The sequence below is a fragment of the Podarcis erhardii genome (assembly GCF_964252035.2).
Source record: "Podarcis erhardii genome assembly, chromosome: 6".
Classification (NCBI taxonomy): Eukaryota; Metazoa; Chordata; class Lepidosauria; order Squamata; family Lacertidae; genus Podarcis; species Podarcis erhardii.
The window spans coordinates 50,022,583-50,084,953 of record NC_138510.1 but is presented as its reverse complement, the minus strand read 5'-3'; the positions used below and the strand labels follow the sequence as shown (position 1 = coordinate 50,084,953).

The 62,371-nt window shown below is 43.0% G+C and overlaps 2 protein-coding genes across 10 annotated transcripts; both read left to right on the top strand.

The window, feature by feature from the left end:
* The first annotated feature begins 6,686 nt into the window (after positions 1–6,686).
* On the top strand, positions 6,687–30,902 carry LOC309344566 (potassium voltage-gated channel subfamily A member 3-like). Of its 7 annotated transcripts, none has more exons than XM_081867066.1 (5): positions 6,687–9,186; positions 9,658–10,725; positions 13,974–14,057; positions 14,444–14,509; positions 14,994–15,112. In XM_081867066.1, exon 1 carries the CDS (start codon positions 7,194–7,196, stop codon positions 9,036–9,038), a length of 1,845 nt encoding a protein of 614 aa, XP_081723192.1. In that variant the 5' UTR covers positions 6,687–7,193; the 3' UTR covers positions 9,039–9,186; positions 9,658–10,725; positions 13,974–14,057; positions 14,444–14,509; positions 14,994–15,112. The 7 variants fall into 7 exon arrangements, with proteins under 7 accessions (XP_081723192.1, XP_081723190.1, XP_081723193.1 ...); XM_081867064.1 differs by having other exon boundaries at positions 14,439–14,509; XM_081867067.1 differs by lacking the exon at positions 14,994–15,112 and adding an exon at positions 14,760–14,910.
* Positions 30,903–55,620: 24,718 nt separating this feature from the next.
* LOC309343600 (potassium voltage-gated channel subfamily A member 2) lies at positions 55,621–61,330 on the top strand. 3 transcript variants are annotated; one of them, XM_081865301.1, is made up of 2 exons: positions 55,621–55,758; positions 57,662–61,330. In XM_081865301.1, the coding sequence occupies exon 2, from the start codon at positions 57,807–57,809 to the stop codon at positions 59,304–59,306; it is 1,500 nt and encodes a 499-aa protein (XP_081721427.1). In that variant the 5' UTR covers positions 55,621–55,758; positions 57,662–57,806; the 3' UTR covers positions 59,307–61,330. The 3 variants fall into 3 exon arrangements, with proteins under 3 accessions (XP_081721427.1, XP_081721426.1, XP_081721428.1); XM_081865300.1 differs by having other exon boundaries at positions 55,621–56,364; XM_081865302.1 differs by lacking the exon at positions 55,621–55,758 and adding an exon at positions 56,936–57,042.
* The last annotated feature ends 1,041 nt before the right edge of the window (positions 61,331–62,371 follow it).

Genomic DNA, 62,371 nt, shown 5'->3' with positions numbered 1-62,371 from the left:
CAATCCTGCAGCTGCTGTTTCAGATTTCATGAGTTCCTGGTAGCCCATCTCTGGAATCGATGCCCAATAGGAAAGTCTATGAGAAGAACAAGCAAAATTCCCCCTTTCCCTTTCCTTTCCTTTTATACGCCATTCTTACATATGAGTACCACTCATAACATACTTTCCTTAACTATACATGCAATAATGCATTTCGAAAAGTGTTTAAAGCTAGCTTCACTGGAGAATTATCCTGCCCCTGTGAGAGATTCCCCACAGTCTGTTTAAAATTAGACCCTTACTTTGTGGCTGTAGCTTTCTCCAGAAATGAGTAGATTCACACCCACTACACAGAAAAAAAAAAGTGAAAATAATGACACAATTTAGCTACTGAATTTGTTGCCCATCTTACCTGTCATTTACAAAAGAATTCTGTCACCTTTTCATCTGGGCATAAAAGAATGATTCCCGAACAATGTCCTTTTTGAATGTGCACTGATATTGTGGTCCAAGCAGCACTGTAATAATATTTCAAAAGATTTGTGTGACCATTGCTTCAAGTTCAGCATAATGTATTTCAGCTTTATGTGAGGTGTTCCACATTTGTACAAACCTTTCAACTAGTGCAAAGCTGCGGATTAGAGATTCCCTTTGCTTTGCAAACATGATCTTGTATCTTATGATAAAATAATGACATGTAACAGGAGCTCTGCAGACTTGCTGCATATCCTTTGTTGCTATTGTAATAGTCCTATAATATGATCCCCATTATGTGGAAATATGAATTAACATTGTTTGCCCAGCATAATCCCATACTGTAATCATACTTTTAGAATATTAAAATGGATCTCCTTGTACTCTGAGTTGTAACTTTCTATATATCTAAAGAGATGAATGGGATTTAGCTAGGCTGCTCCCATCAATGTCAATGGAGTCATCTAGCTAAATAACACTGTGTAATTTGAGAGGGGGGGGGAGGAGAAGCTGATATTGTTCAGTCAACAAATCTCATTGTTCAGGGGTAAAGTATTATGGTTACTGTTATAGCCTTAGGATGATCTCCCTCTTAGACTAGATAAAAGGTTGGAAACATCTAGTTTTTAAAATTGTCTATATTATTGAGCATACAGAAAAGCTATTTTTCATAGTGCTTTGGAATTATTTATTTTGTAATTTATGCCTCCAGCAACAATACACTGACAGTTATATTTTGCTCATTCTACTTTGCTACACAATGTATATAAGCTTTTGTGTGCTTAACACCACCGGCACAGGGAGAGGGGCCGGGGCTGGAAGGGGGTCAGCGATCGACCGCAATCTACCAAAACCTTGCAGGGATCGACCAGTAGATCATGATCGACATGTTGGACATCCCTGCTATACATTCACACTTGAGTGTATGTCTGACTTTGCTCAGTTGGACTTACTTCCAAGTAAGTGTTTATAGGATTGAAGTTTAAAGAGTTTCCATGTGACTAGCCCAGAAAATGACTACTCCTGCATAGAGAGAAACAGAAACAAGACTGAAAAAACGCAATAATGCAATATTCATATTCAGTATAAGAAACTAGGACACACAAATTAAGGAAGAGATTAAGCCTCTTATTCAGTGACTAAGTGCATGAAGCTGTGTCTCTGCATTAGCCAGGAAACCACTGTGTGAGCACATATTGCCTTCCATCGTAATGGGGGGGGGGCGCGAGAAGAATGGGGCCTTCTACCTTCCCGTCTGACTTGACTGAGACCTGATTTCTACTGTTGTCAAGATGATTATCAAGGGATGATTATCAACTGAGGGCATGTCCACCTGGGAGTTTCTTCATATGTGGCACCAGAGGAGGTGGGGCGACAAGCAACCCCCAGGCAACTAACTGCCTGCCCCCCTGTAGGACTTTTTGTGAGATATTTTACATTGTGACCCCAACACTTTCCAGCAGAGATCCTACTGTGAACTTGGAGTCCATTGTGGTTTTCTGATCATCTGACCCATGCAGTGATAGATCAGACAAGTTCAAAATAGTTGAAAGTTTCATTAATCTAGAGCTACAACAGACCAAAGAATAGAAATACAGTACAATGGAAACATAAAAATACACAACAATTATGAACGCATATAAAGGCCATTTTTGCCAGCTTACTCATCCCATCTTGCTGAGTTTTGTCCTTCTCATCTGTCCTTTCTCCTGTGCCTGCCTCTAGTGCCTCCTCTCTGTCTCCACCCAACCACAGTCTTTTATTTCCTTTTTCTGTCACCATTCAAATTGGGGTGTCTCCTTCTGACTGGCTCCCTAAATATTTTAGTCTTCCCCTTGGTAATAACCTCGTTCCATTCTTTGCCTTGCTGTTCCAGACAGCTAAGCAAATTTGGTTCTCTAAAATTATTACCTGTCTTGACCCTGGCTTCTTCATTGCTAGACATTTGTTCATGTTCATCAACTTTCTATTTAAAAATCTTGCCCAAGCGTTCTCTGTGTGCTAAGTGCTTGCTTATTCTGCTGCTTGTAGCAATGAATCCTGTGATAGAGCCTCATGATTCCATGTTCCCAAAATTTCGAGTCCCCTTGATTTTTTCTATACTCAGAAAACAATTTTGTTGGCTATATAAATATGTATAAATATCCACAATGCTGTTCTGGTCTTACACCCCCACCAGCCTCCACTAGATTCTTTCCCTTTTCATTTAAAAGTCTAATACATGGGACAAAACTTGCACTTACAGAAATGAACGTTGCCCCCTCCCTTGTTACCCACTCAGCTTCCTGTGGCCACCCCTGGCATCTTTGTATGCAGGAAAAAAAATGTGTGAAGCACATTGAGAGAAAAAAGGGTATGAGGTGTAGAATGACTGCTTGGGGAAATAATTCACCACACAGAAAATGGGAAAAATGAATTATATTGTATAACATTAGGTAGTGAAGAAAAAGGTAAAGGTAAAGGAGCCCTGGACAGTTAAGTCCAGTCAAATCTGACTCCAGTGGTACCTCAGATTAAGAACTTAATTTGTTCCGGAGGTCCATTCTTAACCTGAAGCTATTCTTAACCTGAGGCATGCTTTCGCTAATGGGGCCTCTCACTGCCGCTGCGCCACTGGCACACGATTTCCGTTCTTATCCCGGGGCAAAGTTCTTAACCTGGAGCAAGCACTTCCTGGTTAGGGGAGTTTGTAACCCGAAGCGTCTGTAACCCGAGGTACCACTGTATGGGGTTGCAGCGCTCATCTCACTTTCAGGCTGAGGAAGCGGGCGTTTGTCCACAGACAGCTTTCTGGATTATGTGGCCAGCATGACTAAACCGCTTCTGGCGCAATGTGACACTGTTCAGAAACCAGAGCGCACGGAAACACCGTTTACCTTCCCGCCGCAGCAATACCTATTTATCTACTTGCACTGGTGTGCTTTTGAACTGCTAGGTTGGCAGAAGCTGGGACAACACCAAAGTCACTCAGTTCTAAGGGCTGGTTCCTATGGTGTAGTAGTATTAGTAGCAGTAGCAGCAGTAGCAGTAGCAGCAATTTATTTGTGTAAGAATACATTGGTACAACTGAAATGACTAAATGTGCATGTTACATGATAACATGTATGTGTATTGCATCAGGTAGGCATGACCAGCTGCACCTTACTGCTCCATGTATGCATGAGGCGGAATATAAGAAGCTGCAGTATACCAATGCAGACTATTAGTCCACTTGCTCAGTGTAGTCTACCCTCACTGGCTTCAACTCTCCAGGGTTTCAGAAAGTAATCTGCCAGAGATTGAACCTTGGACCTTTTGCACGCAAAGCATGCAGTCTGTCACTGAGCTATTGCCCTTCCCTCACATGTTCTTAGCCAAATATTATTATTATTTAATTTATATACTGCCCTATACCTGGAGGTCTCAGGGCAGTTCTCAGAACAAAAATATGATAGTGTACACAACTGAATTAATGCATACACTTTGAATCTATATATTAAATAGCACAGACAGCTCAACTGCACAGCTAATGTTCAGCAGCAAGTGGTTAAAACCTTAATTTTAAGTTCTGTACTGGCCATTTACATAGGGAGTGCCAACATTTACATCCCTACGAACAGAGGAAAGGCATGAATGTACCCAGTTAATAACTTTCCTTCATTAGTGATTTTAAAGTAGAGATTTATGACCATCGATCCTGCACATTTCTTACTTTGAGAGGGGTGGCCAAGATGGTCTCTGAGGTCCCAGTGATTGTATTATTCAAACCAAATTTCAGTGGCTGATATGTCTTTGAATATTTGGAATTCCAGCAAGGTCTAGTGAGTAAGTTTAGCAGCTATGGGATAAGAGGAGAGATCCATTTATGTTTCTGTAACTGGTTATGGAACAGGAACGAGAGGAGGAAAGAGCAGACATTATTCCAATGGAGGAATGCTGAAAGTGGTATTGGGGGACTGGTACTGGAGGCTGTGCTTTTTAATTAGTTTATAAATGCTCTAGATTTTTTAAATAAAAAAAACTTTTATTTCAGTTTTGAAATATGAATAAAAAAACCTAGAACAACAATACAGAGCAGTCATAAATGATTTACTGTTAGGGGTGAGTGGCGAGATAGCCAGATTTGTTGATGATAGCAAATTGTTCAGAACAAAAAGTGCAAGGAGATCCAGCTAAATTGGCTGAATGGGAATTAAAATGGCAAATGTAATTTGATGTATGTGAGTGTAAAGTGATGCATGCTCGGTCAAAATATATTAATTTTACATATATGCTAGTAAGTCTCATTCTCAGGAATAAGATTGTGGGGCCATAGTGGATAGCTCAAAGAAGATGCTGACCCATGTGTTGTTGTTGTTGATGACATCCCAAGAGACAATGACATCTGCCTCAGGGCGTGAACTCAAACTGCTGAGTTTGCAGCCCTCAAGTGAACTTCCTGGGGCAGTGTGTGTGGAGGTCCTTGGCTGCCCAGATAACAAGACTTCTCTCTTGGCCTCACTGATGTGGTCCAAAGGAAAGCAGAATGATACATTTGGCACCAGCTTGGCTGAAGGAGTTGCTGGAGGGAAATGTACAAGGCACCATCTAACCATCTTAGGGACTCCACTCCAGATTTGTGTAGGGTTTACTCCTTAGCCTTTTCTTCTCTCAAAGATGTCCCGCAAGGCAGAGGAGGTTTAGGATCAGAGTTTTCCTTCTCCTAAGCTGTGAAAAAAGCAGATTCCATGTTAGCAGGGATCATTAGGAATTTAAATAGAACTGTCAATATCATACAAATCTATGGTGTGACCACACTCTGAATACTGTGTACAGCTCTGGTTGCCGTACCTCAAAATGGGTATTGTAGCTCTGGAAGTTTCAGAAAAGGACGACCAAAATGAACCAGGGACTGGAGCAACTCCTCTATGAGGAAAGGTTACATTTCTGGCTTTTTAGTTTAAATAAAAGGTAATAGGTCATATGATAGAGGTGTACAAGGTTATGCATCGTGTGGAAAAGGAGAAATCTTTCTCACCCTCTCATACTAGAACCTGGGACCATCAAATGAAGCCGAATGGTGGAAGATTCAGGCTAGGCAAAAGAAAGTATTTCACACAACATCTGGTTAAACCATGGCACTCACTCCCACTAGTCACTTTGGTTACCTTCTATTTCCACTGTTGGAAGCAGTAGAAGAAGAAGAAGAGTTTGGATTTGATACTCCGCTTTATCACTACCCTAGGGAGTCTCAAAGTGGCTAACATTCTCCTTTCCCTTCCTCCCCCACAACAAACACTCTGTGAGGTGAGTGGGGCTGAGAGACTTCAGAGAAGTGTGACTGGCCCAAGATCACCCAGCAGCTGCATGTGGAGGAGCGGAGACTCGAACCCGGTTCACCAGATTACGAGTCTACCGCTCTTAACCACTACACCACACTGGCTCTCAGTATGCCTCTGAATCCCAGTTGCTAGAAATACCAAGTGTGGAGAGTGCTATTGCTCCTGCTTGTGTGCTTCCAACAGGTATCTGGCTGGTCGCTGTGAGAACAGTATGCTGGACTATGTGGGCCTTTGGTCTGAACTAGAGAGTCTCTTCTTATGTAAATGAATAAATGTATCTGGGATAGCAGCATGCAGACAGGACCAGTCCCACTGCACAAACAACACCAGACATTGCTGGGAATGGATAAACATTTGCCAGGTGAAGGCAAGCAGTACAAGGAGAACCAGGTCACCTCTGCACCACATGGCTTCGCCCAAAGTGTAGTTTGTCAAGGGTGCTGGGAATTATAGCTCTGCAGGGGGTGGAATGCCACCCCCAGATCTGTTTGGGGGAAGCCATGTACTTGGTGCCATGCATGGTGTGGATGTGAGCCCAGAGTGCTTTGAGCAAGGGGTCCAGAAAGCGCGGCTCCTTGTGGCCCTGGAAGTGAGCCCCTCGCATCACTGCAGAAGACGCGCCCTGCACCAGGAGGAGCCGCATCTCTCACCAAGCTTGCACAGTGGCCGGCGGGATCCTGAGCAGCACAGGGTTCCCCGCTGCAACAACCACCCCGGGGCAGCAAACTGGCTGGCGTCAACAACACAGCCAAACGCACGCCCGAGCCCCTGCTCCTCACGTTACGAGAAAGCCATTATTCCCTATGTTCCAGCACTAAACCTTGACGTTATTTCAGAGCCCAGGCGTGTGCGCGCGGCGTGTTTTTTGGGGGAAATGCTCCTGAGGAGGCCGATGCGCGGGAACCTGCCTCTTGAAAGTAAGCCTCGTAGCGCTGACGGGGACTTACTCCAAGGTTAAGCGCGCGATGCAGCGGCTTTGCTGCCGCGGGGAGGGCGAGGCGCTCTTGCAAACTTCCCCCCGCGCGTAACGTGTTGCTCGCTGGCAGCGTCCAGCAGCCGAGTGCGCGCTGTCTCTCTCTCGCTGTTGTTGCTGCTGCAGCAGCAGCAGCAGCAGCAGCTCTGAGCTCTCACAGGTGGGGGAAGCGGGGAGACCCCTCCCTCGTTCCAGAAGCGTCCGCTCCCCTCGCCCTCCTTCTCGGCGCTCTGGCGGGAGGGCGACGGCGTGGGCGGCGACGGCGCGGAGCGAGTGACTGAGGAGGGCGAGAGGCGGCGTCCGGGCTGGGGGCGGATTTTTTGAGCCGCGTCGGGCGGGCACCTCAGAGCGGCGGCGGCGGCGGCGGCGGCGGCGGGTGCAGCCAGGAGGGTCACTCTGGCGCTCTGCCTGAGGTGTCGCTTGGTCGGCCGGGGAGGCAGCCTCCCCTCGGCTCTGCCGCCACCTCCATGGACGAGCACCTGAGCCTGCTGTACTCGCCGGCCGCCCTGTCCTCCGGCAGGCACCCGAGGGGCGGCAGCAGCGGCGGCGGCGGCGGCGCTGGCGTCGTCGTCGCGGGCGTCGTCGCCGTGGGCAGCAGCCACCACAACTTGGGCTACAGTGAGCAGTTCTTCCCCGGAGGCGCGCTCTCGGGGACCGGGGAAGGGCAGGAAGACGACGAGGAGGGCCTCGAGGAGGACGTGGGCGACGGGGAGCTGGAGGGGGGCATGACCGTGGTGGGGGGAGAGGACCCTCTGCTCGAGGAGACCCAGCACCCCCATGCCCTGCTGGGAGGAGAGCGCTACGACCACCCCTCGATGGCCCACACCCTGCCTCCCCCTGGCCATCACCAGGTGGGCAGTGGGGGGGACGCTGGGGAGCACGAGTGTTGCGAGCGGGTGGTGATCAACATCTCTGGTCTGCGCTTCGAGACCCAGCTCAAGACGCTCGCCCAGTTCCCCGAGACCCTGCTGGGGGACCCCCGCAAGAGGATGCGCTACTTTGACCCCCTCCGCAACGAGTATTTCTTTGACCGCAACCGACCAAGCTTCGATGCCATCCTATACTACTACCAGTCCGGAGGCCGCATCCGGCGCCCTGTCAACGTCCCCATTGACATCTTCTCGGAAGAAATCCGCTTCTACCAGTTGGGCGAGGAGGCCATGGAGAAATTCCGAGAAGATGAAGGTTTCATCCGTGAAGAGCAGAGACCTCTGCCCGAGAAGGAGTTCCAGCGCCAGGTGTGGCTCCTCTTTGAGTACCCGGAGAGCTCTGGACCAGCTCGGGGCATTGCGATTGTCTCAGTCTTAGTTATCCTCATCTCCATTGTCATTTTCTGCCTGGAAACCTTGCCTGAGTTCAGAGATGACCGTGACTATGACAGCACCACAGGGACATTTGGGACCAGTGGTGGACCTTTCGTGGCAGATATCTTCCCAAATTCCTCTTCTCCAGCAACCTCCATGGTGTCCTCTTTCACTGATCCTTTTTTTGTGGTGGAGACTCTGTGCATTATCTGGTTCTCCTTTGAGCTGCTTGTCCGTTTCTTTGCTTGTCCCAGCAAACCCACCTTCTCCAAGAACATTATGAACATAATTGACATTGTGGCTATTATTCCTTATTTCATCACCTTGGGCACTGAGCTGGCCGAGAGGCAGGGCAATGGTCAACAAGCGATGTCTCTGGCCATTCTCAGGGTCATCCGGTTAGTCAGAGTCTTCCGTATATTCAAGCTCTCTCGGCACTCCAAGGGGTTGCAGATCTTGGGGCAGACCCTCAAGGCCAGCATGAGGGAGCTGGGCTTGCTCATTTTCTTCCTCTTCATTGGAGTTATCCTCTTTTCCAGTGCCGTCTACTTTGCAGAGGCTGATGATCCCACGTCCAGCTTCAGCAGTATCCCTGATGCCTTTTGGTGGGCTGTAGTGACCATGACTACAGTGGGTTATGGTGACATGCACCCAGTCACTATTGGGGGCAAAATAGTAGGGTCTCTCTGTGCCATAGCTGGGGTGCTGACCATTGCCTTGCCTGTGCCCGTGATAGTCTCCAACTTTAACTACTTTTATCACCGAGAAACGGAAGGTGAAGAACAAGCCCAGTATATGCATGTAGGAAGCTGCCAGCATCTCTCCTCCACTGAGGAGCTGAGGAAAGCTCGGAGCAATTCGACTCTCAGCAAGTCAGAGTACATGGTGATAGAAGAGGGAGGCATCAGCAACAGTGCATTCAAACAGGCTGCCTTCAAAACAGGCAACTGTACAGCCACAAACAATCCAAACTGTGTGAATATTAAAAAGATCTTTACGGATGTTTAAAAGACACCTTTCAAGGATATATAAAAATATTACAGAAGGTCTCCGTAATCAGTATTGTGAGGAACATGCACCATCGTCATTCTTTGTGCTCTTGTTTAATACATGTACTTTTCTGATCCTTCTTTCTGAAGATGGGCATTTTTAGAAGGTAAAAAAACCAAACAACTAAGCAGATGTTAAGAAAGCAGATAGATAAGAGGATACAAAGAAGTCTGGGCTGCTTCTTCTAGAAACAGGTTTTTGTTCTGCGCTGTTTGTTACCGGGCTTTGGGGTTTTGATGGGAAATTTAGCAAAGAGCAGCTCATTTGTTGATTTTCCTTTCCTTGAATGTGTGCACTTGTTGGAATGAAAGTTACGAAGTGAAAGAAACGCGGATGCAAGTGTGTTGCAGTGAGTAGAAAATATAGGCACTGAAATTTCACAAAGCATCTCTGCCATCACACTGCAAAATGATGCTCACATCATCTAATGTGTGTCATACGAGGGTACAGTTTTGCTTTTGTTAATGCCAGGTTAAAGCCTGTGTGCAGTCTGAATCTGCCCTAGGCATACGTATAATTGTTTTGATATAGCGAGGGGAAAGTCTTCATTGTAAGTCTGGATTTCTTTGATCCACAGAACTACAGAATTGCTTCCTTGAATTCAAAATTCTACCTGCACAGTATAGTGGAAAATACTTCTTCCTACATCACAAGGTTGAACAATTGTCTTACTGGATCATATCCTGAGTGTTTGGCTTTCTGCATGTCATGAAGTTTTAGGCTTCTGGTAAGTCACTGATGGGCTTTTCACAGTGACTGTAGCCTCAGTTGAAACCCATCCAAACCTTAGAAACAAAGGGGGCATTTCCATCCATTCCAATGCATTTAAGATAAGCGGTTGCATCTATCACAAGAAGATTAAAGTGGCAAACACGCCTTGCAGCGGAAGTTACTAATTTGGACCTGAGTGATGCAGTTTCCATAGCAACTTTGGTTTCCTGGGAAACTCCCAAAGGTTGTCATGGCATCCATTCCCTCCCTCCCCCAGTCCTTTGCTGTTTCCATAGTAACCCTTCCAGATGGTTCGAACTTCTGTGGTTCCGCAGAAAAGCCGCTGCTCTGATCACACACACACACACACACCATTAATCCCAGAGAGATTTAGGTGTGGAAACTAGGCATTATTCTATATGCACCATTTTTAGATGTGCAGAATTCTAAAAGTTCTGGAACCTATAGAAGAAGGGGGAAAAGGATGATATGGAATAGTTTTTGTTGTTCTGCACATCCTAAAAGAATCATAATATCTGTTCCTTATAAAAGCAAGCTTCAAACCCTCCCTTACAATTTGGTACCTGATAATTGAAAATGGAAATTAAGTCTATATATGCTACCTACAAAGCTGCATAGAAGATTTATAAAGATGACACCATGTCTGCTTCTTTTGATGAAATAATACATTAAATCATGGCGCATGACCTAGTTTTATGCAGAACACCCCTCCTGACACAAATGGCAGCTCCACTTTCAAAGCACGTATGGCACTGAAGAACAAGACCAAAAGCATTTATTGCAGAAGGATGAAAATCTGGGGAAATAGATGCAGATGAACCCAAAAGTGTTGGGCTGAGAAATATTCAAATCATCTGGGGAATGTATACTCGTATACACACAACTGGGGCTGTGGAATATCAGACAGACACAGGTGGGCTGTTTGCTGCTGCAAGAAGTGTTATTCTTGCTTATGGTGTATAAAATATACCGTGTTTGAATAATCAGACATTTCTAACGCTTTAGTTTTAACATCAAGTCTCATTTTACTTCCTATTATTTTATTTTTAAAATGCTTAATTTCTGAAAGAGTTTTGTTTCCTGCATTTTTAGAATTGCAGTAAAGCTACCTGCTCCAAAGCATTTCTATTGATTTCAATCCAAGTGACTTCCAGAGTAAATATCAGGATATCTTTATATAGCTATTGGAATTCAGTATGTGTGGCCATATTAGCCACTTGTGCATTGCTTTCTGTAACTTGATTCCACTTCTCAAAATGAATCTATAGAGCTGCAAGTTAGTTAATCATGCCAGCTGTGAGGTCCCGATTCAGTGACTTTCAAGCCACCTTAAACCTTGGTAAACAAAATGTGTGGTAGATAATGCCTAAAGACACCAGACATTCAGCCAATTTAATTTTCTTAAAATTGTTTTCAGCAAGTATAGTAGCAATTGAATGGGGATACTTCTATTTGTGGTATGTGTGTACATTTTATGAGATTCAGAGCTCTACTAGCATACAATTTTATGCTTTTTGTATGAAACTATGATCTGTGTGTGGCGATCTTACTTGATCCCATTCAACATTCCCGTCTACTTTTATTTTCAGCCACTAAATTCAGCACACTATGATAAATTTATTGGCCAAGCCCACAGTTATTTGTGGCACTATATGGAGCTGCAATTGAGCCTTGTAATTTTCACCAGCTGAGAACTGGGCTAATTAGCGTCGGGTGTAGAGCTGTGCCAGCGAAATCGGTCATAATAGTGCTGTCTGTGTGAATTTCAGCTTGCAAGTTTGTCTGGAGAGAAAGGATAAGAGGGAAGGGGGAGCACTATAGGAATATTGCTTTCTTCTTTTGCTTATTGGTTGAAATGGTTAAATCCTAATTTTGATGTGTGTGGAATATTATCACAAAGCAAGAACTCTTTGGCCAGGATCCAGAGAGTCACTTTGGGTGCATCCTAGGGCTTAGGCATGCCTAATGGGACTGTGAGATTTTCTCTGAGCAGCATTCTCTCTCTCTCTCTCTCTCTCTCTCTCCCCGCCCCATATCGTTCCCTCTATTTCAGATGTTTAGGCGTGAGTGCCATTGCTTTATGTAGCCAAAATGGCACCATCCATGAAAACACAGGAGCTATTATGGCACTTAGGGGAAACCAAAGGTTTACAAAAGTAAAGTGGGTGATATCCAGTCCAATCATTCCATTAGTGCAAGGATTTGTGCTTGTGCAACAGAACTTCCCACCCCTCCCAGATCTCTGGGGCAGGGCTGAAGGAACCTCTAGAACACATCTGGGGATGGAGATGGGGGAATGTTCTGTTGCACGAGCAGAATCCTATGTTGGATACAACCCAAATTTTGTTTTTGAGAAAAAGCTGTAAAGGTGGTGGTGATGGTGGGGAGAATATCCAAAACAGTCCAAGGACTAAAAGTGTGCAGTGTCCATAGATTGTTGACTGTCAGCAGGCAGGCATAGGCAAACTCGGCCCTCCAGATGTTTTGGGACTACAACTCCCATTATCCCTAGCTAACAGGACCAGTGGTCAGGGATGATGGGAATTGTAGTCCCAAATCATCTGGAGGGCCGAGTTTGCCTATACCTGGTCAGTAGGGATGAGGTGAGGGAGAAATGGAAAATCATGGAGGAAGGTAGGGCTGGAACAGTGAACAGGCGCTCTCCATGGTGCAACATTCCATTGCAGGTCCCATGTGCCCCAAACTAATTTGGAAATTTCTCCTTGGTTCCAAAAGAGGCCACGCAGCATGGGGAGATATGATTGGCAGAACTAATTGCATTGTTCTTTGGATCTAGGCCATTAAGATGAATAGGAACTCCCAGCTCTAGGAATAAGCGATGTGCATTATTCTCATTTTATGTTCAGGGTTTTTACTTCACCTACAAGGTGAGAATGAGGACTTTGAGAAGATGACATTGCTTCAGTTTTTTTTACTTGCACCCATAACATATGAATCCATGTACAGTGGTACCTCGGGTTAAGTACTTAATTCGTTCCGGAGGTCCGTACTTAACCAGAAACTGTTCTTAACCTGAAGCATCACTTTAGCTAATGGGGCCTCCTGCTGCTGCTGCTGTGCCACCGGAGCACAATTTCTCTTCTCATCCTGAAGCAAAGTTCTTAACCTGAAGCACTATTTCTGGGTTAGCGGAGTCTGTAACCTGAAGCGTATGTAACCTGAAGCGTATGTAACCCGAGGTACCACTGTATTCCAAAGGAAAGATCTATTACACAGAAGTCATACATACTGTAAGCATAGAGAAGGCTCTTACTTCAAAAGGAGATCCTTTGCATGTTTGCATTTTGTTTTTTTAAAAAACTGTTCATGATTATCAGGGTGAGAAATTCCCAGCTATTGTTTCTGGTGGACATCAAAAAGTCAGCCCAATGGTGACAGAGTATCACTGTCAATGATGGCCCTATTCCCAAATGAAAGGAGGGATCTTTTTAAAATAGTGCTACCTAAGTGGCTGTTTCTTCCTCTTTAGTAGCATACCTGCAAAATACTGTATTACAAAGACCAATACTTTCAAGCCAGTTGGTCTGTTATTTTCCTGTTTGTTTAATGTTGATTTTACTATTAAATATATACCCTGCATTCTCAGCACAGAGGGTATCACAGTAGTGGCAAATGCAAAAAGATACTGAAACTGGGGCCCCATTTTTATAGCCAAAAACTCCTTTCCTAGGTTACTGTTTCCATGGGAAGAGGGCCAGGGGGTTAATTTTGATTAGGAAAACTTTGATTAGGAAAATATTCCATCCTTCCCTGTGCTCCTGCAAAGAAATTTGCAGCTCCCCACTCCACATGACTGCATTTCAGTAAGAACAAAAATCAGATCGAATCATGGTCCTCCCACATAATGCACAGTTTGGCCTTTTGCCCCAGCCACTGAACACAGATCTCATGTATGAAAACTATAGCATGGATCTCCATCACTGTCTAGCAAACTAGGGACCAACAGGTGGGGACATATCACTGTGTTTTAATAGTTTTTGTTGTAAGTCAATCCAGGGGCTCCTTTGGAGGCCAAAAAGCAGTAAATAAATGATCTAATGAATGGCAGGAAATGAGCACTGTTCACAAACAACGCACACCCCAAAGTCAAGGATAACAAAGAAGATAGGAAGGACTGATGAGCAACACTTGTCTTCTCAGAATTCCTCTGCCTTGGGACTCCAGATGCAAACTTCAACTCTAAGCCTGCAACCAGAACTGCAAGGAAAAAGCACCCCACAAGAGGTAGGCAAGGTCAGGGGATGGTTGGGGGTCACCAGGGAGGGGTCATTATGTCTCATCATATGATGCCTACACTTCTTCTCCAACCCTCCTAATAAAAGTGATGGCCACCCATGGCCTCAAGAGTGTCTCCCATCAATCCCTGCAGTACTGGGAAACTTCTAACTTTACAAGCTTCCCCTCACAGCAGACAGCTGTGGGACACAGGATAAATATGCACAGTGTAGAAAGGGGACTTCTGTTTATTCCAAATGTTGGTGAGCTTCCACAAAGCACCAATGAATGCAATGGATAACAGCCACCTTTGCTAGTGAATGCTAGGCACTTATCTCTGTCTATTGCTACAGCTGGCAAAACATTCAAGATGTATTTTTTCCACTCCAGTACAGCCAGAGCATACGGAACAAAAGAAGCTGCAAACTGCAGACAAACATTCCAGTCCCTACAATGGACAGGTGAGTGTTCTTGCAATGACTGCATGGTCTTCCCCTACAGGAGAAGCTTCCAAACATAGAGTGGGAGATTGGCCTGCCAGTGGGAGAGTAGGAAACTGAGGTGAGGCATGCAGGGTGAAATAACACCTAGTGATAGCATCCTTTGTTGCTTCTGCTCACTCACCTACCCATAATGGCACTTAGTCACTGGACCTGTCAGTTGCTGCTGATCCCCGTTATTCATTACCATCCCATACTTGTCTCCCTGTAGGCAACAAGGCAGCCATTCCATATTCTGAGAGGCAAGGATGATTCCCATCCCTAGTATCATGCAGACCACAAATGGCACCTGCAGCAACCAGCAGCAATAACTAGTTGAAGGCAGATATGCCTTTGTCGGGCTACAGCTTTTCCATCAGGTGTGATAGCCCATAATGTAAACAGGGGTAGTCAGCATGAATAGTGATAAGGAAACCTGCATCTATTACTCTTCTTTCTCTTGCAGTTTTCAAGCATACAGAAATCCTGCAAGAACGCAAAGACAACAGCCTTTATTCTTCTGTGTTGCTGTCAGAACTTATACCTGCCACTGATATGGTTTAATAAAAGCTGGGATGTTGTGAAGCTGTGTTTCAGCTTTGTCTGTTTTCTCATGACGGTTGGCAGGTAGGGAACTATCACCCTCCAATTTTTGCTCTGCTCAGTTGTCTCCCAAGAGAGGCCCACAAACTAGGCAAGAGAACAGTGAGTTCCTTGCTACAACAACACAGTAGGACTGTGGATCAGCATCTTGCTTATAGCTTTGAAATAGAAGTACTAGTGATGGCGAATGGGTTGCCTCCTCTACCTGACTTTCTCTGTGATGAAAAACCTACCAACTGGGTTGCATGGAGAGAGCGAATGCAAGGGTAGCAATGGGTCAAACTGATCACAAGGTCGCATGGGACACTAACTGACACATGCAGCAGTTGTCGAAATGAATATATTTCTGAATGGGATGAAGTAGGCCTGGCAAAATGAGAAGTGTTCTGGAGTATGAATGAAACTGAGAGAAAACTGATTGGTCTGTGCAAATGACATTAACTGGATATCTCATTGCTCTGTCTTGGTTTGTCGGTGGTTCTTCCCAACCATTTCTCCTGGGATTCTGTAGCTAGTAGTGACTCTGAAGGCTTTGGCAAGCTGCATCTGTGCTTTTCCATTGGGTTATGGATGCACATAGTGCTCCTTTGGTCCACATGACTAGGAGCCTTCCTGTACATTGGGGTGCTTGAGAGGAGTAAGTGGCATGTCATAGGAGACTTCAAAGGACCCTTCATAAGTTATTCTGTGCACACCTTTGCATGGTGGTCAAAGTACAGCTATGGGTTCCGGTCTTGTTGTTTTCCCCTGTCTGCTGGCTAAACACATAAAATGTAGGCTGTGCCTGGTAAAGATCATATTCACATCTCTCTGGATTTTGGTTTGAGATCTCATTTTATTTCCCCCTCTGTTTTGCTCCTTCCCAATGACCTGCTAAGCAGCTCACAATACTTTCTGCTATGGGTCTACTATTGTAGCATTCATTTTCCTTTGTGCATGTGCCTCTCCCCACTTTCCCCTGAAAAATGCTGTCTCTCCTCACATTCACAGCAATGCAAACACACTTTGTCTTGAATGGAGGCATTGATCCTCTCCATTGAGACTGAAACCTTCCTCCTGAGATCTCCTCTGGCTTCTTCATGCAGGTCTCCTATGCAGGGTGCCATGACAGCTTACGCAGGGGGAGTCACTGTGGTCTGCTTTTTATGCCTGATACTGAGCAGTGCAAAAGCTGTGTGCATACTGGTTTAGGTGACATAATGAGGTCATTTGCTCATTTATTCATTTATTGAAGATACGTGCTGCCCTTCAGTTTACGAAACCTGGCCTAATTTCAGGAGGCACTTAAAGGACTCTGAAGATGATAATGACAGTTAGGCTTCTCTCTCTTTGTTCCCTACAAATGTTGTACCTCCACAACTCTTGTGACCCCTGACCATTAGGCATGCTGGCTGGGACTGATGGAAGTTGTTAAGTATCAAGGATATGTGGAAGGTACCATGTTGGGGAAGGCTACACAGTTGTCCTTGCTGATGCTTTCTATCTATGCAAGGAACTATGCAACTTTCCATTAGCTCAGATTAAGGGTTCTGACAGAACTTTCAAAAGATGCTCATGTCTTATAGTCCCCAGATGGATGGAGTCTCTAGATTTGGTGTATGTGTCTGATGTAGTGCATATATGGTGCTACGAAGAGGCAATTGATATTGGAAACTGGTGAAGAAAAGGAATGGGTGGTGGTTCTTAGGGTGTGTTTGGTCTAGCCTGTTTAGAATTTTTTTATAGAAAACTTGCAATTTGAGTGGTACCTGAAAAACAATAGAAAGCCATTGTAGGTGCTGAGACATTGACACAACCCAGTGTTGCATTTTATGCTAGTATATCCTGCTCTAGCTGAATTTTTCATAGTCATAAGGGGCAGCCCATCATAGATAACATTACAGAGGCTTTGTTTGAGGTTACAGAAGCATGGCTAATTGTTGATGAGTGCCAAGTCAACATCTCATAGAAAGGTTCACAACCTTCTTGCCAGGTGAAATTGCTGGAAAGCTTGATGCATTTGATTGATGCAATGCTGTCTTAACAACCTTACAAACAAATCAGAATGAATGTTTAGGGTCATCTGGAAGCAACCCAAGTCTTCACATGATGGTGCCAAGTGCTTTACATATGTGTATGAGCAGGAAGGGTCTTGTGTCCCCAGAGGGAAGTGATAAGGGAAATCCCCATAATCACCTGCTGGGACCTTGTTGAGAAGAACAAGTAGAACCAGTCAAGGATGGTCTCACTATATCAGGTGTGGGAAGTCTGTGTCCCTTCACATATTGTTAGACTACTACAACCATCATTCCTGATATTGGCTATGCTGGCTGGTGCTGATGGGAGTTGGAGTCCAACAACATCAGGAGGGCCACAGATTCCCCACCCCTGCACCAGATATTGTAGTTGCCCAGTATCCTGTGTTGAATAATATGAATATAGCAGAAAAATATCACAGGATGAATAGAGTGCTACTGTTACCTGTATCAAACAGTAGATAAAGATTGCTTGCTGAGCAAGGCTGCAAATGCCCTAGTCCAAGCTAAACAATCCAGAAATCTGATAGTATCCAGAAAAAGATGAAGTTGAAAACTAATTGTTCACTTGACATTATTCTACAAAAGGGGAAGGTTAAAAATGAGACAGTAACTGGCTGGGGAAATTTGCATTTCGGTTTCGTTTATTGAGTAGGAGCCAGACAACTACAGGCCACCTGGCGTCCTTCCCTCCCTGAAAGGTGTATTAATATCCCCAGGCAGTTTCTACTAGGCAGGATGGGCATAGACCCAAGTCACAGGTGGTAACCTACATACTTTTAAATTCCCTGCACATCTCTGGGTGAAGCCAACTGATACCAATCCAAATCCAATTTGGATACATAATATGTAAATTCCATTCAGAATTACCTACCCTGAATATGCTTACCTATACCATTAAGGCTATCAAGTTGGTCACTCCCCACCCTCGCCAGTGTTCAGACTCTGTAGTTAAATGTACATATATTCATAGTAAAGACTTCATAGATTGGGAGCCAATGCACTCAGACGTGGCTAGGTTATTACATATGAAAAGAGATAACGAAGTGTAGCATAACTTGTTTCTCTCTGTGTCTAGTTGTAAGATTTCTGCTAATGACTCCTTTGGGGATCAGTATGAGGCCCTCTTTAGACATCTGCAGATTCTTCCTCTTGCTCTTTTGACCTTTGGTATTTTTCTCTCTGCAGATATTTAATAAAAAATGGTAGATCTGCAAGGTCTGTATGACTAGACAATCAAATAAATTGTGACCGGCTTGTTTTCATTGAGATCATATGAGGACAATGTCAGTGCAGATTCATCCCTTGAGTCATCTTGCTCACCTTTCACCATACATCCTGCTGGCAGCTTCACACATCTCCAGCTTGTTGCCAGTGCTATTAAATTGAAAGTGCAAAAAAGAGACCTTAAGCATGGCTCTTGTTTGGCAGGCTGCACACAGTGGTGAAAATACGTTTAGATTTCAGAATTGGATGAGAACTGAATGCAAATCAGTCCCTCTTCCAAAGCGTTGTGCTGCCAACAACCCTAAAACATTTCCATCTGGTGCTCCACCTTTTCTTTCATGGTGCAATGAAGTGGCGGTCTTGAGAGATGAATATGCATCCTGATTTTGCCTCAGGCAAAAGTTAAAACATTTCCATTTCAAGTATAAACCCCCAGCTGGCTAATACTGTTGCTTGTCTCTGTCTGTAATCCTGTGTACATGTATTTGGGAGTTGGCCCCTGCGACTTCAGTGGGTCTTACTTCTGAGTAAATGTGCACAGACTTGGTCTGCACAAAGTGTTATACTGATAGCAAAAGGGGAAACTGTGCAGTGGATTGTGGCTCTTAAAAAAAACACCCCTTATTTCTTATGTGACTATTTGGTTAGACTTCTGTGAGCTTAATGCTGCTTTGCCACTAATTTTACCAGTCTTACTGTGATGGACATTTATGCACAATCCTTGGATTTTGGGTTCCAGTAAGCCTCGTAGTAACACACTGCCAAACATTCATGCATGAAAATACCCCTCTAGTCTTTGTCATTTCATCTTTGTTTTATGAATCGAGATACATGCTCAAGTAAATGTAACTTGTCTTGTAACAGGCTAAATTGTGGAAAGCTTTTGTGTTCAGCTTGCCAGTCGATATAACTATGCTTCTCACCCATAAGAGCAAAATGCATAAAGTCCTACAAGATCTGCCCCCTGCTTTGCTGACCTGTTTCTACCTTCCTGGGTGGGATCCTGACTGAAACCTGCTGTAAAAGGAGGTCAAGAGATAGAGATAGGAGATCTGGAGCCTTGTGGGACACTGAAGGGGCCAGAGACTAACTTCACCATGAGTCCCACAAGGCTCCAGATCTCTTATCTCTTGACCTCCTTTTTCAACTTGTATTTATTAAGGACCACATTGCTTACAGGGCAGTGGAGGATGCAGCAAAACACAATGTTAGAACCAGTGTGAACTGACTTAGAGACCTGAATTTGCACTATACATTTGTTTATGCAAATTTCATACAGATACATACATTTACATGTCCTGACTCTTAACTATCTAGCAAAACTCATGTCTAAACTATCTTGAAATTAAAACACACTCAGTATTGACATATCTCTCTGAGGGTTCCTCCATATTACCTATTTATTGAGCATTCATCCTGATTTACTTTCACAAAGCTTGTGTGAAGGTTAGATTATCTGGTCATTCTGTTTGTTTGCATGGTAGTTATATGACAATGAGCATTCATCCTGATTTGTTTAAGGGGTGTTTATATGTCTTCCCGTTGGCAATTCATTCCACATTTTCCAGTGTATTTCCAGTCACTTTCCTAACTCTGAAAAGTTTGTTTCTTTGTTAAAGTGGATTTTCTGTGCTAGGTGCATCTGTAAACTTGTGATTACTTGTGGGTGCATTCAGTCTGTCCCATGTAGCTAGGGAGGACCATTTCCAGACTATCAATGTTTTTGGATGGGATTCAGTCATATCCCAGCCTGCACAATTAATGTAGATTTGGAGCTCTTGTGAAACAAACCTGTTTCCACAAAAGATAGGATTTTTTTGCTAGCCACCATCTCTCAGTATAACTTGGTGGCCAGTTATGTGTGATTTCACTTTCAATACGACTGACACCTGCAGAAGTTTTGGGGTGTGACATATTGCTTCATTTCCAATCAGTGCATGTCTCATACCTTCCTGTTGAAATCCTGTAACTGTTTATACCACAAATAGACGGGTGTTCCACTGAGAGATGGTGGCTAGCCCAGGTTCCCTTAATGATCTTTATTTAAGCTGTGTGGATTTGGACTTGAGCTATCCTGCTTCGGGGTGGGATAGGAAAAGTGTGTACCCTAAAATGTGTTGCTGTAAGTATCTTTTTCGCCTTCTATTATATATTTATCGGGAAGCTGATGCTTGTGGTTTCTTACTGTGAGGTCATTGCACATCACACCGACTTGCATTACTGACATGAAGACTAATCTCTGTAATAGAAAATGTATTTTCTGAAGATGCTAGCAGGAAACAGTAGATTGGGGTGGAGAACCTGTGACTCTCCAGTTGTTGGATTACAGCTCCTTTCATTCATTGGCTATGCTGGCTGGGGCTGATGAGAGAGTTGGAGTCCAACATTTGTAGAGCCATAGTAGAGGATCAGGTACAGAGAACTGCATTGATTCCCCTCCCCCAAATGATCACACATGGCTGATTTTGCAGTTAAATTGTGTTTCTCAAGATATAATAAGCATAATGCTGTGCTTTCTCATCTTTATGCTGAGCCAATGTATAGTTGACATTGCAAAATCAGAAAGTACTTCCTACTTTCTGTTCAACTTCTGATTATCATGCTAATGATCTATTGAAGTGCAGAACTGAAGATTTTGGATTGTTATTTCTATTATTAGTTCTGCTTTCTGAACATGTCCCTGGAGGTAAGAATGGATGCAATGAAGGCAGTGAAGTAGGATATCTTCACTGTCTCCGCAGTCATGTGGTAGGCCTGATTATGAGTCTGAACATGTGCTTGGTTGGCTCCGGAGTGAGAGTAACGCCACTTACGCTCCAGCCTTCATCTGGTCTATCTCTATACAATTGACCACAGCTACTCAGAAACTTCACCAGGAAGTGGCCTGACCATAATAATGGGGTGATATCCATGTGATCTATTTCCAGACCCCCTGCTCTCTATGTGGCTCAAATACAAAATCAAGGGTATGCCCTGCTCTCTGTGTTGCATTGATGTTCATCTGAGACAGGCCCATAGTTACCATGGAGGCCATGAACACCAAAACCGGACTTGAGGTTTCCTCAGCTTGGATGTTGAAGTCACCCAAAATCACCATTCTGGGTTCCACACCCAAGACAAGTTCATTCTTGGTTCCACACCGCACCCAAGACAAGTTCAGTCAGGGAGGCTGAGCAGCAGGATGGGTGGTACACCAACAGTATCCCAAACCTGCAGATCCTTCCATCCCCCTCCCCTCAGGGGAAGTGAACTCCTGTGTACAGCAGCACCTCCCTGCTGCTCCCAGTCTGGGCTGATGTCAAACTGAGTACCTGGATAGGTAGAGCTGCATCAGTTCTGACCCACCCACCTCCCTCACCGTGGTCTCAGTGATATACCCCAGGGTGGCCCATTCATCCATGAATCAGCATGGTTTTATTAAAGACCAACTTGGCATTCAACACCAAAACTACCAGAATGTTGGGGACAGTGGCAGTGAGTTCTGTTACAGGTTGCTCTGTACTGTATGCCTGCTGTTACTTTGGATAGGATTTCTTGCCTGATCTGAGATTTGGTTTGTTGCTAGCCTGATTGGATCTCATAATCTTTTTTGAGGAAGGATTTTGTTAAAGAGACTTTGCTGAAATAAGCAAGTTTCACAATCTTAAAGTAGTGGTGGAATAGGTTCTCTTTCAGTCTGATTGATGAAATTAATAGGAATTGCAAAACCAGCTTCTTGATCCAGCTTTGCTTTCCAAAAAACTAATGTAAGGTTCTGAGGAAGTGCAAAAATGGAGAGTCAAAAATAGTAGTGTTCCATTACTGGGCTGAAAGCTCAAATCTGAATTTGCTCTACATGAATTAATAAAACCTGTTGATTTCACTGTTAATAGCAAATACTTGATTCAGATAACTGGAGAGCCTGAAGGTGCTTTCAGCTCTTTTTAATTTTTTTAAAATAATAATACATGGTTGACTGTTTTGGAATTGTGGACAGATGGGTAATTGATCTTTATTAGCCCTCTGCTGTCATCTCTAAATAAAAATGGAAACATCTGGCTTTACAATTAACCCCTCTAAAATATGCTTATGAATATGTAATGACACCATTTTTACATGCTACTTAGCTCAGAACCATAATCTCCCAGTGTATAGTATGATAATAGCTTTTGGGGGAGAACGCTTAGAAATTTGAAGGGAAGCAGACTTCAGCTGTGGCACTTGTGGAACATGCTGTCATCTTGACTTTGCAGCTTAGAACCTATGTACTTCTGCCTTCTTAAAATAAAATTGAAGAGCCTTGAGAGTTTATTAAGGCCAGCTGTATTTCACTTGGACAGGTCCTTGGCTCCTACAGACATCTGTAGTTCCAGGAACACTGGTGTGTAGCAGCAGAGAAGTAGACAGCCACACATTTGAATGTTCCCCTGCTTTGCTGTGTCCTTTCCCTTCTTCTACTTAGATTCTACTTACGGTACTTACAGCTCTTCCCTTGAGAGCTTCTCCACCCCACATTTCAAAAAGAATCTCTCTGGGTTGTATCCAACTATTTATTTAAAGCATTTATAAACCACTTAATATTTTAAAATGACAGCTGTGTACGCACTGCTGTTTACTCTGCATTCCGTTTGCTCCCAGTTCTGGTTTGGGAAACAGTCTACGCATAACCTCAGCCACAATCCATATTTATCCTGTATCTGTCCTGTTGTCTCTTATGAAATACTGTGTTTAGCTGTGCTTCCCTCCAAACCAGCTTCAATCCAAATTGAGGAAAAGAACAACCTAGCTGCGTTTTTAGCTGGTAATGTGTGCACAGCCTAAGTCACTGCATGAGTGGAAAGAACTTTCTCTTGTGCAATGGAACCTCCCCTCCCCTCCCTTTTCAGGCACTTTGCACCCCCACATCTGCTCTAGAGATTCTCCTTACCCTCCAGAGCAAGATCTTAGGGTGGAGCAGTGTGGTTTTGTGTGTGCAGGGTGTGTGTGTGTTGGAGTTGGAGAGGGAGGGGAAATTCTGCTGTGCAAGCGGAAGTAATTCACTTTACGCAATGATTTTGTTGGCTACAAGTCTTTGCTCCCCCCCCCCCATCAGTTCCACTTTCTGTCATCATCTCTGTGCACCTGAAGTCTAACTTTGGAGTTCTCATCATATGTTAAAATCCCAGAATATCGGACTAGGGTTGAAGGAGACATCATCACATCCTTCTGACTTGTTTATCTTGTACTCACATGTGCATTTCCTCACCTCCTAGAACTGTCAGTCTGGCACTTCTTTTAAAAAGTAAAAAAAAAAGTTAAGGGTTTTTTGTTTTAAATAGCCTACATTGATAGATGAAGAGGAGCTGGCAAGTGCAGTGTTCTAGGGAAGAAAATAGTATTTAGTTCTTAGACATATGTGGCATAGAAGGCTGCTTTGTATCCAGTCAGACCAGTGGTGCATCTAGTTCAGTATTGTCTACATGTGCACATGGTGTTATTCATACTTTTTTAAAAAAATGTAAATTATTATTATTATTATTATTATTATTATTATTATTATTATTATTATTATTATTATTTTATTGTTCATATCCTGCCCATCTGGCTGGGTTTCCCTAGCCACTCTAGGTGGCTTCCAGCAAAATAAAAAAAATAAAAAAATGTCAGACATTAAAAACTGAACAGGGCTGCCTTCAGATGTTTTCTAAAACTTGTGTAATTCTTTATCTCACTGTAACTTTACTTCTCACAGTGACGGAACTGCCAGAAGGCCCTTGGAAGTGGACCTCAGTGTCCATACTGAATAATAGGGGTGGAGATGCTCCTTCAGGTATACTGAGCCGAGGCCATTTAGGGCTTTAAAGGTCAGAACCAACACTTTGAATTGTGCTCAGAAATGTACAGTGGTACCTTGGTTCTCAAACTTAATCCGTTCTGGAAGTCTGTTCCAAAACTAAAGCGTTCCAAAACCAATGTGCACTTTCCCATAGAAAGTAATGCAAAATAGATTAATTCGTTCCAGACTTTTAAAAACAACCTCTAAAACAGCAATTTAACATGAATTTTACTATCTAACAAGAAAGCAATGAACAATTATACTGCAGTCACACATTAAATCAATCAGTAACTGAACAGGGTTCCAAACACTCACAAAAAAAAAACAAAAAGAGCCACAAAAACAAAAACGCAAAATAAATAGCAAAAACAGACAGACCTCAGCGTAACACTCAACATAGAAGTGTGGCACTCAAAACAGAGCACGTTCTGCTTTCAAAAAAGTTCGCAAACCAGAACACTTACTTCCAGGTTTGCAGTGTTTGGGTTCCAAGTTCTTTGAGTACCAAGGTGTTTGAGAACCAAGGTCCCACTGTATTGGGAAACAGTGAAGATCCTTTAGGACCAGTGTTATATTGTCTTGGTGGCCACTCCCAGTCACCAGTCTAGCTGCCGCATTTTGTACTAGTTGTAGTTTCTGAGTCACCTTCAAAGATAGCCCCACGTAAAGTGCATTGCAGTAATCCAAGCGGGAGATAACCAGAGCATGTACCACTCTGGCGAGACTGTCTATGGGCAGGTAGGGTCTCAGCCGGTGTACAAGATGTGCTTAAAGTACTTAACCTGACCATGTTTATTTTGGAGAAAAGCAGCTGCAGGGCCCCAGTCTGAAACTTGCTCCTTATTCGGATCAGAAACATAATCTGGATCAGGGCCTGTAGTTGTTTATATTTGTTTATATTTATTGCATTTACTTCTACTTCACCTTTCCTCCAAGTAGCTCAATGTGGTGTACATGGTTCTATTCCTCCCCATTTTATCCTCACAACAACCTTGTGAGGTAGGTTAGGCAGAGAGATTGTGACTGGCCCAAGGTTACCTTGGGTTGAGCAGATATTGGAACCCTACTCTATATGATTGTAGCCCAACAATCTAACCAAGTGCATTAAAAGAAGAAGAGGAAGAAGAAGGAACAAGAATAATAATGTGCCATTTGGCTAGTGAGTGGTGCTGACAGCAAGCCCAAAGGGATTGGCTGCAGGAGGGAATTGCTAATTGGGAACTTTCTCCTGCAGCCAATCCCTGTTTTTAGCAGGGATCTTCCTTTGCAGTTTGGCTTGAACTCAAGCTGGGCAGCTGCAAAGGAAGAAAGGAAAGAACTAGAAGTGCATTTAGAGTTCCCTGCCACTACCACTTGTACATTTTTTTAAAAAAAACAAAGATAGTGGCTGGTGTGATGGTGCAGAGTGGTGGAATTTCCCTCCCCAACATCGCTGCAGATGGGGTAGGGCAGGGGTGGTGGTCAGGTTGGAATTTGCAGACGTTCTGGAGGAGCTAATCTGGCATTCCTGCCAGTGTGTCCACACAGCCCCAGCCTTGTTGCCGTCCTGTCCCAGCCACACCCATATAAACTGTAGCGATGCCAGTGGTGGCAGGACTGTTCTGTGGCTCTGCCCCACCCAACTGCATAACTTGTTCAAAAAGAACAGTTGCAACAGAAAGAGGGGGGTGTAGTGTTATATGAAAGGAGAGTCTATTAGTACCTGAAATGAAGTTTTGATCCTAAGTGGCTAAATCAGCCTTTCTCAACCTGTGGGTCCCCAGATGTTGTTGAACTACAACACCCATCACCCCTAGCTAGCAAGGCCAGAGCTCAGGGATGATGGGAGTTGTAGTCCAACAACATCTGGGGACCCACAGGTTGAGAACCGCTGTGCTAAATGAATTGTTTTAGCAGTTCTGAAAGTGTGAGATGGGCCTCCCTAGAGTAGGATGGATAGTAGCCAGGAGAGGACCAATCTTCCTTCTTACAGTGACGGTCCAAATGCAGTGAATGGCAACTACCCAAGTGTTGAAGGTCGTTTGAAAGAAGAATCACTACTTGTGTGTTCACTAACCTAGGGATGGGGTGAAAATCTGATTCAGTTTGCATTTAAAGATGAACCTCCCTAATCCACAGTTTCTGAAACAAGGCGCAAATGAAACACAGCTATCCATTGCTTTGCACTTTCCTGAATTTTGCAGTGCAGTTTTCCAGACAGGTAATGTGCACGAAAATGCATACAGTGCAGTAAAATGTGCATAAAATGAATGTATCAGTGAAAATAACATACAAACATGTATTAGGGAAAGTTGCTTTGGGGGAAAAAATGTGTATACAGTATTAAGAAAATTTGCATAGAAGTGTGTCTGTTTGGTGAAATTCCCACTGTGAAACTTATGAATTTTCATGAAAACTTTAAAAAATGGCAAACTGATGTGGAAATATGGAAGACTGAACTTAAAATTGGAGAAAATGAGAAACTGAAATTGACTGAGTCTCCCATCTCATACTAGGTTCAGCCAGTTTTTGTAGTATTCTAGAATCTTGGAAAACCCGTCTCACCTGAGACAACAGTGAGGCAAAAGTAAATAATATGTACCCCATAGGCAACCATGCTCTGTCATGTAACACATTGTTTTGTCTCACGAGTGACTAGGCAGCACCATCCCTTACTGAACATGAAAGCTGAAGTATCCATACAGCAACAATCAGTTTCCATCAGCAGTTGGGTTCCCAAGGGTCCCTCCCATGGGAACTATAAAGCTTGCTGCTTTCTCATGCAGCTCTGTTTTGCTCCTCTCCTCTCCATCCTCTTTCCTCCTGGCCTAAAGACAGAGTGAGCATCACCAAATGACCTGCCTATCTTCCTTCAAGCGTTGTCTTGGGTCTCGTCCAGAAAACCCCCTCACTCAGGTGGTTTCATATTACAGCACTAGAAACTTGGAGAAGCGTACTGCAAAACTCACATGCCTCCTATCTGCGTGGGAGACCCTGCTCTCCACTGTTAGAGATGGGGAAAGTGTTAGAGCAACACAGTTGGGCATGACGCATATAGCAAAAGGTGTGGGAGGAGGAGGCATGGGAAACACAGTTGTCCATTTCAGGGCGCGTGTCCCCCTTCCATAGCTTACCTATGTGGAGTGCTTTCTTGTAATGGAGCTGGGTGTTCATGTCTGGGGTCCCAAGATGAGGTTCCTATTGGGGTTCTAAACAGACGAGTACTTTCAGTGTGTTCAAGTTCGACTTTGTGCATTCTGCTTTGTGCAAAGTGCACCTGTTTCTCTGAAAAGAGCCAGAGAAAACAGAGGGAAATTCTTTGTTGCTCTAGGGCTGGTATACAGCTGTGCTGTCAGTGCGGGGCATGGCTGTGGATTGCCTACAACCGTACCCCATTTTGGCTGTTACACTGGCATATTTTCACCAGCGGACAGCTCAGCCAGCTGCTAGCGTTCTCCTTGAAAATCTGGCGTGTTCTGACACTGTACCTTTCAAGGTGGCAGTGTAGCTCAAGTTCTGCTGGCATAGGAGGTCTTTGGACAAATTCCTCTCCTTCTCTCCCAAATAACAAACCAAAGGTACACTCAGAATTTGCCGGGTGTCATGTGGAGTGCTGAATTTAGATATCCTGCTTCTTACTTTTATTTTTAGGGCGTGAAATTGCAAATTTTCTGGGATGCAAACCCTGTGCAAGAAGGATTTGATTCTGCCTTTAAAAATGTGACACCATTCCGTGCTTGAATGTACACTGAATGCTTTCATTTATTCTGCTCAACAGATAACAGAAGATGTCTCAATAAGTGCAACAGAATGCCACCAACCTCTTAAATACTTACTAAAAAGAAGAACCACAGACACCAGGAAGAAGTCACTAATTATACTATAGCATCGTGCACCGAACTGAAGGATGGTCTGCCCTCTTGTGTCTCAGTATTTTAACTTGTAGTTGTATAACAAGTTCTATCTCTCTGTGTTTTCTGACAAGTGCATTATGTAGAAATGAACATCTTTCATGTTGTAAGATAAAACCAAACGCAATATTAAAAGAAAGATCAAAGCTGGGGGAAAGGGGCACAATTATGTGGATGTTATTTCTGCCTTTATAAAATCTCATGCAAGCTTCAGTGACTAAGAACAAAACTTCAAATGAGCTGCTAATAAACATTCCAAATGTGTTGATTGTAAAATATTCATCTGTTTTGTACAGTTTTATTTTGGGCTGTGATGAGAAATGAATCATCATTCTGTGTTTTTTTTAAATGAGTCCCGTCCCCCCTGTTCAGTGTTATTTATAAAGTGGTACCTTTGTTACAAAAAGCTTTCCTACTTATTTTAGCCTTTGTGTACGAGGAGAAGTGATGCTGATTTAAACGAATCCTCAAAGGATTTTCTGAACTGTTAAGTTTAAATTTTGTGCCTTGTTTTGAAGCATTTATTTAAAGAAGGATACTGAAAGGCATATGTGTTTGTTAGCAAAGAAATACATATCTCCTCTTAAATTGTAAGTGCAATTCTTTGCATGTTTACTCAGAAGTTAGTCCCATTGAATTCACTGGGATTTCCAGTAAATGTGTATTGGACTGCAGCCTGTATTTCATTAATATTCATGTATAAAGGTATAATAAAAGAGATATGGACAGATTGCTTAACAACCACAGGCTTATCACCAAGTTGGGAAGGATTAAGAGCATCTGGTTAAAGCATAGCACAAGTCTCTAGAGCCGCTTTGAGGGTCATACAGAGTCTTACTGGTTGTGGTCATGATAGTGAGCTCCATGGGCAATTACCAAGTGTTGTCAATGAGCACATATCATTATGATCAGCTGAACTCTGCTCTAGTGCAAGCTCGCTTGAAAACAAGTAGGGCGTAGTGCATTATAGCTGAGGGGAGCAATAGAGAATTGTTTATATAGGGTTCCAGTCTTTTACAGCTAGTAGGGCTGGGAGATAATATCGATAGATCGTCTAAAACTGGTTTGAAGTCCATATCATGATATTGGTTTCATAATTTTGACCTGGCAATATATCATGAATCACAATGTGTGTGCATGCGCTATGCAAAAATCACAACGTGGGAAGAAGCTTGAAGCCAGCCAATGCCTCTACATAACTCCATCCTTATTTCAGACATTATATCAGTATATCGGTATATGGCTATGTTTAGCTGGTGATGTATTGATGTAGAAAACCAGATATCGCCCAGCCCTAACAGCTAGTTATTAATGTGTAGCCAGCAATGTTAAATTATGAACTGGGAGTGCAACATTATGAACAGGGAGTGCAACAGGCATGCGTTCCACACCCAAGCTGCTCTGAAGGGACCAAAATGGGTATCTTAGCATTCAGCAGTAGTGAAACAAAGTGTATTTCTTTGTTCCAGTGATAACCTTCTATCGGTGGACCTTTCCAGAAGATGTTTTGTTTGCACAAGGATAATCTCGTAGCTGTTGCCCCACCTAGTTCCAGTTTGGGTTTGTTCTTGCCCTTTTGTACTGGGAGGGTTAGAGTTGCCTTGCTGCAGGAAAGGATAGCCAAAATCTGCACATATTAAGAGAGATGAGCACAGTAGTGCTTGGCAGTGGGAGGGGAAGTCTCTCCAATGGGACGTCAGAGGTAGCACCTGGCAGGTGCTCACAACATTAACACACGACACCTAAGCCCATATGTTTTTATATTAACATTTTATTATGTTTTGACAGGAGAGTGACACAAATCGTTGAAGCATCATTAGTAGCAAATGACAGGTTCAGCATTTCTTAGGCAAACAGACCCCCCACCCAGTGTCCCCTGACCTGAATATGGCAAATTTAAGGAAAGAGAAAGAAGAAAGGAGGAACTTTGTCAAAAAATTGTTGACAACCAGTGCCTAGTTAGAGAAAATGAAATGATTCCCAAAGGAGTGAACAGTCTCAGAATTAGCCCTCCTGCCACAACAAATTTGTTATTTAGTAGACAGATCTCAAAGATCCTCAACCCCATGCTCTCTCTTTGAAGATTATGACTTCTAAAACTGCAGCACAATTCATTTTGCCATTAGTGATATGCTAGAAATTTAAAGCACAGCAAGTTTTGGAAGTGCCAAAATTACCAAGATGAATATGGTGATTAAATAAACACCAGAGCTAAAAAGACATTAGTTCTATCATTTTCCCAAATAAAGACTCAATAATGGGGCACTTTTGCATGTGTTTTTAGACCTGGCAAGGGTTTCCACTCCTCCAGCACATGGTTGTGCCTGCATTGCATTTTCTCAACAGCTCAATACTGCCATTTGAATGCAGGGAAAAGTTATTTTCTAGGAAAATGTGTTCACTGAAAATAATAATCTAGATTCCTCCAGTTGATGGGCAGCCCAATTGTGTATTCTTCGTGCAAAATATCTGGAAGGGTCCCCTAGGAACAAGAGGATGAAATGGTACACGGGCTCAGGTAAACAATGTTCCTTTTGGAATATGCTAAAGCTAGTTCCAAGGTTAGATATTCAGAATTAAAATGTGTAGCTTTGAATTTCTTTGCCAAAGTTCAATGCCAGCTGAAGGATTTGAAATTGGTATTTGACTTTTGAAATTGGTATTTGTTCTCCTAAACCACCAATATTTGAATTGCAGCATAAGAAGTGGTAGTTAAATGACAGACGACATCTTTGTAATCAGTGCAAAACTTCCATTGAGCTTGATGGATTCTGTACTAAGCTTTTTAACCATGTGCTAAATATAAGAGAATCAACACTGTTAATAAACATCAATGCATCAAGAAATGTGAAATGTGTACTCTGTAGATTGTCTGATGTGTTTCACTGTGCAGATAAAAATCAGAAAATTGTTAATCGGATAAGTTCTTGCAGAAAACATTTCCAGTGCTTGTTGAAATACCAGCTACTATGAAATTCTACTTTTGGTCATGGGGATGACTTGAGGGTGTTCATTTTCTATGCCTTTTCCCATTTCTTGCATTGACCTGAACATTTGCTCTGCCCTTTTTATTAAAGGCCTTATGCAAAGTCAATATGCAAGGAAGAAAACTGCCGAGCTGTGTTTTCTCAAGTTTGTAGTTGGTTATTCCAGGTGCATAGTTGATCTGTGTGGATATTAAAGCCATTTAAAATAAAAATGAATAGAAGGAGGACAAGTTCACAGCTCATGGCTCTGCCATCTTCGCTATGCATGTTCTGTCGGAAATCAAGCCCATATCAGGATAAACTGGCAACTCTCCCAGGCACCCGGCTTGATCTCCTGTTGACCTCCCTGGCTGCATTCCCCAGCAAGATCCAGGCTAGGTCGCAATAGGCGATCCTTCTCAGCGTGAGAAGAACACCCCCCCTTTTTCCCGCCCCCCCGGCAGGGGAAAGAGATAGACAGAAATGTATTTACATTCCTTTATTTCTGTCTTTGCAGCATTACAAAAGCATGACTGCTCTCTTCAACCTCCAGCAGTCTAGTAGCTAACACTTCCTGTACTTCCTGGAGAGGAACAAACGGAAGAGCTCATATTACACTCTGAGCTAATTCCGATGCTTCGCACTGTGAACTGACTGTCCCTCTGTTTCCCACGGACAGTCCCAACATTCCCATTATGTTTTGCTTTCAAGCTAGCAGTTTGCAGCTGCATTGCTTCTATATCGTAACATGTTCAGCAAAATATCTATGCACATTCAAATAGCATGAGTGATCAGGAGCAAATCCATTGATCATGCTTACAGAGCCTAGATGTGTGTTCTCCTCCTCCTCCTCCTCCTTCTCTTCCTTCTTTCTTCTTTCACTCATAGCCGAGCAAGATTGTCTTCCATGAACACGGTCTTAACAGTGAGTCCATAAGTGACTATGGAGGCCAATTCTGGATCCACACGTCCTTCCACAGTGGGGAAGTGTACTATGCACAGATTATTTATGCATTCCTTTTTATCATGTCCTTCCTCCAAGAACTACATGCTCCCCCTCCCTCACCTCCATTTGATCATCATAATAGGAGGTAGGAGACACTAGTCCAAGGTCACCCAGTGAGCTTCATAGCTGAGTAGGTATCTGACCCAGGTCTGCCTAGTCCTAGTCGAGTGCCCTAACCATGACACAACACTGGTTCTTATGTTGAGCAGATACATGAAGGGAGAGTCATCATGTGGAATCTTATTTCTCCCACTTCACGCTTTACATGATCACAACATGTGTTAAGTCTTTCTTCTCTTACACCATGTTGCAATGGAGTAAACACTTCCCTAGGAGTAAGTCTCCATTGAACTCAATGGGATCTAATTTTGAGTAAACATGCATAGGATCGTGCTGTATAATCCAACCTTTTTTTGTGTTAACCAAGATACTATTGCACTCCCCAAGGTGCCCTTGAAATGCTGTTAGGAAGCATCTTGTCTTCTCTGGCATTGGATACAGATGGGATCTGATTCTGAGTCTCCTGAAGTTGCGCATTGCATTACTTTAAAAGCTTTACATCAGTTTTTACTCCTGCCATATCAGCTCTTTTTGCAGAGGTTCAGTGTAGATTGCATTTGCCAACCACTTCTAGAAGCAAAAGTTATACCTGAGCAGTGTCTATAGCAGCACAGCAAGCAGAAAACTTTTCTTTTGTAGAGACAACACACTGTTTTTTGGAGGGCAGGTTAGGGGCTATTCTGTTTTCAATAAAGAACTATTTTGTCCCTATTTTGACATATTGTACGTCAGGAGAACAGGAAATAATCAGCTTTTCTGCTTAGAGCTAAGGCTTCACAGACTGTACATCCATCTTTATCAGGTAATTTCAAAGCACAGCATAGCAGGCTACAAAGAACACAGTATATTTTAAGAAAAATAAGGGCAATATCTTTATGAGGCCAACTAAAATGTCACACGACAGTGTGCAGGTTTTTAAGTTCTGTAGAACTCTTCATCAACCTAGATGGTAAACAAAGCAGGGAATGGGGGCTGATGTTAAGAGTATCACGAAAGGCAATTCAGAAATTCAACTACAGGCTAATCCCATTGAGTTAATGGCAGTAAATCTGCTTAAATCAAAGTGTTCTGTCTTGGTGGATTTGCGAGCAGTGGCCTAAAGACACAGTCCATTGGGACGTTGTACTGTATTTTGTAGCCTCAATGAAAAGAACAGAAACTATGGAGGAACACTCAGCCATGCAACTCACTGGGTGACCTTGTGCCTGTTACTGTCTCTCAGCCTAAGCTGCCCCAAGATGCTGTGAGGATAAAATGGGAAGGGAGAGAGCCATATACACTGCCCTTACTTCATTGGAAGAAAGGTGGGATGTAAATGTAATTAATGAACATGAAGGTGATAATAAAATCTGGACTTCTCCAACTTTGTGTCCTTCAGAAGATGTTGAACTGCAGCTACCATCACCCCTGACCATTAGCCATGCTAACTGGGACTGATGGGAGTTGTATTCCAATAACTTCTGGAGAATCACACCCCTGCTTACATACATGATTATTTTTTTTTTTTAATCTTCTGGGTTGTAATTGCAAGGGGTTGCTATTATTTAAGCATGCTGAAGCACCTTTGTGTCCTTGATCCCACTGTCAAAAATCTTATAAAAACATGCAGATATATAACTGCGGGGTCCGATAACAATTGAACAACTTGCTTAACAGCCAGTCTTTTCAGACTTCTTAATGTATTCATCCAAATGGCCTCTCAGGTTTCACTCACTCTCTCTCTTCCTCCTCCTACCTGAATTGCTAAGGTTTCCCTGGCAAAATAAGTGTCCTGTTCTCTACAGAGCAAATGCCACCTGTGTAGTTTGGAGAATGCTGGCATTTGGAGACAGGGACTGCCCAAGAGAACATAACCGGCTGGGGGGCTTTTTAAAGAGAATGAGCCTAAAAGCTGAAAATAGGCAGGGCCTCGTGACAATGTGGGTGGGTGGACTTGTTTGGGTGGGACTGGCACGTTCGAGAAGCTGAGAAAATCTGTGGGTGTGAGCTGTGTGCTGGGTCAGAGGCCTGTTTCTGAAAGCTGAGAAGAAGTGGTGTGATAGTGAAATACATGCTTGTATGCAAGGCAGGAATACATTGCAACCAATACGTTGCAGTTTACACGTATGCCCATAGAAAGAAGACACTGCAGCCAACTACTAAAGCAACAACAACATAGGGCATGCCTAGTAGCCAAACCCGATGATTTTCTGGTATAACTGCAGGCTCCTTATGTTCAAGGCCACTTCTGAGGGCCCCCCAGCTTTCAGGAACAGCTTTTCAGCAAGCTGTAGTAAGAAGGTGGTGCTGGGCTTGGAAGGTACACATATAGAAGTTTCCATGCTGCCCTTTGAACCAAGGAACATAGGAAGCTGCCTTAACCTACCGTACATCAGACCTTTGGTCCATCTAGGTCATGATGGCTTATGCTGATCACTGCTTTCCAGCGGTCTTTTTCAACCCCACCTTGAAATGCTGGGGACTGAATATGAGATTATCAATCTATCTATTTGTTTGTCTGCATAAAGAGTTATTAGCAAGGATGCCTCTTTGTGTTTCTTTTAGTATTCCATCCTAAAATGATGCTGCTTCTGAAAAGGATGATGTCATATATTGTGGATAGGATTTGCAGGAGGGCAGGTCCCCAATCCCAGTGAAATTCAGTGAGAGATGGAGACCTTCATGGAAGAGGCCAGCAATTTAAGGCTCTGTTCCCCCACAAGCAGCAGATGAAATGGCAAACCTTTGTCTAAACTGTATCAATATAGACTGTGTGTGTGCTTGTTTGTGTGTCACACAACTGGAAACTCTTCCATCCAAAACTATTCCCTGCGCACAAGAAATTAGATGTCAAGCAAAAGTATTCTGATCTCGTCTTCTCCCAAGTTTTCTATCTGCGTTTTGAGGTACTAGAATCTGGAAGCAGATTTACCAATTCTTTTGCTGTTTATGATGACCAGGTCTAAAAATCTGTAAGCAATCTATTACTTTTCAGCTTTCTGCAGCATCATTTATCAGGCATCACTCTGCATCAAGGAATGAGGAGCCTGTGGCTCTCCAGACGTTGTTGGCCTCCAACTCCCATCAGACCCAGCCAACAGGGCTAACGTGTAAGGTAAGATGTCTCTTAGGTCACTGATTAATAATTGGCTTGCAAACCCCAGGATAGTTTTTGCAGTCATTATTAGAACTGTGGGAATTAGTTCCAGCTTTCAATGACCTTGGCAAAACCAGAATAAAAGTCATCTTTGACTCACCTGTCTCTACATTTGAAGATTTTGGATCCACTAAGCCAGATGCATTTAAAAGAGATGCATTTCCTTCTTACCAGACTCTGAGCCCCCACTTAGCAATGGGTCTATGGTGCTATAAAAGGTACAAGACTTGATCCCAGCTCCCTTCAGGTCAAATATATAATGCTATAGCCATTTAGCCAAACTATCATAGACTGAGAGCATGAGCAAGGCTGGGTTTTTCCATTTTAGAGAGAACTGAGTCTGGAAATAGATGTTGCTGCCAGAGAAAACAGCAGCCCTGTGTCTCTTCCCCTCTCTGCTTTAGATTCATAGTATGGTGCATTTGTGATGAGGGAAGAAATTCATTTGGTTTGTATTTTCATTAGAACCTACTGAATTCAGACTTCCTGAATCAATATGCAAACCGGAATGCAAGGCATCTCTGAAATCCACACATCTCCAAATTTTGCAATGCAGTGCTCCAGCCAACCAAAGCATATGCACACAAATCCATATGTTAATGAAAATAATGTACCAAAATGCATTTTTGGGTTTTCACTTTCCCCTAGTTTACTTTTCTCTTGGTATGCATATTTTGCAGGACTGCATACCAGCATTCAGAGAAGTGCAAATTTCAAAGAACAGCTGTGTTTTGTTTCAAATAGTGTTTCAGGAACTGCAGATTAGGTAGGTTCATGCTAAACTTTGAAGTGAACACAGCAGCAGTCATGCATAATGAGTAGTTAGGCACTATGGGCATTCAGGGTTTAAATGCAGGTCTTCTAAACGCCAGCTAACTAGCCATTTGTAATTTGGGTCATTTTACTTCCTCGTTATGTCACCTACATTAAAAAAGAATGCACCCTGGAAAGGAGAAGTCTTGGATCCTTTTCTAGAGCAAGTCATCACTGAGAACATAAACCAAATGGAAAATTACCAATTGCTTTCCAAATTGTAAGGTATTTTATAATAGTTCTTCTACCTCTTGAGTTTTATCTCATATGCAGAAGGTTTTACTGTGTTTCTTTATTATTATGGAAATGATTGTAATATATTTTTAAACACTGCAAAGTGTCATTCGTCATCTAATATTAATGGCACATTTTTTTTTGGAAATGATCTACTCTTGAACAATAGCCTTCTGAAGATGTGCAGCTAATGAAGAAGTCTCACAAAGCAGTCACTGATTGGATAATTGGTCATGGGAAAACACTAGCAGAATCTTCTTGAAACATCAGAATTGTGAATAACAATGTAAAATCAAACCATTTCCTGGTGTGCATTATTGCATCAACCTTCATTTTTGGCACTGTGGATTAAATAGTATTTGACATCACTGTAACATGAAAACAAACTGTGGTGTAGTACTGTACGAATTGTACATACAGTTTTACAGCAGATTCCATAGTTATATGGTTCTTGTTTTCAGTTTCAGTCAATGTTGGGCTGTGTGGTAGTTTTTTTAAACAAACAAACAAGCAAACACACACACACACACACACACACACACACACACACTGAAATTCTTTCTTTCTGAATGTTTTGCAGTAGAATTTCAAATTGTCAAATAATTTCATACACAAAGCTCAATAAAAAATATTTCATATTTTGCACATTATTGCCAAATTTTCTGTGTTAGGAACAGTGTAGAAAAAAAGCCACAATGGTGAAAAATCAGGCTTTGTGTGACAACCTTACCAGGTAGACTTGGCATGTACTGACAACAGAGATACTGGATGAATAATTGAATGTTCCAGATTCACAAGGCTATAGGGAACCAGGGAATATTCACAGGACACTCAATGGGCCTGTATGGTCATGTTGTAAGCAACCTGTTGACCAGGGAAGCTGCTTAGGGTTGCAGCACTATCAAGGCTAATCACAGCACAAACACCTACATAGCTGAGCTGAACTGGGGCAAGCAATGCATTGCCAATAGACTTGTAAGCACCTGTTGTGATGCTTGCAAACTCTGGCCTCTTTCCTCAGCAGGCGCAGAACTCATCATTCAAGGTGTGCAATTTTGACTTTCCCAGGAGCTATTAGAAACAGGTGTGTTTGTAGTGGGTGCTGTAGCAAGGTGCAAAGACTGCTTGTGGATTCTGCATTGGGTCTGAAAAGCATGTTGGATGAAGCATGGAAAAACAGTGGAGTGAAGGTGATGCATTAAATGGATTGACCCAAGACAGGATGGAGGGGCTGCTGTGATGAGAATGATGGTGCTGGTGTATAAATGTGTATGCAGAGTGAGGGCCTCACAGTCAGGCACCCATTCCTTGTGTAAATACAGAAATTGATATGTATATATGCCTCAGTTGTTCTCTGTGATGTTCTAAGGCAGGTGTAGCCAATATGACCCCTACCAGATGAGAATCAGGAAGAAAAGGCAAGGGTTTAGCAAAGCTGAGGAAGTTTGGCTTCTACAGGTATCCACTGGTTTGGAGCAGGCTAAGGCAAGGGGTGTGTGGAGCAGTCCAGTGAGTGAGATACTTGAGGACTGAACAACATGGGGACTGAGGACATACTTAGCTATAGGAAAGAGCATTTATTGGTGTTCACTATACACAAAGGGTGATGTCATTAAGGGAAGGGCTGGATGGAAGGAGCATTAAATGACAAAGAACACAGGCAGTAAACAACTGATAGGCATTATAATATGATTTCCCCACCAGAGAGTGGCAGAGAGGTCACAAAGGTCTCTGGCCAATCAGGTCTCAAAGTGAGGTATGGAAAAAAGGAGAGATATTTCCCAGAAAATTCAAATTTAGACTTAATTCTTAATACGACAGTTGGTAGATGCTTGTTTGTTACTTTCCTTTAGTTAGTTAATAATTGAATAAAGGCATCTTACTTGCATTAGATATGGCAAAGGTTCCAGATACTTAATTTGGTTTTTGCTCTTACATGATCCAGAGATTCATTATGCACCTCTGTTGTTGCTGGGAAATTCCCTGTATAGCAGTTACCACGGAGAGGATATTTGACTGGAACCACTAGAGCAGCTTCTCCTGATGGGAGGATGCTTGGTTAAACTCCTGCAGCTTTCTCTGATTCCTTTGCAGCTGCCTCACATCCATATCTCGGAGTAAAGGAAAAATAAATACTTAGTTCTGGAGGATGTGCAGAGTTCCAGCTGAACTTCGTAGCAAGGTACGCTCAGAGTGCCTGATGTTGATGATAGAAATAACTTTGTATGGCACTTTTAAAATAAAAAACCAGCACATGCATATTTACGTTTAAGCATGTTTGTCCTCACCTTACAAATAAAACAAATTAATACAAAACAGTTGCAAAACTGTTTTGGAAATCGGAGGAATGGGAAGTGACATCATAAAGGCAAAGGGTAAAGGGACCCCTGACCATTAGGTCCAGTTGTGGCTGACTGGGGGAACTGACTGGGGTTGCGGCGCTCATCTTGCTTTATTGGCCGAGGGAGCATCTGTACAGCTTCCGGGTCATGTGGCCAGCATGTCTAAGCCACTTCTGGCGAACCAGAGTAGCGCACGGAAACGCCATTTACCTTCCCGCTAGAGCGGTACCTATTTATCTACTTTGACTTGCTTTCGAACTCCTAGGTTGGCAGGAGCAGGGACCGAGCAATGGGAGCTCACCCTGTCACGGGGATTTGAACTGCCGACCTTCTGATTGGCAAGCCCTAGACTCTGTGGTTTAACTCACAGCGCCACCTGTGTCCCATGGTCCCAAGGAACTCTCTATTGATGAAGCTGCTGCACATAAATTCAAGAATGCTGGACCTTTTTAAAAAGAGCTCTCATTAGAACAGAAGAAGTGTGCTTCTTTACTGAGCAGAAAAATTACCCCTGCCACTCCCACAGTGTTATGCCTGCATGCAGCCTCAGCTTCAGCCTCAGTTGTGTGCATTGGTTTTTGTCTTAATTGTTCGTATACCTTGTGTCTCCAGATGCCATGGCACCATTAAGGATTATAGTAGGTGCATGATAGAATGAATCCACAATTTTGTAGTCATAATCAGCACAATCATCACTCCCTGAGCATGCTGATTGTGACTACCACACACATTCTCTTGCACACATTCTCTTAGAAGGGCAATGGTGCCCATCTGGGATGTGCCGAAACTGAGTTCTGCCAAGTCCTGGCCGCAAAAAAGCCCTGCCCACAGGGAAATGTCAACATTGTAGCAATTCAACCACAAATAGCATTGAGATGATCCATATCACTGAGCTCAATGGGCTACCTGGTCAATAAGCCCATTCTTCAATGTATGAAAAGCCAATGAACTGTCTAAATCGCTCTCCAGATCCATCAAACAAAAACTAAAGACCCACCAGGTCAACTGTTCCTGGTGAGAAGGACAGAATTTGGGAAGATTCATGTGATCAACTACATAGGAAAGCCTGTGATGCTCTACTTTCTAATGGAAGTGGCTGGCTAAGAGTAAGAAAAGGCAGTTTCCTTTCTAGTCAGGTCTTATTATCATTGCAGAGCAGGGTTAGAGGGAAACTACATGGCTATATATAGAGAGACCACAAAGAAATGTATGAAAACATCTGGGCGGGGGGAGAGAAGAGAGAGGTTACCATGACAACTGGAACATCTCCTACAGAAAGCAAAAAAAAAAAAAAAAAAAAAGGGGGAGGGGGAGGGATGAGATGAAACTGTAAACAAACAAAACAAGAAAATGTAATGAGAAATCATACTGAAAGTACAGTTGACATTGTGTGCCTCAAAGGGTCTTCTAGAGAACACTTAGCGACCCCTGGAAAAATGGATTCTAAGGCATCTATGGAATATAAAAAAATAACAGAAGTGCAGGCCAGGAGAGGATTTGAACACGCACACAGCCCAAACAGGACTCCTGATAAATTAGCTATGGCATCCATGTTAGAAAAAGCAGTAGAAAAGGTGAGCTTTCCCAGAGGTGACAGCAGGCAAGCAAGGATTTCCCTGAAGGTGGGGCAGAATGCTTAGGCCAGAGACCAGTTACGTGGTGCCATACCATAACAGAGAAGGAGAGTCTCGTTCCCAGGAGCGCTAGACTGGGAGAAAATCCTTTCAGGCCCCATCACCATTATGGATGAGCAACCTGACAATGTTGGCTTCTCTCTGTTTCTCATTTGCCTGCTCTTCAGTCCACTTCTCTGCATTTCCACCCCGGTTTGTGAATTTATTTTTAAAGTCCTTGTTGAAAATTCACCAGCATTTTAGTGCAAAATTCTCCTAATACACACATTAATTCTGTATTTTTGCCTCTTCCACACACTTTCACAAAGCAATTTTGCCCATTGTAACAGACTTTTGCGTGTTTTCCCCACTAATAAATGCATTTTTATGGACCTTTTACCCCAGTATATGCTTTTCGTTTGTTTGTACATATGACTTGGCTGGAGAACAGCATTGCAAAATTCAGAGAAATGCAGATTTTGAAGGATGGCTGTGTTTCACTTTTTTCAGAAAGTGTGATTTAGCCTTTGAATGCAAACTGAATCTAATTTCTCCCCCATTTTTAATTACAATTAGTGGTAGACTCTGAACATCAAAGAAAAGTTTATGTTCCTGAAAAACTCTAGCAAACCCAGCTGTCTCAAAGGCATTACTTTTATGTTGTTTCCTCAAGATGTGAAAGGAAGGAATTGGGTGGACTGTTGGAGCAAGGGAATTCCAGGTTCAGTGGTCAAAAAGCCAACCTTAGGTAGTTGTGCAGACTACAGTCAGACAGTGATGAACAAATGGACATGGAAATCCAAAGCTGCAACTCCCCATCTCATCTTTTACAGACCAACTCCATTGTTTTTGCCCCTAGGAAAGCAGCCACCTCACTGCTATGACTGCCACAACTTTTAAAACATTGTTAATATAATTAGTTACTTAATTATAAATTTATATACAAATTAATGCCAAAATAGCCTTCTATGCAGTTTACAAAGTACAGTGGTACCTCGGGTTACAGACGCTTCGAGTTACATGTTTTCAGGTTGCGTACTGCGGGAAACCCGGAAGTACAAGAAAGGGTTACTTCTGGGTTTCGTCGCATGCGCAGAAGCGCCAAATTGCATCATGTGCATGCACATGTGCAGCGCTGCAGGTTACGAATGCTGCGGGTTGTGGACGTGCCTCCGGCACAGATTACATCCACAACCTGAGGTTCCACTGTATAAAACTAAGTTGCAGAAACCAATAAAAAAATAAATATCCCTAATTAAAACACACACTCTCTCTCCCTTTTTGCAAGAATGACATGGGTCATGCACAAAATGGCAGCACTCTGCACCAGTGAGTACAATGGCAATGCCTCCTCGCTGAAAAGGCACACTATAACTGTGCCATTAAAACAATACTGCAGTTGAAAACAGGAGACTCAGATAAAGAAATCGAAGGAATGCCTGGGTAAACAGGCAGATCTGCAAAAGCTGGCAGAACATTGATCTGGATGGGGCCTCTCATATTTCAGCAGGGAATGCACTCCGTACCATACCACCAGGGGCGTAGCAAGGGGGGTGTAGTAGGTGCGGTCCACCCCAGGTGTCCCCACTGAGGGGGGTGACAAAATGGCAGACGGCACTCACCATGGGGCCTCCATGCTGTACGCTGCATGCTGTACGCCCGCTGCCTCCCCCCCAGCTGTAGGGAGGCCGAGGCCCCATGGTGCCCCCTGCCCCTATGGTGTGTGCCGCCCCAGGTGCCCAAGAGGCTTCCTCCGCCGCTACATACCACTGGGGCTACTTTTCAATCTGATGGAACCCTGCTGTTTCTTCACACTGGGCCCAATCCACAAAGTTCTCTTCTCTCTCTCTCTCTCTCTCTCTCTCTCTCTCTCTCTCTCTCTCTCTCTTTCTTTCTCCATCCATAGATAGAGGCAAGCAGGGTGGCTGCTGCCTCATCACCAAAAAAACTCAAAAGAGGATAAGGTCTGCATTATTATATACAATGGTACCTCGGGTTACAGACGCTTCAGGTTACAGACGCTTCAGGTTACAGACTCCGCTAACCCAGAAATAGTAACTTTGCTGCAGGATGAGAACAGAAATCGCACGGTGGCGGCGCAGTGGCAGCGGGAGGCCCCATTACGTAAAGTGGGGAGCAGTTTCAGGTTAAGAACGGAGCTCCGGAACAAATTAAGTTCTTAACCCGAGGTACTGCAGTAGATGCAAATTTAAAAATAAATCACTCTAATTTACATAGAAATACAACACATCTCACCATCATGGGAGGGCCATGCAACTTTGGGGCCTCCTCAGTCTGCTGTCCAGGTGTTGACTGTTGATGGGTGACTTCAGCTGATGGACTCAGTGTCACAACTGAATAGTCTAAAAAAAACCACTGCACTTGCGTTGGAAGGAGAATTTGATTTAATTCTCGCTTAGGTTTATGGCTTAGTTCTGTTTGGTATTCATATTGATAACAGAAGACTTCGCTGTCTCTGACTAAAAATAGATGGGTTTTGCTATTCTTATCATTTGTTTATGTGGCTGATGGAAAGAAATTGGAAGAGATACTTTGCTGAAGACCATCTGCAGCATGCTCAAATAGACACATTTTATATATAAAAACTATAAGGGATGTGTGAAAAACAGAAGCATTTAGCAAGGCAGGCTGTCACATCTTAATCATCTGAATCCTGGAGTTATATTTTTAAAAAGAAACCCTCATACCACACCAGGGAAGAGTCATAGCTCAGTGGCGAAGCGCATGCCATGAACACACAAGGTCCCAGATCGAATCCCTGGTTTCTCTAATTTAAAGGTCCAGGAAGCAGGTGTTATGGGAGACTTCTGCCTGTCCGTCAGAGTCAGCAGCACTGGGATGAATGGACAAACCGTCTGATTTGACCGGATATAAGGCAACAGATATAAGGCATATACCATTTTTCAGCTGTGCAAAAGTGGTTAGCTAAAATTGCTTCTGTTGAATTGCCATCTCCCCTGTGAATGAAAATATCACACTTTCTGCAATGTGGGAAGATGAACCCCTTTATTCCCAGGAAATAGATTGTGGCAAGGAGAAGATCAGGCTGAGTCCATCCATCAGCCACAGAAGAAGAAGCTGCGTTTTCCTCTCTGCCAGAAAGAGCTCTGCTTTAGTGCTTGCTTTCCTCTTTCCTTTGCATTTCCAAGCACAATTCAAAGTGTTGGTGCTGACCTTTAAAGCCCTAAATGGCCTCAGCCCAGTATATCTGAAGGAGCGCCTCCACCCCCATTGTTCTGCCCGGACAATGAGGTCCAGCACCGAGGGCCTTCTGACAGTTCCCTCACTGCGAGAAGCCAAGTTACAGGGAACCAGGCAGAGGGCCTTCTCGGTAGTGGCGCCCGCCCTGTGGAATGCCCTCCCATCAGATGTCAAAGAAATAAGCAACTATATGACATTTAGAAGACATCTGAAGGCAGCCCTGTTTAGGGAAGTTTTTAATGACTGATGTTTTAATGTGTTTTAAATCTTTTGTTGGAAGCTGTGCAGAGTGGCTGGGGAAACCCAGCCAGATGGGTGGGGTAGAAATAAATTATTATTATTATTATTATTATTATTATTATTATTATTATTATTATTTCCCCCCTTCTGTATCATGTCTATTTGATTGCAAGCATGTGCACAAGGACTGATTTTTTGCTTTAAGAAAATGTTTAAATAGCATTGAGAAAGTTTGAGGTGCATTATAAGTTGCTGTTGCTCTTGTTATTGTGGTAGAGCTATGAATCAGCAAGACCCCTAGTTCAGATCTTGCTTCTTCCCTAATATTAGATAATCCTCTCTCTCTCCTTCAAATCCACGATGAAATGGATAATAGTAATTCCCTACAGGGCTGTTGCAAGCATTGCAAGAAAAACATATGCAAAGTACTTTGAACACTTGAAAGTACTAAATAAGTGTCAAGTGGGATTATTCGGAGAAGACTGTATTGAGCCACATTGCCCATAGTTCATCAATGTACCAGATGAACAGGCCTACCCTGCTTTGTTACGAAAATAACAAAAGATCTATCCACTCCGGAGATTTCATTTTGGAGTCATTTGGATTTCAATACAGTGGAGTCAGGTCTTCTCAATTCAGACAATTCGTGTATTTCCATATAAAGATACAGGAATAATAATAATAATAATAATAATAATAATTTATATAGCATCCTTCATCGTAAGATCTCAGGGGGGTTCAGAGGGATGATCGTTATATTTGCAAGCGTAAAATGTAATAGCACTTAACATTTATACAGAGCTTCCATGAGTTCAAAGTGCTTCACATTAGATTCTGCTGAGTATTCCTTCCATCTGCACTTACTCAGGGCTAGCCAAGAATATATTTTAGGACTGGCCATTTAAAACACTAAACCATCACAATCTAAACTCATGAAAAGATAATTTCTGACAAATAACATTTTCACTTAAAACAGTCATTGCGTGCTTATGGGGGGGGGGAGAATCAAGATTTTTCCCCATGGAAAAAAACTGGGAGACAAGTCTGTGGCTCTGGTCTGGTGATGTCTGATGACCTGTATATTTCAGTTTTGCCCTTTAGCCTGCTGCTATGCAGCATCATATGCCTCTAAGTATCTCTTAGTTTCACCTTCTGCTTTATCAGCAAGTAAGTCAAATCTCCAGGTAGGGTTACCATCTGGTCAGTTTAAAACAATATTTTTTTAAAATAAAAAATTCCAGTGGCAGTGAACAGGAAACAACACGTACACATACAATTCTGGAAGCTGAATCGCCATCCCCTCCCCTTGCCCCAATAGACGCTTTTCCTTTAATAAAAGCATGACAGGCAGCAATGAGACACCCTGGGCAGGTGTCTCCCTCATTATATACATTCAGGAGGAATTTGAAAACAACGGAAATGTTTTTCGATGTTCTTTGTGTTTTTAAATGTTTCTATTCATTTTATTTTTAATTGTATTGTTTTGCTTTGGGAGGATGAGCAGGATATAAATTTAAATAAAGAAATAAACAGCAAAGGCATGTGTGCAAAACAAAACACTGTTTACTTGCTAGTTTTGTTAATGGTCATTTACTGAAAAACTTAAATAAAATGTAAAACAACAACAACAGTATAAGTCTGCCATAGAATAGTACAACCAAAAATCTGCAAACTATGTTGAGCCATGAATGGCTGTTTTAAAAAATGCAATTGTCTCAGTTGGTGGTGTTTTGGGTTTAAGATGCTGGACTAGGGCTTGGGACTGTCTTGACCCAGGCCCTAGTGGAATGTTAACTTATGCAGATGCTCTCACTTATTATCTCCTCAGCCACAAAGGAGATTTAGTGGAACACTTTGTCTCCTCTAAGCACCTTGGGGTGTGAATACAAGACTGTATATATTGCTTTGTTCAGATATTTTGGTGCCAAGAGCTCATAAGTGCTTTTAGAATGCAGAATAAATGCTGAGGTGGCCAAACTTGTAGCCTCCTCGTGATATCTTTATTGTATGGTCTCCTGCTTGCCTGTCATCCTCAGAATTGTTTTATCCAGGCTACTGCTCAAGACCTCTACTACACCGTTTGTTTCCATGCCTATGCATTTGGACTTATGAGGGCAAGCATGTGGAGTACATTGCATGAGAAATGGCCAGCCACTTGAAACAAGCCCATGAGCAGGAATCAGATTTAACAGCTGCCAACTATTTTCTGTGCAGGGGCTCCTGTGCATTTAAACCACTGCTGAAAAAATGGAAACATTAGCAGGCAAAGCTTTTCCCCAGCATACCAATACAGTACCAATGGGGTTTCTGCTGGTCACACAGTAGTTAATGGAACAAAAGCCATGTCAGAAAAAAGCTGGCAATGTGGAATCCAGTAGGAAACATCTGTATTACGGATAGTTTCCATTTTGGTGGATGAACAACAATGTATATGTATCCATGAGAGCCCCCCCCCCCCAAAAAAAAAATCTGGTGGAGGTGAAGACCTTAATAACAGTTGCTTTTGGAACAGCTTTGAGCTTCCATCCCATAGATGAAGGTTTGGGACTCAAACCGTGCAAATGGTGTATTGAAAATTGCACAATGAGATTCACTGAGGGTGAAGAGTGATTTATATGAAGAGGCCATCAGATTCCAGAAGAGGGCAGCATTGCACACAAGCCAGTACCTTGCAAAGTCCTCTAAGCCAATTATGCATACAATGTCTCCAGGCTCATTCCTGTAGCTGTTTGAGCCCATGGCAGCTTCATATATATTTATATTTTTTAGGCTAGCCCCTTTCTCTGCTACCTTCAGGATCATAAATGACACTTCTCATGCCAGTAAGCTACTCATGTGAGCTGAGAAAAAGGAAAACAAACAAACAGAAAAAGTACAACTCCAATGTGGCTCATAAAGAGACCTTTTAAACAGTTCTTGGAAGTGGCGAATGAATGCTAACAATGCAAAAGTGTGTATGTCAGATAACCAGTCCAGTGTGTATGTCAGATAACCTTCTATTCCTTCTTACAATGCATCTGAGACCCAGGTCACACAAACAGCTGTGCAGTGGATGTTTTAAATGCAACCCTACATAGTAAAACAGCTCCTGAATGCATATGGAAAGAGTGTATCATTTATACAGTCATGTTTATTAAGTACATTAAATAAAGCAGGATATATATATATATAATATATATAATTCCCCCCCATTACTTTTTCATATTTTCTTGGGGTGAGGACCAGGCTGAGAAATATAGTGACTATGGCATGTTAATGTTATGTGTGATGCTGACTTCATCGTAATTTCACCGCTGCTGGCAGAGGTGCCAGTGAATTGGTGGCGATGGCAGTCACCATTCGTGAAGCAGAAATGAGGGCTACGACAAGTGTGTAACGCCCAGATTGTGTTGGATTCAGCAGTACACTTCCTCCTTTATTTAGTTCACTCAGGCCTGCATGAAATTGCTTTTTAAATTGTTATTATATATTGACTCCCTTTGGAGAAGACCCTTGGGAGCTTCAAAAATTGCACATTAAGGTGGCTTCTCCACAATAAGGTTGCCACGAGGAAGCTGCTTGGAGCTGCTTTGCAATGTGGACATTCTCTGTTGCTTGTTGCTTTGTGCGCATCAGTATTCCCTATGGATTGCCCCCTCCCATACGAATCCTGGTGGTGGAGAGGAAGCAAACAGCTGAGTCCAACATGCACCGTGAGCTGGTATATATGAAACAGCCACCTTGCAAAGTTTCAGTAGAGTACAGGCAGTGATTGTACCAAAATAAGCTGCATGAAATTGGAACGGTCTCATTCAGGCAGTTTCTTGACACGTCTAATATCTGTACTTTGATCCAGAGCTCTTGTTCGACAACAGGTTGGGCACAAAAAGAATAAATAGCCACAAATCAGACTTTAGAAAGTGCAATAGTCAGAAACCAGTGGGAGAACATTTCAGCTTCCCAGGATGTCCTGTTACTGATGTTAGCGTGGCCTTTCTTGAACAAACTTCCAAGGGAGACTCCAGCATGAAGCTGCTGAATTACAACTGAATCAAAAGAAGTTCCATAGTTTAACCTGGGGCCCGAATTGAGATAATAGGTTATCCCTGGATGTTTGTGTTATTATCAACACTGCTTTGTGAAAGATCACTGTACATTTTTTACATACATTTAAGCTTTACAGTAATTGTCATTGTCTGTACTTTTGGCATTTTATCCCCCTTCAACCTTACTCCCTATAATATCCCCCCCCCCTTTTCCTCTACAGTCTTGTGTGTGCACAGATATATCTGCCAAACTCGGGTTAATACTTCATTAGAGATGGACAAATCTGTCCCTTTTGGTTTCTCTCTCATTTTTCCTAACCTTAAATTCAGTTCTCCACATTTCCACATTGGTGTGATTTTTAAAATAAATCCTTATGAAAATTCACCAGCATTTTAATGTGGATCTTTTTGAATATTCACAAGTTTGTATGCAAGTTTGCCTAATATGCACTTTTCTTCAAAGCAATTTCATTTAAAATAAAAATGCATATTGTCTGTTCTTTTCCCTAATAGATGCATTTTTATGGATGCTTTAGCCCAGTATATGCATTTTTGTGCTCATTACTCAGCAGGAGAACTGCATTACAAAATTTGGAAAATGTGAATTTTCAGGGATGGCTCTGTTTAGGTCCTTGTATTGTTCAGGAAGTGTGAATTAGGTAGGTTCACATTTAAATGCAAACTGAATCCAATTCCCTCCCCCCCCCCCATTCCTACACTTCATGTATGTGATGAAATGGACTCTAGCCCACTGCAAGATCTCACTGGAAGCTGCCACAGCTTCTTCTCTGGAGGCTGTGTGTGTTTGTGTGTGTGTGTGGAGAGGACACCCACAGAGATGCCCCTTGAATTCTGTTGCCTGAGGCAGCTGCCTAAGTCTGCCTCATGGATGAAACGGCCCTGTATCCAGGTGTGTTCCCATGGCCTTGTAGCTGCTGAAAAGTGAAACCATGCAGATACTAAGGTGGGAAACGGGGGGGGGGGGGCAAAAAAAGGCAGGCAACACTCTTACAAACAATGTTATAGTTGTGTAGAAGAGGGACTTTCAGCATGTGCAGCTTGACTATAGAAAATGAATACACCTTGTGTAATGCATAGCTTGGTCCCCACAGAAACTGAGTTTGAGAAGCAAGTTATTTCTAAAGGGCTGAAACGTGTTAAGGGGCTGAACCCAGAAATGGCAGCTTAGACCTTTTGGATAAGAAATTTGAGTCAACTTGCCAGTCGACCACAACTCTCTCCTAAAGGTCCTTGTTTGAGAAGGCAAAATAAATGCGGGGGGGGGGGCATAAATGTTGCTACAGCGCATGGTTCCAAGTTAAAGTGTTGCCTTTTTTGACTTTCTGTGGTTCAGGATATTAAAAATAGTAAATTACAATGGAATAATTTTTGAGTGATGTAAGCTAAATTTCTTTTTCTAATAAAAAGCGTCAGTTCTTCCTTGCCACCCCCCCCCCCTTTGAACAATCTCTCTGCTTGAAAATCTCTCCTTTCATTGGATTTGGTGAGGCAGCAGAAGTGCTAAATTGATGCCTGGACTTGTTAATTTATTGGACAAGAGCCAATAAACTGAAGTTTGTTGCAGGCAAGATGGATGTGCTTCTCAGTGGCTGGCTTGGCTATCTAGAAAGGAGGTATCCAAGCTCTTCTACAGGGGTCTCCACTCTCCTTGAGGGATCAGATTTGCAACTTGACGGTTCTCATTTATCCCTTTGCCACTGAATGCAGAAGTTGTCTCCCTGGCACACAGTTTTGTTTTCATCCAGTGGCACTGCTTGGGCTGGGTGATGGGCCACAGGTCTGGGCCCCTGCATAGGGTGTAGGGGTGGAAATGGCTGGCCTTTGTTAGTAGTAGTCATCTGTAACGTCTTTCCTTTAAAAATAACCAGAGTGAGTAGGGAACAGAGTGAAGCTCCAGTCACTCAGACCTCCATCTTTGTTTCTCAGAGCACTATACCTCTGAGCCTGCTTGGGACTCTGGGAAATGAAGGTGGCGAGTGTGTGGTTGGTAGGCCAAGGGGATAAATTTAATTCTGTTTGCATTTAAAGTCAAACTGACAAAATTTGTCCTTTCTGAAACAATTTGTGAACTGAAATACAGTCCCACTCTTCAAAGTTCATGTTTCTCCCTAGTGATGCAATGTGTACAGAAATAAGGTAAAGGGACCCCTGACCATTAGGTCCAGTTGTGGCTGACTCTAGGGTTGCGACGCTCATCTTGCTTTATTGGCTGAGGGAGCCGGCGTGCAGCTTCCGGGTCATGTGGCCAGCATGACTAAGCCGCTTCTGGCGAACCAGAGCAGTGCATGGAAACCTTCCCACCGGAGCAGTACCTACTTATCTACTTGCAGAAATACATATGCATTCATTGAATGCATATATTAGTGAAAATTTCAGACAAAGCACATTACATGAGGGAAAGATGCTTTACAAAAATGTAATTTTAGCCAAAACTGGGTGCAAAAATGTATCTATTATAATAAATTCTCACTAATATGTGGATAAATTTTCACGAGGACTGAAAAAAATATTGCAAATGGATGTTGAAATGTTGAGAACTGGGAAACCCAGCCAGATGGGTGGTGTATAAATGTATTATTATTATTATTATTATTATTATTATTATTATTATTATTATTATTATGCTTGGGAAAAAGAAACGGGGAGAAGGTACAACTAGTCCACCCCTCGCTCCTCCTGCCTCTGCCACACATTTTAATCAGGGGAGAAAGGGGGAGACTGACATGGAAGTGGGCAAATAGTAAGACAGGAATCGGTTCCTGTTGATTTCACCAAAGCTTTTTTCCCACAGAGACTTTTGGGTGCCCTCATGTTACAGCCATGAACCTGGGATGGGGATGAGTTTCCTCTTATTTGCTTTCTTAGAAGAAAGTAAAAGGGGCCTGTTAATCCCCCTGCTGCATTACCTGCTGCCTACCAGATGCTAGGTAGGGAATGGAATTCTCTCTCCCACCCAGTTACCAGGCAACAAGTAGGCAACAAGGAGCCAAGGAGAAGAGTGAACGATGAAAACGAGTGGCCTGAAGGAGAGGGACCTTGGAAGCTATTTTCCCCAGGACCCCTTCTCTTTCTACCAGCTGAAGCTGGCATGCCAACTGCAACCCCTTCTGAACACAGAGAGACTGGCTACAGTGGTCCATGCCGTGCTAACCTCCTGGCTAGACTGCTGTAATATCTTAAACTTGGGACTATCTTTGAAGACTGTCCAGAAACTTCAGTGGAATGAAAATATAGTTGTTAGGCTGTTAACTGGGATCAGGGATTAGGAGGAAAACATCACAGCAGCTGCACTGGCTCCTAGTTTGCTTCCAGGCACAATTCATTCAGAGCGTTCATATGTCATAATGTACAAACAGTCAATCAATCAATCAATCAATCAATCAATCAAATAAAAACAGAAATTTGGCAGTCCTCAGGTCTTGCTTGGATTGACAACAAATTTGGTCAGCCTGACCTATGCTGGATGGAGAACTGGAGGAGTCCAGCAATCGACTTGGACCAAATAGTATTTTCAAGACCATCAACTGTGACACTTTTTCTACTGAGGCTGTCTGTGAAGTGGGAATCACCGGCACTCTGTTTTAGTTGTTCCATTCCTATCTGGATGGCTGTTTCAGGAGGTATTTATTTATTTATTGCATTTATATTCCACCTTTGTCTCCAAGGAGCTTCTCAAAACAGATAACAAAATCTATAGAAGATAAATCTGGAGTAAAATATAGATAACAACAGATACAGAAGAAGAAGAACTTGGTTTAGGAAATAAAGTCCCCACATTGGTAGCCTTTTAATGTTTGATGTTTTATCATGCTTTTAGATTTGCTGGAAGCCACCCAGAGTGGCTGGGGCAACCCAGTCAGATGGACGAGGTACAAATAATAAAATAATAATTATTATTATAGTTAAAGTGATGGATGTGGAAAGAGGCAGTGTTTTCATCCCAATCATACCCTGGCTCCATTTCCAGGCAACCAATTCAGCTGACCTGGCTTGGCTCCAAATGTTCTTGGGACAGGCCTGAATCTTCAAGAGTGCATAAACAACATCAGTTCTAAAAGATGAAAACAGTCCTTCATTGAAAGCTAAGAATATATAAATACACACACACACACACACACACACACACACACACTGTTACAATTAAGCAACAGAGTGTAATATATATCATACAATCATGGAATTGTAGAGTGGGAAGGTACCCCCAAAGGCAATCTAGTCCAACCCCCTGCAATGCAGGAATCTCAGCATACCTTACTATCCAACCTCTCCTTAAAAACCTCCAAGGTAGGAGAATCCACCACTTCCTGAGGGAGACTGTTCCACTGCCAAGCAGGTCTTACAGAAGTCTTATCAGAAGACTGAACGCCAGATGATAGTTTGTTTCAACTAATTAGTCGTTTTCAATCTCATCCATTTAATCTAGTGTCTTTGGGAAGAGTGATAACACCACACTCCCGAGAAAATGTATCCCTTTCTGTACATTACTGGCCAACAGAATTCCTTTGCCTGTGCTGCTGCTTTTTTGTTGATAGATCATTAGCAGTAAGTGCAATTTGTGCACACACACAATAATTAGACACAATAAATGCAGTTACCCAGGTTTATGGAATATTCCACTCAAATATCATTCTCACAGGGCAAAACATAACAAATTGTGGAAATAATACAGATTGGCAAAGTTGGGGAAAGTTAAAGAAAAAAGAGCAGATGCTAAAAGATATATACATGCTACATTTCTCCCAAATCTTTAAAACTATTCTGTAAATCATTGAGGATCCCTAGGGGATTGAGGATTTAAAAAAAAATCCAGGTTTATTTAACCAGCACATGTATTTATTTTTTAAAATGGGCATCTATTTGAACAAATGCTCTATGGACTTAATATTACTACTATCTGAATGTTCTAACACGGAAATACAGAAGGTAAATAAAAGCTGTTCAGGATTGTGAAACAGGGCTAATAGCATATCACAAGATAAAGCACGATGGCGAGAAGGTACGCAAAAGGAATTGATGTATACATAAAGGACTTAAAAGCTGTCAAGATTAAGAAGTTTTAAATGCGATGAATGGGATGATAAAAATAGAGAAAGCATATCCCTGGTTGAATCAAAAGGATCCTACCGAAAAGGTAGTTACATTCCAAGAATCTCATAGTTTTTCTTGAGACCCCGGGAGCAGCAACAAATATGGAGATTCTTCGGCTATCTCAGAGAGAGAGAGAGAGAGAGAGGACTGCAATAAAGATAGGAGCAACACTTTTTTGGAGCATCGCCCAGTGTTAAGATAGTCAGGATGATGCAGAGGCTGATGCAACTCCCTTGTATTCAAGGAGAAGGTGGATTTGATAGTAAATTTATCATCTCATGAACTAAATGCAGATGAGAAATCCATCTTAAGCAGCAGGAATTGGGAAAATGTCCATAGCTGTATTTATTGGCAAGCAGAAACTCAGCAACTCAGCAGATGACTTCCTACAAAGGGAAGACCAGGACTCCACCTGGTTCCCATTGAGCTATGGAGGGAAGCACACCCAGATAATGGAACAGAGCTTCAACTGCAGTTCAGAGATGTCTCTTAAAGAGACCACACTTGCCATATGTACAAAGATAAAATTGACTTTTGTTGCTGTGCCCAGATTTGCTTCTCGCCCCATGTGACCCCCAGAAGGGAATGTGGTCCTCTGGTTGAAAAGATTCCCTTGATGTAGGGAGACACTTGAAACATAAAACTGAGAGGTGAAGTCACCTCATATAGCTAAATATAAATGACCACAAATGTTGCAAGCCTCCCAGCAGTCAATGGAGGCAATTTAAGCATCCTTGTTCAACATCATAAGAGGGTTGAGATCAAGGTCACACCCACACATGGCTTCCCCCAAAGAATCATGGGAACTGTAGTTCACCCCTCACATAGCTACAATTCCCAGCACCCTTAGCAAATTACAGTTCCTAGGATTCATGCCCTTTAAATGCTCCAAGTGTGGAAATAAGTCCAGACTGCTTCCTTTATTTCAAACGGTGTATTGTTTCTGCCACTGAAACATGTATTTGGACTATTTCAGAATTTTTTTTCATTTGCTGTGTACTGCTAAAATTAATAAAAGATAAGGAGAGCCTTGCGGGGTCAGGCCAAAGGCCTCTCTAGTCAAACACTGTTGCCCAACCAGATGCCTCTTGAGAAGGCCTCAAACAAGATGTGAGTCCCACAGCCCTCCTAATATCAAGTTGTTAGTCTTGATATAAAACCCAGAACGTTGGCTTTCTGTCAGGCAAACAGATGTATTTTCAGGATGTGTGCCATTGTCAGGAATAAACTGGTACCTATTGCCCAAGAAAGTAGGTGCCTAATAAATAGGTAGAGTTGGGAATTCTGGAGTTGGGCCTAAGGACTCATTCATGCATTCATGTTAATCACTCAATGACTGCCAGATGAAGTGATGACTTCTAATTGTATAACCATCATGCATCATTCACTACAACCAGAGCTTTCATCATATTACCTCTCAGCCACCATCTCAGATGCCATCTTTTCCAACAGGGGCAATCTACACCTTCAAAGGTAAGGCTCGGAGCGACCTCAGCCATCGTCTGACAAACACACATGTGTGAGTTGTTGATTGTACTACGGACCCATTAGGGAGGTTATACAGACCTGCTGCAAAGAAACTGCAGACCAGGGAAAATTCCTGACTGAGAAACAATTATTTTTGCACTTTTACCAAGCTCATTGGTCACTAAAACTATTACATGTGTTGTAGTGGCAGCAAATGTCCATAGTTTTTTTTTAAAAAATGGTAATTAGTCACTGCTTCAGAAAAGAAAAGAAAAGTCACTGAAGCTTTTCTTTTTTACTAATATGAATTGTTATCAGGGATTGTAAAGCTCACTCTCTCCATTTCTCTCTTTGTCTCCTAAGCTCTGTCTCCTTTAAATTAGCTTCCTCTGTTCGCAGGTAAGGAGGGGCGCCACAGCACAGAAAGCTTGTTATGTATTCGCTGCATGCCTAACTGCAGAACCAATTGTAAGCCGCTGCTCACCTCCCCCCACACCCCAGTTAAATAGAGGTTTACCACAAACTGTGAAAATGGATGCTTCATATTTTGAATGAAAAGGGTAAATCAAACACAGCCTTTCCCTTGGTGTGTGCACCTCACTGCCTCTGGAGATTATGCTGAACATTGCTGTAGTGTGTGGCCTGCCTCATGCCTGTCCAGTGATTGATTTCATCCATTCGCCGCACCCCTGCAGGCATTTACCTGATGTGGTTCACGCACTGCAAAGACCCCAATACATCTTCGTTAGCTAAATCTATATGCATGAGAATACACATGCACACACACACAAACAAATATATGTATGTCCTTCTACGAACTGCGGATCAAAGATGCATGAAATATTGAATAGCACCTAGACTGGAGGAGGAATTTAAAATATGATAAGCACAGACGACACTATAACATTTGTATAATGAAAATTTCCATCACTATTAAGATGCCAAAATAAAAATTAACCTGCTGGAAGATTTTCTCTCTCTCTCTCTCTCATTTGCTGATGATTCACCTTGACTTTGTGTGATATTAGGGAGGGAGGCAGGGAGGGAGGGAGAGACAATATAAAAACCAAGGTTAGATTTTGCTTTTGTTCCATTTTGTGCACATCAGGTTGATTGTAAACGATGCCTCCCATTTGGCATTCAGAAATATTGCCTTAAAAACCCTCCGTTCCCAAGGGGGGTGGATTCTCTTAGCAATTCAAAGGAGAAGGAGGAGGCAGAGGGAGGGAGGGAGGGAGGGGGGAAGAGAATGGAGCATATGATAACTGTCTATGATTTTGCCTTGGTAAACAAGGGGTTAAGTATAGCAGTTGAAGGCTGCAAGCTTTGTCAGGGTTGTACTATTTTTCTAATGCACAAGGAGAAGGGAGGCTAGGAGACAGGAGACAAGGGGGAAATCCAGGGAATGGAGAATCTGAAGCACACCCTGAAGGGATGATGATGGTGATGGGCATCAAGAAAGATAACAGGTCAGGTGCATGCAAAAATCTCTGTCTTAAGGACTAAGACTAAAAGGTGGTATTTCATTTGCCTCCCCTCCCTTAGTTCTTGAATCCTGACTCTGAGTGGTTAAGGAAGGCGGCTGTCTACTGCTGAGGATGGGATGCCAGGGAGTCTCTCTTGGGGAGCAAAAATCCTTTGGTTGGGCTTAGCAACAAGAAGGCAAAAAACCCACCAAAAAATTGCAGTATCCTGAGAAGAGAACTGAATAGTCTCCTGTGGCTATCAGTGAGGTGGGCATCCACTTAGACCAAGCCAGAGGCTGGACAGCTGGCAATGCTGCATTGTGCTAAGGACATGGAAATCTCAGCGGGGGCTTCTGGCTGAGACCTCGAGCCCACATGGGGTCTTCTTCAGGGGCTTAGGAGGGCCAAGCCTTTCCAGGACATGTCCTGCATGCGGAATGAAGTCCAGAGCTTCTTTGATGTGGACCCGGCCGCAGCTGGATGAGCTCTGCATGGCAGAGAGCGTGTTGCACTGTTTCTCTTGCTGAGAGGAGGAAGATCAAGAGGGAGACCACACTGCAGAGGACCCTGCGCCACCCAAGCTGCATAGACCGACACAAGTGCCGAATGGTGTGTAGACTACCACTTCTACCCTCAGCAATATACAGCTCTCTCTCTCTCTCTCTCTCTCTCTCTCTCTCTCTCTCTCTCTGTGTGTGTGTGTGTGTGTGTGAAAGGAAAGAGTGTGTGTTTGTGTCTCTGTGTGAGAGAAATATAGCTCTGTTTTTATGCCACCACAGTTGATCTCCTTGTTTCATCCAAGATAGCTAGAGCTTGCAATACAGCTCTGTGAGGGAAGGGCTACATTTGGACAAAAACAAACAACCCCCGTCCTGGTGTTCTTTGCAGATGCTGTTTTAAATCTCATCCAGCACTGTCTTACTGCTGGTTTTCCAGGCAACGTCACACCTCTTGAGGACACTGGGGACATCAGGGTTTGTTTGTTTTTTGCTGAGTATAGCATCTTTCCACTATCATACAGAAGGATTTCAATTCAGACAGGCACTGCCCTGAGCAAAGGGCTACAAGAACTACCAAAAATTCTTTCCAGTCACCACCTCATTGCAAACCTCATTGCAAATTTCTTTCTTTCTTTCTTTCTTTCTTTCTTTCTTTCTTTCTTTCTTTCTTTCTTTCTTTCTGGCTCACCATATTGCCTGAGGAACTTATGGGAATCTTGGAAACCTCTGTGTTTCTCTCTAAGGTCAGGGAGTCAGTGTGAGAGACACTGAGCTCTCCTCCATCAAGGTAAACGTGTGCCTTGTTTTTTGCTTGCTCTTATTCCTTAGGCAATTGTAAAGAGAGGAGCCTCAGCACAGAAATGCAGCAGGGGAAAGCTAGCAAAGAGCACTTGCACACTAGAAAACAGCGGAGAAGGAGGGGTGGGAGGAAGGAAGGAAAGGGAGGGAGACTGGACTGCAAAAGTCAAAAGAGATTAAGGTAGGGATGCAGCATGTTAAATGTGCACGATGCTGTTTGATGAAACAGGGTGCTTAATGTTTACCTCTGAGTCACCAGGGTATTCCTTGAGTTGAATGCTCAAGTCCCAGGTGCCACATGGGCAAATCTTAACACTTCAATGCAGGAGCAAACTCTAGGCAGCCTTTGAAGTTCTTTGAATAAACTGTTGGCCGTGGGGGAGAAATAACCCCCACTTATGTTGTGTGATATGTTTGCCAGGGAGAAAGCACCCTTCATTTATTCTTGTTTCTTTTAGCCCTTCCTTAAATGGCATAGCATGGGGTGATGGGAGTATTTTTAGACTATGCTTGAGGATGCAAATTAAAAGCAACCCATTTATGTTTTGTATACATTGTGAAGAAAGAGGGGGCTAATGCTCATGGTGCTATTTGTTTCTCTCTTTCAGCTGGACAGGCTTCCTTTACATCCTCTCTACGTTTTCATGAGCCACTTCCAAGCCCATGCGCAGACCCTTCTGGCAGGTGTTAGAGTCCCCCTGAACCTCATCCCACCACCAGACATTCAGAAAAGTTTAGCTTAAAGGCCTAAATATGACAGTTGCCACTGGAGATCCCACAGATGAAGCAGCAGCTTTGCCTGGTCATCCTCAGGACACCTACAACCCAGAAACTGACCATGAATGTTGCGAGAGGGTGGTCATCAACATCTCGGGACTGCGCTTTGAAACACAGCTCAAGACACTTGCTCAGTTTCCAGAGACCTTGTTAGGAGACCCTAAAAAGAGAATGAGATATTTTGATCCCCTTCGGAATGAGTATTTCTTTGACCGAAACAGACCCAGCTTTGATGCTATTTTGTACTACTACCAGTCTGGTGGCAGGTTGAGGAGGCCTGTTAATGTCCCCTTAGACATCTTCTCAGAAGAGATAAGGTTTTATGAACTTGGGGAGGAAGCTATGGAGATGTTTCGGGAGGATGAAGGTTACATCAAGGAAGAAGAGCGGCCTTTACCAGAGAATGAGTTTCAGAGACAAGTGTGGCTGCTGTTTGAGTATCCAGAAAGCTCTGGGCCAGCCAGGATTATAGCAATTGTCTCTGTCATGGTCATTTTGATCTCAATTGTAAGCTTCTGCCTGGAAACTTTGCCTGTGTTCCGGGATGAGAATGATGAGATGCATGGCAGCAGTAGCAACCCAAGCTCTTACTCCAATAGCACTATGGGGTCTCAGCAGCAAACATCTTTCACAGACCCTTTCTTTATAGTGGAGACGCTCTGCATCATTTGGTTCTCCTTTGAGTTCTTGGTGAGATTCTTCGCCTGCCCCAGCAAAGCTGGCTTTTTTACCAACATCATGAACATCATTGACATTGTAGCCATCATCCCCTACTTCATCACACTTGGAACGGAACTGGCTGAGAAACCAGAAGATGGCCAACAAGGTCAGCAGGCAATGTCTCTTGCCATCCTTCGAGTGATCCGCCTGGTGAGGGTCTTCAGGATCTTCAAGCTCTCCAGGCACTCCAAGGGATTGCAGATCCTCGGACAGACCCTGAAGGCCAGCATGAGGGAGCTGGGCCTCTTGATATTTTTCCTCTTCATTGGTGTCATTCTCTTCTCCAGTGCTGTCTACTTTGCAGAGGCCGACGAGAGCGATTCTCAGTTTCCCAGCATCCCTGATGCCTTTTGGTGGGCCGTGGTTTCCATGACAACAGTTGGCTATGGAGACATGGTCCCCACGACCATAGGTGGGAAAATAGTTGGTTCCTTGTGTGCCATTGCAGGTGTATTAACAATTGCCTTACCAGTGCCGGTTATAGTGTCCAATTTCAACTACTTCTATCACCGTGAGACAGAGGGAGAGGAGCAAGCTCAATACTTGCAAGTCACCAGCTGCCCAAAGATCCCTTCTTCCCCTGACCTAAAGAAAAGCAGAAGTGCCTCCACTATTAGTAAGTCTGATTATATGGAGATACAAGAAGGTGTGAATAATAGCAATGAGGACTTTAGAGAGGAGAACTTGAAAACAGCCAACTGCACCCTAGCTAACACAAACTATGTTAATATAACCAAAATGCTAACTGATGTCTAGCTAATAATAATAATAATAAAACAACCCTAATAACTTATTTAAAACTTGAGTGGAACAATTGCAGATGTTGCATAATACCTTGCATTGTAGTTAATACAAAATGTTCTACAACGTGTATTGGTTCTGCATGGGAAGCAATAGTCGTGTAAGTGACTCTTTTTAACATTTGATGCTCAATAAGCTTTCATGCAACCCCTCCTCCCCATCACAGACTTCTGGTTTTCCAATTGTATGGCACAATTAAAGCAAAATTATGTCACAATATCAAATGAAAGGCATTGGAGAAAAACAAAACAAACCACCTCCCCATGTAAACAACAGTAACAAACAAATGCCAACTAGCATAAAGATAATTTAATATAGAACTCAGCCCATGCAAAAATATATCCCAAGGAAATAGTATGCAACTATACATCTAGCTTTCAAGCTTCAGGAATTATACAAAAGGTCATGCATAGTTTAATTAATGGAACATCCATCCAAATTACTTTAAGGTTCAGATTTCCAGATCAGAAATGCCAAAGGGAGAATGTACCATGCAGGGTCATGCTTCTGAACCAAAAATGCTGCATTGGATTCATCCACTGCAGCACGCCAGTGTGAGGCTCGCGGGAGGCACTGTTTAGTAGGACATTTTCTGTTGCTTTGGTAGAGATACATCAAGAGCCTGGAGACATTTCTTTTTTTAAAGAACACATGTATTATTATTTTTTGCTGGTTTGGGGGTCACCAACATATTCAGGACTGAAAAGCATCTTGTTTCAAATGCTGGAGCAACTAAGCTGTGGCCTAGAATATATTTATACTGCAGTGAAATTTAACCCAGTATTACAGTAAAGCTGCATGGATATTTGTTGCATGGATCTTAATATTTAATACACAAAAATATATCTATTTTCTTAAGTAGACTATAGAGTATACCTGTTTATAGTGTTTCTAGATTCTCCAGTGGCTTGAAGGAGATTTGTGGACATAAAAGGGGGAGAAAGGGAATGTGTTGGGGATGGATGTGGGCCGACCACAAATTTGATAACCAAGACAAATGCCCTAGGTGTTTGCTTGCATGAGGGTGCAACCCAGGAAAGGTGATATGAAGAGTACACACCTGTCTTCCACATGTAGGGAGGAACTGGTAATTTATTCATAGTGGTATCATATGCAGAGATGTACATCTGACCAGAGATGGCCAGGCTTATTTGTGACTAAAACATTGCTGGGTGACACTGTTAGGCAAATGTAAGCTCAGACCCACAACAAATATTGCTCACAGTGCTTGGAGGCGTAGATAGTTTGAGATCCACAGCTAAGATGCAACAGTATAGAGTGCCAATGACTTTGTCTGAACTTTGTTGACTTGCGTCTTCTGGTGGTGATGGGGCTTATACGATAATGCCAGCCCAAGGTCATTTGTTCAGGTGTGGGCAAAGTTGGCCCATGGAAATGAGTCTTGACGGAGTTGCCCCAGCTGAGGAGATGGCTGTGGATGGATACATGCAACGCATGGCTTGGACGTTAAGGCTTCCTTTGGGATGTTGCTGTCATGTGGTGGAGTCAATATTCCTCAGCTTTAGAGTAAATACAATCCAGGTCTACTCCCAGTGGGCTAATCTGTTGGGGAAATGGGCAATATGGTAGCAGAATTTGGCCAACCTCACACATCAGAATCAGATCCATTCTTTTGAGTCAAGGAGGCAATAAGACTCCTGGTTGGACTGCTCTTCATAGACTGGCATTTTAGCTTGGTAGTGTCCCGTTGATGCGGCTGCTTCAGCTCTCAAGGGAAAGGATAGCCCTTCAGTAAAGGCTCATTCTGCTATCAACATCCTAGGAAAGTGGCTTTTGGAACCAGTGTTTAAAAGAGTGAGGCCAATATCCCCTTCTTCTCATCAGTAATAAAAAAGATGATGACCCTTCTAAGCCAACAGGATTTGGTTCTGAGGCCTCCATGGGTGTCCTATTTCCTGAGCTGCTAAATACGGTATGATTATTTGAAATAGCACACTCAGATACATCCACAGTGTGTGTGTGTGTGTGTGTGTGTGTGTGTGTGTGTGTGCTTATATCATATTTAGAAGCTTAGGATTTGGAGACTATGTCAGAAGCCCCCTCTATATATACCCACCCATGCCATAGGGAGCAAATGGAGCAAAACTGAAATCCCCAACCAGATCAATCATGTGGATCCTGCAAGTATTACTCAGGCAGCTTGCTTATGGGTCCTGATCTTGCATTGATATGGATGATGGATGCCTTGTGAGGACCAAAAATTCACCAGACCAAAAGAATGTGTTGAGCATGTGATCTGATTGGATCTGTACAGAATTTGGCAACAAGGTAAAGCAGATCCACTGTTGCTTATTTACTTATTGCACCCCACTCAACTCACTTTCAAAAGCTTAGCATTGAAAATGATATAGGTTGAATGGGATACATGCTGAAGCAATCACCTAATTTATTGATTGTGTGCCAAACTCTATACAATCCACTTAACCTGCATTCTTAATGAACCACCTGGGTTGCGTGTATTGGCCCTAACCCATATGCTTGTGCCAAGAGGGGCAATATATCACAACAACACCCGCCCTCCCTTTAAACAGAGTATAAGCGACATGCAGGCCTTGTTTTGATTCTACACCTGTTGCAGGACAGCTGACTCTCACTTTTTTAATATGAACCCCCCCAAACATTAGATTCACATGATAAAATGTGGGTCAATTTCTTGATCTTCCCCCAACCCTGCATTGCCCCTGCCAAAGAAAGGCAATTTCTCTAACCTTCTTGGCAGTCACTGCTGAAAAGATGTATAAAAAAGAAAGCTGTCAGGGTTTTCTAACAGCTTATGATTTGAGGGGCTTACTAATTATTTCACACATCAGCAGTGCTGGAGTTTGCATTGCAGGATTAGGGCCACCTATGTCACAGTGCCTTGGACCATTCTTGTAGAATGCTGACAAAGGAAGAGCTTGGCATCACATCTCTAATTGCTTGCTCTCCAACTATGCTATGAATTTAAAAGGCTAATTTTGGAATATCTTCCACTGCAGTGAGCAGGGATGGAATAATCC

Excerpts from the sequence above, each read along its gene's own strand:
- LOC309344566 (XM_081867069.1), top strand. The coding sequence starts at position 7,194 with ATGGACGAGCACCTGAGCCTGCTGTACTCGCCGGCCGCCCTGTCCTCC.
- LOC309343600 (XM_081865301.1), top strand. The coding sequence starts at position 57,807 with ATGACAGTTGCCACTGGAGATCCCACAGATGAAGCAGCAGCTTTGCCT.